The following is a 59452-nucleotide window of genomic DNA, read 5'->3' as shown; positions in this document are numbered from 1 at the left end:
CCGACCGGACGTCCACCACTGTGGCGAAGGTCGGACGTCCCGGTCGGACGTCCGATATTTTTAATTTAAAAAAAAAAAAAAAACTCTATAAATAGGGCTCCCTCAACTTCATTTCATTCACACCACTTGTGTTGACAAGTTTCTCTCTCTAAATCTACAAATTTCATTTCTACTACAATGGAGTACAATAGAAACTCCCCCACCACGAGCGGAGGAAACACACCCTCGATTCCCATCGGATCGGAGGGAAATTTTGCGGGGATGAATCCCCAGATGGCGGGGACGGTGGGGATGGCGGGGATGGGCGGTATGCCGGCGATGACTCCCCAAATGTTCTACACTATGTACACTTGGATGAGTCAGATGGGTCAGATGATGCCAGGGGCAGCGGGTATGCCGGCAAATATGTCGGGGATGGGTGGGACGATGCCGGGGGCAGCGGGGATGGGCGGTATGCCGCCAAATATGGCGGGGGTGGGAGGGATGATGCCCGGGGCAGTGGGGATGGGCGGTATGCCGCCAAATATGTCGGTGGGTGGGTCGATGGAGAGGCGGAGCCCGAGGACGCCTAGGGAATCTGTGTATCGGCCATATATAGATTTGTTGGCCGATGATTCCCCTAGTACTGTTCCGGAGACTCAGTACGTCGACATCGAGACTTTCTCTTTTGAGGATCTGGGGCTATCACCGATCCGTGAGACTCCCGATGAGGTGGAGCCAGCTGCAAGGGGCAGGAGCAAAGGCAAGGCCAAGGCCAGAGGCGGGGGTAGGGGCAAGGGCAAGGGCAAAGTCCCGAGCTCTTCTTCGCACACGGGGGCAGAGGAGGAGGAGGGCGGGGATGAGACTGAGAGGAGAACGATCTGGTCCGTGTGGGAAAATGCCGCGCTTGCGAAGGCATGGATCGGTGTTGTAGAGGATCCCTATGTCGGGGTGAACCAGTATGTTGACCGAATGTGGCATCGCATTAGTGCCGCCTACCGCAACGTCAAACCGCCTAGGGCGAAGCCTCGCATACCCGAGCAATGCCGGAAACAGTGGCTTCGGTTGAGGCCTAAGCTCAGTCGTTTTGCGGCCCTCTACCAAAACAACATGCGCATGGTAACCAGCGGCATGTCTGAGGATGATGTGAAGAGACAAACCTTGGCCCAGTACCCCAACCGAGAGTTGAACATCAAAGAGTTTGACCAGTGGGAGGCCTTTCTCGTGGTCAAGGATTCGCAAAAGTTTGCGATTGGTGTCGAATCGGGCTGGAAGCGGACGAAGATCAACTCTTCCGGTGAGTACAGCAGCAGTCTTTGGTTTGCACGAGCTCCCCGAAGCCGAGGAAGAGGCCCCGCTACCACGAACAGACTTCTCGCCGTCGTCGGCGCCCGATGGGGCAACAGGCTGCGCAGTGGATGGCGAGGGGAAGTGGCAGCGGCAGGGGGTCCTACGAGGTCGAATCGGAGGCCCCAGGAGGCCCAGAGGACGGCGTCCTCGCCCGCGCGCAGCAAACGAAGACCCTGTTGCAGAGCACTATGAAGTGGTATAACACGCAGGATCCGGTGTTGAAAAGGCTGTGCAAGGAGGTGGTCGACCAATGTCGGCGCGATTTAAGGCTGCCACCCATTGATGATTATGGCGTCGAGATTGGGGGCGGGGACGTCGGAGGCGGCAGCGGCACGGGCGATGGGGACGAGGACGAGGAGGAAGAGTGAGAGCCGAGGGTATTATGTAATTTTATTTTTAAACTATGTTTTTTTTTTAAATTATGTAAATTTTTTTAATTATGTAATTTTTTTAATGTAATTTTTTTAATGAAGTTTTTGAATTTTCTCATATTTCGTTTCGACGTATTAATAATTCCGTAAATTTTTAGTCCGTAAATTGAATAATTGTGGGAAGGGCTAGTGGAAGTCCTAGTGGGAGGGGCTAGTGCAGTGGGAAGGGCTAGTGATGTAGCAGTGGAATGGGAAGGGCTAGTGCTGACGTGGCAGACAGTTTTTATGGGAAGGGCTAGTGGAGGTCCTAGTGGGAGGGGCGCCACCGGAGACACCCTAAAGTGCATAGATTTTGTTGAGGCTCAAGTGCATAGATTGTGTAGAGGCTCTTTTTCAGAGAGGCCGAATACACTTCAGGTTATCAGAATTATAAATAGGGCAGAAACCATCAAGCCATTCTCCACAATATATCCAATTAGAATTACAAAATTTTCCTTTTTTCCGGAGGATCCAACATTGATTTTCACAATTTTAGAAGCTCTGCAGTATAGAAAATGAAAGCTTAAAGAATTTTTTAGATTCGTTTCTTTTTTGGTAAGGGAGAGATGATCGGTAGGCGATCTGGTAAGGTTTTTGAAGAAATCGCTTTGACGTCCTCTTTTTGTCCTTTTTTTGACGGTGGAGGCAGCTCGAAGGTAGAGAGAAAAAGGGTTTCGTCATTGAGGCGGCGAATAGGATTGAGACCGTCGTCGGCGACTGGCCTAAAGGTTTCAGCGTCGCCGATTTGTTTTTCAGTTGAATCGTTTTCGGCGTCCTCCTCCTCTCTTACTCCGTTTTCATCGGTCGGGGCGTGGAGAAGATAGAGGGAATTAGGGTTTCTTCGCTGAGGCAGCGATTAGTGTTGTTATTGTCGTTGGCAACCGGCCTCAAGGTGGAGGCATCGCCGATTTGTTGTTCCCTTGACCCGGTGTCGCCATCCACCGCCTTTCTTTCTTCATTTTTGCCGGTGGAACCATGGAGAAGTTAGAGAGAAATTAGGGATTCCTATATAGGTGGCGCATGAAATATCTCAACTAATGAGGGTTTTTTTAAAAAAATGCAGAATCACCAAACCTAAATCATATCAAAGCCTAAGTAATATTGAGCACCAAAGAATATATCTCAAAACCTAATAAACTGAAATCTATAACTAGCCAAAACTGTGCCACACCAAAATCGCAGGTTTCCTTCAATTCAGTAGTGTTTGACAAAAGAGTTCAACAACTTATCTTGCTAACCTCCTCATCAAAATTGATCACCAAAGAAGTGATCTTAGCAACAGAACCAACAATCCTCCCACAAACTCACCTCATTACAATCAACTATACGAGGTGCATACGAGTCGTGCATCTCGTAACAGAGATCAATTGTAGTCACTGTCGTGCCACTTGGGAGAACTTTAACCTCCTTTTGAAAGACGAGCGTAGTGCCCGGAACAGTTCTGCTAACACATTGAACAGCATAACGCGTACGTGCATAACGCGGACCTGAAAGGACTTGTTCATCACCCTTTTATCTCAACTAATGAGTTGATAAAAGATGTGTTGCTCGATGTAGACTTATTACTAAATAACTATTATAGCACCAAAAAACTATTGCTTGGCATGTGATTACTTGTTGAAAAGTTGGATCGTTGTCCAAATAATTGTATGATTTTTGGCGGGATTATAGCGAATTTTGCGAGACTTCACGCTTTAAGGAACAAAATGTACAATCTAAAACCCACAAAAACATACAAGTGACAATGATAAAAAAAAATGTATTACTTTCCTCTAACCCCTCGATTGCAAAGATTGTATGCATATAAAAATCACAGCAGAAGATATGGGTTGGCATACTTCATCAATAGATGACAGAGTGACGCAACATTTTGCAGACTCCCTAGCGTGGAAGCACATATACAATATTTTTCTGAATTTTGCATCAAAAAGACGTGCGACTTGGTCTTTCAATGGATGGTTTTCAACCATTTGGACAATCAGGACGACAATGCTCCTCGTGGCCGGTTATTTTAACGCCCTACAATTTTTCTCCTTGGTTGTGTATGAAAGAGCAATTCATGTTCCTCACAATGTTAATTTCTAGTCCACGCAATCCTAAAGAGAAGTTGGATGTCTTTCTTCAACCATTGGTAGAAAAAATGAATCAATTGTGGAAAGTGGGTGTGTCTACCTATGACATTTCATTGAAGCATAATTTTCAAATACAAGCAAAGTTGATGTGGATAATAAATGATTTTCCAGCATATTCTATGTTGTCTAGATGGAGTACTGCCTGAAAATTGGCTTGTCCTCACTCTATGAAAAATGCTGCATGTTGAAAACAATGTGTTTGATAATATATTCAACACAATGCTTAATATCTAAGGGAGAACTAAAGATACAACTAAGTTGAGAGAAGAATTGAATCAATATTGTTCAAAACATGCATTAAAGTGCAATGAGAAAATAAGAAAGTTTTAAAAAGCTTCATACACCCTTGACAATCATAAAAAAGAATGTTTTATGTGAATGAGTGAAATGTGTCTAATTTGGGTAGATGTGTGGACTCGAGTAAACTAAAGATGTTTGGAATGAAAAGTCATGATTATCATATATTCATGCAACGCTTACTACAATACTTGTTTGTGAGCTTTTTCCACAAAATGTTTGGACGACAATTGCAGATTCAAGTATGTTTTTCAAGAACTTGACATCTCTAGCAGTTAGAAAGATGATATGTGTAGGTTCAGTGATAGTATTCAAATAATTTTGAAGTCACCGGTGGATGTTGTCTTAAATTCACCGACGATGGATTTCCGTCGGTAATATTACTGAAAAATCAGATTTACCGACGGATTACCGAAGAAATATTTTAGTTGGTAAATTTCTTCTCGGTAATATTTACCGACAAAAAATATTTCATCGGTAACTTTTTTCGACGACATCACCGACGAAAATCCACTATCAGTAAATTTAAGACAACATGCGCCAGTGAATCGGTAATGTGAGAAAGAGGATGGGAGAAAGTGGGTAAAGTAAGAGAGAGAGAGAGGGGGAGGGAGAAAAAGTGAATAAAGTATGAGAGATGACAAAAAGTTTGTAAAATATAAGAGATGAGAAAAAGTGGGTAAATTATGAGAAAGATGATAAAAAGAAAGTGGGTAAACTATGAGAGTGAAACTTTTCATTTTTAAAAATGAGATTATTTTTTGTGGACATTCAAAAATGGCAAAATATGACTACTTTACGTGAACGGAGGAAGTATCTTTTCGCTTAAGTGTCGGAGAATAGAGTTAATATTTAAGCAACTTGTAAAACATGTTTTTTAAGTATACCACACAATAATATCATCTTTACGTCTCGATAAAAAAAGGCAAACAGTTCACCAAAAAGAGTTTTATAATCAGAAACGCTTTCAAAGTATGTGCATTTGGGGACTAATATAGTACTACTTCATTTTGTCATTTTGAGGTGTCCGACGATTAACTACACATTTACCTTTTTCACTTTTAGTAAGTGAGCCACATATTTACATTTTATTATAAAATTAATATATTAAAATGAGACTCATATTCCACCAACTGTTTTTTGTGCTTCTTTTCTTTATAAAATCAAACAATTTTTAAAAACTCGTGCCGAGCCAAAATATCTCTTTAATTTTATTGATCACCCTGATAAAAGAAAGTTGCACTCTCTATTTATAAAAATATGGTCTTAATTTATTTTTTTTGGACATTAAAACTTTTTTTATGAGTATAAAATGCTCAAACCAAAGAAGGTGTTCAACAAAGGATAAATACAACAAAAGACAAAACAAAATATAGCGAACTCTACCACACCAGAGCCTATCATACTGCAAGAACAAAGACACAGCAAACCAAAAATATAAACAAAAACCAAGCTAATTTAAAATAAAATAATCGCGCAAAAACTACAACCAAACAAAAGAGAACCAAGAAACATGCCGATGGCATAATCTTAAAGTGCATATCATCTTCACATTCTATCCACTCCTTACCATCTTCTTATGTCACTAAATTTATCAATCATCTCAATTGAAAAAGAAAAAGAGAAAAAGGAGAGCATCTTTCTCTAATCCATGCTCCTGAATGTCACAATAGCCGAATTTTTTTTCCAAATCCTAATTAAGTTCAAATTTTCTACTTGAGATATCATCTCCTGTATTTCTTTAAATACGTGTGTCACACCCACCAAAAAATTTTGTTGACACATGAAGTATATAACTAAAAGTTACTGCTCCACTATTTAACTTCGTATTTATAATTTTCTAAACTTTTATGTAAAATCAAATACGCTCTAAAACTTTTTTATTTAAACAGCGATAATTATATTTTTAGCCCTTTTGGAGTATTAATTTTTTTTATCAAAATTGTTTTTACGGAATCCATATAACCAGAGATTGTTCATTTGTTTGTAACGTAATTATTACCAGATTTATTATTGACGTGATTGCTTAAATAATATTTTATGTCAACTAATCGGATTTGAGACATTTACCAAACTAAATAGCAAACCTTTGTTTTTTCAAACTATCCTCAGCCACTTTGATTTTATTTAACGATCATACAATAATTCATTCCGCCAACAAAATGAGGGTGTTGATTTGTCTCCTTCATTCATTAATTCCTTAATATTTCTGCTTAAGAGTGCCTACTTTTAGATTCCTTTTTGTTGGTGATAAGTTTTAATTCTATTCAAGAAAGACAAAGTACTACAAAAATTGTTGAGTTTACAATTTGGTCATGGGGTAGGAAGGGGTATGAAAATCATATGGGTTTTTATATAAATAAAAATTAATTGTTCCAAAACGACTAGATATAATTCGAAAAGAAGACGTTTGGTCATTTATTATACTATATAGATTGTATGGTTTTTATATTAATAAAAATTAATTGTTCCAAAACAACTAGATATAATTCAAAAAGCAGACGTTTAGTCATTTATTATATATAGATTGTATGCTGTACCTCGAAATTTATTTTATATTTTATTAATACATACATAGATAGTAAGTGCCATAAATAGTAGGAGTAATTATATATAACTACAAAAAATCCATATTGCAAAATGAATATTTATGTTAGATAATTGGATGCGCATATGGGGTCATAGGGTGTATCTGAGTTATTTATTATTCTATATAACTAAAAAAATATTCATCTATTAGAAAATGTATATGTATCTTAGAACCCATACAATGAAACAAATCACCGAAAATGAAATATCAATGTGTTTCCACATTTTAATAATTTTGCACTTGCAAATGTAATTAAAATATGGGGTTGCTTTAAAAAATGAAAATGGGATGAACAAGGAAAAACGACATTTGGCTTGTAATTAGTTAAGGAGTCATTGCACCCGTATTCCACACTCCTTTGCCACTCCCCCCCACCTTCTCCCATCCATCCAACCACCCCCCAAACCATTTTTGTATTTGACTTATATATTACTCTCTACACCTTCATTAGTAGGTCGATATTAGATAAGCTTTAAAAAATTCCACACCCAATCAAATTGAAAATGTGCACCAAAAAGGTCTCAATCAATTAAAAAGAACGATTTTCACAATCGTATATTGGTGGAAATCGCAACGTCGTCTTCATTGTTAGCCGGCGTTTAACATCTTTAAAGATCAAACCTTCATTGAAATTCTCAGAAAATTCAAGAGGGCCTCTGAGATTATTAGTTGAAAAAAAAGATGAAGAACAATTTGAGCAATAGCACAAGGCTCATCCTTCTCCACCCTTACATTCAAAAGCAAGGGAGCTCCAACCGTCTATGGCTTCTTGCTCTAGTCTCCTTCCTCACTCTAGCATTCCTCGCCACGCTCATCTACACGCGTGAGTCGATCACGACCACCTCCACCGTCGCGGCTGTGGTGGCCGCGGCCAACCCCCGGCTCTCGGCCTCCGTGTCGAGGGCCTTGATCCACTACGCCTCCAACTCCAACAACTCCGACCACATGACCTACACCGACATGAAGCAGATCTCCGACGCCCTCCGCCAGTGCTCCCAGCCGTGCAACCTGCTCGTGTTCGGCCTCACGCCGGAGAGCCTCCTCTGGCGGGCCCTCAACCACAACGGGAGGACCGTCTTCATCGACGAGAACCGCTACTACGCCGCCTACGTCGAGGAGAAGTACCCAGAGATCGAAGCCTACGACGTGCAGTACGCCACGAAGCTGAGCGAGATGAAGGAGCTGATTGCGGCCGTGAAGGAGCAGGTAAGGAACGAGTGCAGGCCGGTGCAGAATCTCCTCTTCTCCGAGTGCAAGCTAGGCCTCAATGACCTCCCCAACCAGCTCTACGAGGTCGAGTGGGATGTGATACTCGTGGATGGGCCCCGGGGATACTGGCCGGAGGCGCCAGGGAGGATGGCGGCCATCTTCACGGCAGCGGTGCTCGCCCGGAGCAAGAGGGGATCCAACCCTAAGACGCATGTGTTCGTGCACGATTTCAACATGAAGGTAGACCGAGTCACGAGCGACGAGTTCCTCTGCCGAGAAAATTTGGTGAAATCAACGGATACAATGGGCCACTTCGTGCTCGACAGAATGGATAGCAACGCTGTGCAATTCTGCCGGAACACCCATTCGCCGCCATCCAACTCCTCGTGATCCGGTTTGCTACACCCTCTGTGTTTTTCCTGTAATAATCACTAGGGGATAATTTAATTGATTTTCGCATTTTTTGTCCCTTTTGATATCTGTATTCTGTACTTTTCTGTCAAATTCAAGAAATCTTTCCTCTGTATACCATTCAAAAGAGAAGCCTATTCTTCTAGTGTTCTAAAAGCAAAATTTCCAAGAACTAACAGTATAATTACCCTTGCATAGCAAGCAGAGATACAAATATAGTTCATATAAAGGTACAATTGGAAGGTCCATTCCCCATCAGTGGCGACAAAATTCGAGGATTACAACAAGTGAAGCGACACAAACCATCTACAAATTCGTGTGTCGTAAGAATTGAAGTATAGAGCTCTCATTAGTAACTTACCTTGCAATGCTGCTAAACAAATCTTGAGGTGGTCAGGATCTAGAGTCGTGCTTAAGTTTGAGCAACAGATGTGTTGTTGCGATTATAATCCGTGACAAAAAGTGGTATTCTGGCATTAAGCTCTCTAAGTCGGTCGACTATACCATACAGAAATTCGAACGTCAGCTTGGATTGTTTGTTGAGATCCTCTCTTACATGTGGATGAATTCGGAACCAGTCTCCCAGTAACTTGTGAACGTGAGATCGGATCATCCTCCATGGCACCGGATGCTTCTCACAGAAGTTTAAATACTCCACCAACAGCTGAGCTTGGTCGAGTTCCCCAGCTTTGCATATTTCTTCATGACCCGAGACCCATTCCGAAGTTCGATAACCAGCAAACAGAGCAGGATTCTCAAGCAGAGGCTCGGCCGAAAGGACCCCTTCTACTCCGGTCTCTTCCATGCATTGCCACGCATCTTCTATATGCCGTATATTACCATTGGCAAGGACAGGAATTCTCACTGCTTCTCTAACAGCCTTGATTGCTTTCCAGTCTGCTCGAAACTTCTTCCCATCTTTTTCATCTCTAGTTCTTCCATGTACTGCTAAAAGAGCACATCCTGCCTCCTCCAACATCTTTGCGTAGTTAATCGTGTCTTGCAAATCGGGGAAGATCCGAATTTTGCATGAGACGGGAACATTAAGGCCATTAGCTAATTTTTCCACCAGCGACTTCACAAGAGGAAGATTGTCCATCAGGAAAGCTCCATAATATCCTCGTTTAGCAATACGCTGGGGACACCTAAACAAAAAACAAAAGGAAAATAAGTTTTTTTATTCAAATACAAGTGCCAATAACCTGTTTGAATGCACAACGACAACTAGAATCATAAGGATAAAGTCGAGAATGCTGGCAGAGAGTAATTTAAATAAAAAAAATTCTTTTTCTCTTCTATGTATAGCTTGAAATATTGTTCAGGTCGAATTTAAGATTAGAAGGTTTTATCAATGTGTGATAAATTTTGGATTTTAATGTTATAGAATACTTTACTTCACCTTTAGAGTAACATATTGGTAATGGTATTCAAACTATAAATTTTGTTAAAAAGAAATCAAATAAGTTCCTTTGTTGAACCACTCAAAAACTGAACATATGAAGGATGTTAGACAGAATAATATAAACAAAAAAGGAGAATACTTTGCCCAAGCATTTCCATCTCTTACAAGTCAGGTGCCATTTCGTGAGGCCGAGTCCACGAAAAGGGCACACCCTAGAGAGATCTTTCTTAAGTAATTGGGTCTATTTGTATTTTGGGTTGTTTTCTTGTTTGTTACAATTCAAACTTGAATTGGACATTAAAATTAAAACCTTTATTCACATTTTAAGTAATTAGGATTTCTAGAAATCAGGAAACAATAGGAGAGCCTTATAAGTCGCTTGTGATACTTAAAGTTTTAGATGATATTGTGTTTCTAAAGGAAACTGAGGAGGCCCATCCTTTTAAATCTACCAAGAGAAAGAATGTCTCCTCCATACATACACCAAGGCTGTGCCTAGCGAGAAAAGGAGTGAAAAGGATTTCCTTTTGTAATAACTCATAAGTGGACTAGTAATCCTCTAGTACTTCAAGATGAAGTTTGAAGAAGCTACATAGTGTAAGTTACAATGAAGTTGATGAGGAGGGTGAACATGACTTGATCGACCTTAAGTGGAACACGGTACTATAATGGGTTAACTGCGATGAACTATACAGTGATTCCTAGTCAAAGCATGACGATAAAAAACATAATAACCACAACAGATTCCTTAGTATGGTGCGATTGCAACATCAAAGCAATTTTCAGTCACCTTAAGCCGAGTGACACCTCTCTTTTCAGGTCATATATGTGATCTCCAGGATAATAACAGAATACACTTGTTAAGGCATATCGGTTGTAACTTGTAATTGTAATATAATTCATGGTTGTGCCATGTGTGTTACGTCCTAAATGTTGAGTGACTAACCGGGATTGAAAAACAGTTTGTGGGATCTTTTATACTCCACACACTAACAGGTCAAGTATATTATAGAACTATCAACAAAATACACAAGTATAAATATATAAATAAAAATATATATGCATATAAAAACATACTACTATTATACTTTTAAATATACTTCTAATCATAATTTGATATCTCAACTAAATGCTTTCATTTATAACTATTAACAACACCTAATTCTAGAATTTAAACCTTCCTAAACAACACCAAAACACAGCCAAATGGTTTTCAATTAACTCTTCCAACAAGAGAAATGAACAAGGCATGAAATTTAAACAATTACCCAAAATTAATGTCAACGTAGTCGCAGTAAGCCTCAACTTTCTGCGCTGCCTCAAGCAGAAGATCCGGATCATTAGCGCAGAATTGCACAAACAATGGCCTATCTTCCTGTCAATTCCGAAAAAAATCCATTAAAACAAACGCTATCAATAAACTAATCAAACACAAAATCAAATCCAGATCCAGTTCAATACCGAGACATGCCTTACAAGTGCTGAACTCTTGTGAACGATATTTCTCATTTTCAGAGAAAATTCGAGAATGGAGCATAGGCGTGTAGGCAGCTTGGGCGCCGTACTTCCGGCAGAGAAGCCGGAACGGCAGCTCGGAGTTGTCGACCATGGGGGCGACGATGAGTTTTGGCCGGCCCAGCCTGTTCCAGTGAGCCCAGGCCCGCTCGATGCGGGCCTCTCCAGTCAGGTGCCCAATAGGCCGGTCCAAAGCAGTGGCGAGCGGCGCGGAAGGCGGAGGAGTGGTAATTGCGGAGGAGCAGAGGGCATCGTCGTTGGTGTCGTGGCCGTTAGTCGGCGGAGACGCTGAAGAGAGGTTTAGGGTTTGTGTAGCCATGAAAGGGTTAAGAAGGGTATTAGACAGTTTCTGGTTGGGTTTGGGCGTGAATAGAGAAGCACAGAGATTTCGCCTAAATCTCATTGGCGAGAGGCGGCGGCGGTGGAGGATTGAGCCATGGTCGAGTGGGTTGCCTGAGGAGGAGGTGTGGTGATCCTTTATTTGGGACAAATTAGTAATTAGGGTTTTAGAATTTTAATTCAATAATGAATGTCAAACAATAGATTGAAGAAATAGTGAAAAAATTTAGTCAATTTACCATGTAAGTATATCAAACAAAGATTTTATTCAACTCAAATTCTTTTAATTTTAGAGAAAAAAGAGTCATTTTTTTTTAAAAATAATTATATAAATTTATAATTACTCCATTAATTATTTAGTACTAATATATTCGATTTATAATTTCATTTTTTTTATTTGTCGTTGCAGTTAGCATCCTCGTTGGCTACTTCGAGAGTCACAAACTAGATTACAATCTGGCGATAGATGAGTTCATGTTGATGTCAAGCGCCTCAAATTTAATCGCTAATCCATGTCATTCGTGGCTTTCGTCGCCTTCATCATCCATTCACTCACACTCGATCAAAACCTCTGCAATAGTGATTCAATTTGAACATTCCATTATAGTATTAATTTTTCTCTCTATGCATATAATTATTACTCCTATTTTTTAGTAAAAAACCCGGTAAAGTCCGATAATAAGAATAAAATCAATGACTATACATATTTTTAGTTGGGTCCACTTCTATTCCTTATAACACCATAATCCAAAACTAAGACTAAATCTACATTCTTGGATTTTGAAATGAGTAGATAGAATAAAGCTCACAAATTTCAACAAATAGTAGACAATATATCAACAAAATGGTAATATCGTATTATGCTATCAATTTTCGTGGTTTTTTTTTTATATCAAGATAGTGTATTACACATATCAACAATATGACATGAGGTGATCAACACAATTACAAGAAAATATCAACACAGTTTTATTGATATTTTACATACACTATATTGAAATTTCTTTTTGCATTTGTTGATAAAATCTGCTTATCAACGAGTACGAAAAATTGAAATATAAATTATCAAATTTCATCACCCGAAATCGTCGGAACATATGCAATTGAGATCTCGTTTGAATCCTTATAAAATTATCTTTAATTTGATATATTTTTTGCAAAAAAATAATTTAAATCGATAGAACTATGTTAATTTAAAGTTTTGAGATGATTTTGATGAGAAAGAATTGACATTCATAGCCTTTAAATTTATTTAATAATTATTTAATATACTAATACATTTATCATTATTTTAATCATTGAATCTCTTAATTTAATAACTAAGAATCGGTCTTATTTTGGGATTATTAATTAGTTAGTAATTCATATAACTCTTTTTAGTTTGATACAGTAAATAATTCATATATATTAGAGTTATATTAAAAATTATATAAAATATGTATTCTTATTATAGTTTGTTTATTAATCATCGATAGGTTTTGTATAACTTATTGTTTCTACTGTTTTGGTATTCTCCTATATAAATTCGGTGGTGATACTGATAATTACCTTAATTAAAGTAAGTCAGTAATAGATAAAACAACTGACAATATAAATTCGTTATGAAACAAGAAATCCAAACTTTATTAACCATTCACCATACTACAAGGATTTGGACTCCAATGTCCGGCCCACTACACAAGATGATGTTTCTGCCCATGTAATTTATACGCATCCAATTGTATAATACCAAAAAGTTTGGATGAATCTACTATTTAAGATATGATAATTAGTAGTTTTTTATTTTATTTTATAATACCTATTAATCGCAATAATAATTGTTAACTTTTCGTTAACTTTGTCAATTATATGTACTCCATAATTTTTAAAATTGAAATGTAACAGTAATAAGTTTTCAATTTACTCAATTAATTCATGATAGCCAAAATCAAAACTGGTGTGGTACAACATTCAAATATCATGATGTAAAGCGACATCATTATATTTGGAGCATTAAATAAAACAATGTCTATTTATTTAAAACTGACTGTAATTTTTTTGTCGCATCATATTTGAATTCGCCACATCAATTTCAATTTTAACCAATCTGAAATAATTGCAAAAATTAAAAACTCACAATTTTATACTAACTCGAATTCACCATAAAATTTTGATTCAAATAAATTAGTAGTAGTCCCACGTTAATTCTTGAATAGGCAACTTTCCTTTATCGCAACTCCATATGGTAAACTTGTTGTATAAATTAAAGCTAAGTTGTGATAACACCAAACTCTTTTCCTCCTCTTTCTCTCAATTAGGTCATGAATTAAGATGGAGGAAAGTATCCAATCCAACATCCACGATGAACTTGATACGATCATGGAAGAAACCATCCTCTGGTCTCAGCGCGACCGGGGCCGCGACTGACCAACTCTGCGACCTTCTTCCCGACTACTTTGGGATGATGATGCTGGCGTGGACGACGGTTGTTAGCCTGGCCATTCTTCATGCAAAAGAAATGGATGCAATCCATGTAGATAAAGGACAAGGTGTTCAAGAAGTCCATGCCAAGGATGCTATTGTCATTTCTGATAAAGGAGACACGTCCCCACCGAATCAAAGTGGTCCCAGCTACAAGGATATTCTCATGAAAGAAACAAAGTCTTTGGATAAAGCTCCAACTCACACCTGCACACTCTGCAACATTTAAATGCAGTTTTGACTCATTTGATTTCATATTGTGCTGGCATAATTTGATTCCCTTCTAGGTTCTTCAGTTAGCATATACATATATGAATCAATTTGTAATCTCTGTTTAAGTCTTTTCATTATTCATTCAATGCAATGAGCTCTTTTCTCTTATGCTTTAAGTTCACTTCATACTCTATGCTTTTGGCTCTTTTCTATCATGGTATCAGAGCCTAGGTTTATCCTAGGTTCTGCGCATTTTTCTCCTCCATCTTCCCTTTTCAGTTTAACATAATGTCTGATAGTGAAAGCTCAAATGATGGGCAAAACAAGCCCAAGCGTTTCGAAAATATATTTCCAGTTTTAACTCAAAGTCATCCAATAGCTATCAAGCTCACAGATAGCAACTATCTTCGATGGAAGCAACAGCTCATGACTACCATTCGTGGATTCGAGTTGAAGTCCTACTTGATGGGAGAAGAAGATATCCCCCCAAAAATGCCGGCAGTTGAGGGATCTACTAAAATGAAGCTCAACCCAAAATATTCAGCTTGGCACAGGCAGGATCAGCTGCTTGCTTCGTGGATTCAGTCCTCTCTCATTGAGAGTACGATGATGTTGGTTGTTGGCCTAAACACCAGTAGGGAGATATGGAGCGCTCTGGAAACCAGCTTTGCCAGTCAATCGAAGGCAAAAATTATGCAGTATAAGCTTCAGTTGCAAACTGCAAAGAAAGAAAATCTCTCCATGAGAGAATACCTGGGTAAGATCAAGACATCTTGTGATCTTCTTGCTTCCGTTGGTTGCCGAATCCCTGAAGAGGACCAAATCCTCTATGCCTTGGGAGGATTAAACAAAGATTACGATTCTGTTATGGTGGCTATTTAAGCCAGAATTGATTCCTGGAGTATGCAAGAGGTGTCTGCCTTACTACACACTTTTGAATCTAGGTTGGAAAGCTATAGCTCAAAGTCTGACAATATTAATTTGATGGATCTCTCCCATCAGCATATTTGGCTCAACCTTTTGCACCAAGAAAAGATGATTTTCACAGAGGGGGAGGAGGTAGAAGTGCTGGTCACAGAGGAGGTAGATCTGGAGGATTCAAAGGAAGAGGTAGCAATAGGCTTATATGCCAACTTTGTCAAAAACCTGGCCATTCGTGCGATAGATGCTGGTATTGTTTTGAGCAGAGTTACATGCTGAAGAGTTGGTCGAAGAGTAAGCGAGATGTGTTTGAAATAAAATCTCCCGATCCACTAGACACCGGGTCTAGGAACTCAGAGAATCTCGGGTAACCTGTCGTTGGGCACACAATCACTTCCTTCGCCCTTCAAAACCCTCAACCCACTATAGCTAAAAATATTAGTACAGGGAAGGGGAAGCAGGGATTGAATCCACAGAGACAGATGTGTAAGAAAACATGTTCAAAGACCTGGAAGCTATTTTTGGCTGCTGCCACGCAATTTTTGGGGTTGAGCTTTAATTCATAGACTGGGTAAGTGAAATATTCTAGTCTAACAGCTATATTTAGGCAGGGACATGCATAACGGCTAAAAGTAATTGAAAAGACTACTTGACTGGGTAAACGACTTCCTGAGCTAGCCTAGACAGACGAAAAGCGAAACGTGGGGACCATTTCCCAAAACGGCATAGTACGACTGAAAAAGCTGCAAATTAACTAACCTGAGGACTAACTAACAATGACATCATATTCTCTAATTTTTATCATAAAACAACCGGTGAGATACAGAGCAAACAAAGATCGAAATAGGGCTGACGAAATTAAACCGACGGACACTAAGAACGACTAAAACTAACACAGATCCATGACTACTAGACGAGGCAAGCAAGTAAATAGAATTCAAAACATCATAACCATGCAAATGCGAACAGATCTATACGTCGGATGCTTCATCCACTCCGGATCCAAGCCATCCACAACAATCAAACACCATTTCCATCTCCGATCTTCACAGATTCAACTAGATTCAACCGATCAACCACAATCTCCAAGCAATTCAAACTCCAAACTCAAATCAACCAACAATATCCACCAAAGAAAACAAATAAAAAGAAAATATCATAACTGAAACCAAAATAGAAATATCCATAGCAAAATACGCAGTATCCAACGGAACAATAACAAAGCATAACTGAGCTTCGAACAACGAAGACTCGGGGAAATACGGAATGTAAAGTGAAAAGCAGTAAAGGATTGTATCTTCGCCTCCGTAGAGACGATGTTACACCACAACTAGATCCGAAAGTGCACTCCCCAGAATGATTCCCCTCAAGTGTGTGTAGAGAAAAGTGGAAAAACTAAGCTAAGAGCCGAAAATGAAAAGAGAGATATCTTCATGTTGATCGCATGCTCTTATTTATAGTGCATAGAGCTTTTAGACTGTTCATGTGATTCCCATTTTGCCCTCCAATCGGATGCTCCTCAGTCTAGTAACTTCTTATTCTTCCGCCCACTTTTCCCGCCAGCTTCTTCCAGGCCATCTTTTTCTTCTTCCTGGGGCTGGCGATTTCTCTACACACCTGGCTTATAAAACCTTGTTAGCCCCAGGAAATCACAAAATTTATCACTATAACCAATGCATGAAATTAGCCTTATCAAACTGCTCGCACTTAAACCATACTTGTCCTCAAGTATATAGACAAGAAAAAGAGAAATAAGGCGAATTTCCATGCATGGTTATTCCCTGACCGACACACTAAAACTCCTAGACCAAAACATCCTATTGACACAAAAGAAACAAACACTTAAGAAAATAAAAACACATAGGCATGAATTAGTTCAGATTTTTAAGCATCTGTCCCCACAAGTTTAAGGTCAATCCAATAGTCTACACTTTCCAAATCTTCCCTTTCCCTTCTTCCACCTAGTCGGTTTGTCACTTTGTCCAGATAGCCTTTAGCTTCACCAGTTGTTGGATTCGCTCGATCACTCATTCCTCACCAGGGATGTTAGGATTAATCGCTCTAAGTTATTTTCTGCCACTGATGCGGGTTACGAGAATTTCTCCTTCGAGAATTTCTCCTTCTAACCTCCTTTCTTTCTCCTCTTTTTTTTTATTATTTTCCTCTGGACTTCGTCCAGCTTATACCTCCTTTTCCTGGACTTCGTCCAGCTTATGATGGAACCGACAGCGGAAGCGGGTGTTTTTGCATGGATTATCATAATTTAACAATTATTAATCACACCAATAAATCACATAATAATCAGATCTATTTAGAAGATTATTTAGACAAAATCTATTCACGTAATTCTCACATGTATCATGTTCATAGCTTGAATTAATCATGCTTTAAGAATATTGAAACCTAAAACATGCTTTTCTACGGAGCAGAAAAATACCTAATTAATTCTCCAAAGAATTGAAGATGGCTAGCTTCTTCTCCACGTGATGCTTTGAATACTAGACCACAAATCTTCTCTCTGGTTCCCGAACTGTACTCCAATATCAGTGTGAGCTGATCTTACTAGAATACTAGGACTTAAATAAAGAAGACAGAAGAAATCCTTTTGAAAATAGGAGTAGAATTCGAAATCTCCTTCAGCTGGGGAGTTTTGAAATTTTCAAAAAATTTAGAAAATAAAATTGTGTTATTTCTGTCTCCTTTATTCTCCTATTTATATTAAGTTCCTTTTGGGCCCAGACAAGGATCTATGGAAGGTTTTGGATATGGGCTCATCCAATTTACTTTTTACTAATTAAATTGAACCCACAATTTAATATAAGTTATAATTGGAATATTACGAGCAGCCACTACAGAAGTAATATTGAACTCTCCCCATCCAAATCCGAAATTACAAGTAATCCGGGTTTCCGTTTATCTTTCATTTCCCGCGCTTAAGATAAAAATGTCCATTAATTAATTAATATCTGCTATAGACTTAATTAATTAACTTCTTATTAATTCCAAGAGTGGACTTAGCATGAAACGCTTATTTATTATTCATAGAGTAATCAAACTCCAACTAGCTAGGTTCCGAATAATAAAACCTTGTTTCGCGCTCCTCTTGAGGACATTATCAAACGAGACTCAGCTCGCGCACGATTCAATATAATAGCAATCCTAGCACCGCTAGATATTGATCATCACTACCCAATATATCAGGATCATTGGGTTACGAAAAATCCGCACCATTTGATAAGTCAAAGTAATGCATAATCAATACCGTATGCTCAATGCTAACCTACATTGATTAAGAAAAAAATATTTATCAAGACCTCGCCTTTCAGTAGATAGCATAAGGGCAAGTCTTGCTGTTAGATCCGTTCAGTGCTATACCACACCAATGCCATCTTATTTCAGTAAGGCTTAGAAATATGCGGACTTACATTGCAACCTTTCTCGATGGATAGTCAAATTCCAACTAGGTTGTGAAATTTATCTTTTTCTTTGTTTAGAACTGACCGTGTTACCTTAAAGTGGACGACGCCCACAACCGGTCTACTAAAACAAAGACTTAGACTTTGTTAAGTTAACTTATACATTTAAACATGCATTAACATCCATTAAATGTAAAACATAACAACATTATGACAAAAATAATCTGTTTTATTCATTGGAAAATAAAATAAGAGTTTTACAGTATTCAATCACTCGAAACGTGATTTCTAGTATACAAACTCTAACAATCTCCCACTTATACTCAAAACACTTTCGAGTATACAAAATGTGCTAACGTCTAATAATTCTCCCACTTATACTGAAAGCGGATTGAGGTCTTGAATTAGTCGAACTCCCATTCCTTCAACATGGCTTTCATACGGCTTTACCGCTAATGCCTTCGTGAAAGGATCTGCCAGGTTGTTTTCTGACTCAATCTTGACCACTTTTATGTCTCCTCTCTGCACTATATCTCGAATGATATGATACTTCCTCTCTATGTGCTTGCTCGCCTTATGAGCCCGTGGTTCCCTCGAATTTGCCACAGCACCAGAATTATCACAATAAATGGTGATGCTCTTGGGCATATTCGCAACCACACCTAAGTCCAGAAGGAAGTTCTTAAGCCATACAGCCTCTTTTGCAGCCTCCGAAGCGGCCACATACTCGGCTTCCATGGTAGAGTCTGCAATGCATTTCTGCTTTACACTCTTCCAAATTACGGCTCCACCTCCTAAGGTAAACACATATCCGGAAGTTGATTTTCTCGAATCTACATCAGCTTGAAAATCTGAATCTGTATATCCTAAAGGACAGAGCTCGGCTGCATTGTAAACTAGAACATAGTGCTTAGTCCGATTAAGGTACTTGAGTATGTTCTTTACGGCAGTCCAATGTCCTTGGCCGGGATTTGATTGATATCTTGCTACCATGCCAACAACAAAGCAAATATCGGGTCTAGTACAAAGCATAGCATACATGAGACTACCAACTGCCGAGGCATATGGTATTCTTCTCATCTCTGCTATCTCAGATGTTGTCTTAGGACACATCTCTTGAGATAAATGGATGCCATGTCTAAAAGGTAGGAAACCTTTCTTGGCATCTTGCATGCTAAAGCGTCTAAGTACTGTATCGATGTAAGATTCTTGGGATAAGCACAACATTCTCTTTGCACGGTTCCTTAGAACCTTGATACCGAGAATGTGTCCCGCATCACCCATATCTTTCATCTCGAACTGGCTGGACAACCAAGTTCGCACTGATGACAACATCTTTTTATTGTTTCCAATTAGAAGAATGTCATCTACATATAGAACTAAGAACACAACATTTCCTTTCTCAACCTTCTTATACACGCAGCTTTCATTAGGGCATTTTTCGAATCCAAACTTTTGAACGGTTTGATCGAAACACTGGTTCCATGATCTAGATGCTTGCTTGAGGCCATAAATGGCCTTCTTAAGCTTCCAAACCATGTGTTCCTTGCCCTTTACTACATAGCCTTCGGGTTGTTCCATGTAGATGGTCTCCTCAAGACTCCCGTTTAAAAACGCAGTCTTAACGTCCATCTGCCATACTTCCCAATCCATGTAAGCTGCTATAGACAAAAGTATACGGATCGATTTGAGCATGGCCACTGGGGAGAAGGTCTCATCGTAATCGATGCCTTCCTTTTGGGTATACCCCTTAGCCACTAGTCTTGCCTTGAAGACTTTAACTCGTCCATCGGGTCCATGTTTACGTTTGTATATCCACTTACTCCCAATGGCAGTACAGCCTTCGGGTAGGACAGACAAATCGTAGACGTCTTTGTCTACCATTGATTGTAGTTCCGAATCCATTGCTTTCACCCATTCGCAATGATCGACATCTGCCTGCGCCTCTGCAAGATTCCAGGGATCAAGTACATTGCTGTCCGAGGAGTGATCCATACACTCTCCCAAACCAATGTATCTTTCGGGCTCGTGAGAGACCCTCCCACTGCGACGCGGCACTACAACATCTGGAGTATTAGTTGAAATTTCTGGAATTGTTGTTACACTAGGTAATTGTTCTTGGTTAATGGAAGTTGTGACTTGAGTCAGCTCTTCTAGAGCTATCTCACTGCTGGACTTATGATTCATTACAAAGTCTTCCTCTAAGAATGTGGCATGAGTGCTCACAATTACTTTCTGATCTCGGAGACTATAGAATTCATAAGCTTTCGTTCCTCTAGGGTATCCTATAAACACACAAACCTCCGTCCTAGATTCCAGCTTAGTTGGATCCTTTTCCAATACATGGGCCGGACACCCCCACACTCTGAGATGTTCTAGATTGGGCTTTCGCCCATTCCACAACTCATATGGGGTAGTAGGAACTGATTTAGAAGGTAAGTTGTCTAAGAGATAGTTTGCTGATAGCAAAGCATGCCCCCAAAACGAAATAGGTAACCGTGCATAACTCATCATCGAGCGGACCATATTTAATAAGGTCCTATTCCTTCTTTCAGCTACGCCATTCTGCTGGGGTGTGCCCGGCGCAGTCGTTTGGGATTGAATTCCCGCCACTGATAAGTAGTCCAAAAACTCGGCACTTAGGTATTCGCCTCCGCGATCAGATCGCAGGCATTTGATACTCTTACCATGATGCGTCTCTACTTTAGCCTTAAACTCCTTGAACTTGTCAAAAGTTTCAGACTTGTAGCGCATCAAATAGATGTATCCGATTTTCGAGTAGTCATCTGTAAAGGTGACGAAATATCGAAAACCGCCCCTTGCCTCGGTTGACATTGGTCCACACACATCAGTATGAATGAGCTCAAGTACTTCCTTGGTGACTCATGCTAAATTTGCAATAAATATGTCACCCACAAGTGTATGGGGTATGTAGCACGTGGCAAGTTGAAATTATCGATCCTCGAAGACTAAATGCCGGCTTGAGTACTACGATGCAACTTTGAACACTATCTAGACTAATAGAAGGGGTTTTTGGGTTTTTTTCTTAACTAAGATCAAAGAACAAGTAAGTAAGTAAGAGCAAAAGGAAATTAAGACAAGAAAAAGGATAGTTTTCACTCAAGTTGGAAAGATAGGGATATTGATCCGTTGGTATGGATCACGGGTGTTCACCTAGGGATCATGCTCATCTAAATAGTCCTATGTGTGGCTAGGAAGGTCGGGTTAATTGGTTAGACCCCCTCTCGGGTGCACCTAACGCGTTGATCGGTCTCTAATGTCGGAGTCTCCTCCCTACACTTCGAAACCAACTCCTACAACCTACGGACCCAAGCCCTCTCTCTAGCTATGTCTCTCTCGAGCACATACAACGCACGGAGTTGTTGGTCATTTAACTATCTAATTAAGCATCTTTCAACGACAATAATTAGAATAAGACATATCAAACTGGTAGCTAATCAATTGGATAATGAAAAAGCACAACAACCAACAAAACCACCACATAAGACATAGATAAGCATAAATCAAGATTTAGCCCATGAATTCCATACAAACTTCACCAATATCCCTAATAAGAACTTAGCTACTCATAATGGAAGCTAAGACAAAAGAAAATACAAAAACTTCAAAGGAAAACATAGTAAGAAAAGGTAATAGAACTCCCTAATGTAGACTTGATGTTGGGGAGGATCTTTCTTCTTCAATCTCTTGAAGATGGAAGCCTCCTTGCCTTCAATGACTTGTATCTCTCGATTTTTTCTCTCAATTTGTCGTGGGGAAGGTTAGGGTTCTAAATTGAGTTAGAACCCCTTTTATACTCGGAGTGAAAATCAGGACAAATTAGCAAACACCCGGTCGGGTGATTTGTAGGTGATAAAACACCCGACCGGGTTTTCTTCCCGAAGCCCGCTATTTTGCAAAACACCCGACCGGGTTTTCCGAGAAATGGAAAACACCCGGTCGGGTTTTCCTCCTGGAGTGGCTACTTCAAAACACCCGACCGGGTTTTCCGAGAAATGGAAAACACCCGGTCGGGTTTTCCTTCTGGAGAACTCCTCGAATTTCAGCTTCGGCTCGTTTCAACCTGTTTTCATCACAAAACTACGACAAACCCATCAACTCACCTAATTAGTGTATATGCGGTGAAAAAACTTGTATTTAACATCTTAAACCATCAAAAGCACTCTTTAATCACCCATAAAACAAGCCTAAAATATGAGTTTGTCAACTTGGCCCTATTCCCCTTTGACCTAAATGGTCTCTTAGTCATCTTGCCTTCGAGACAGGATTCACACTTCGAAAATGGTTCCTTCTCAAGACCTTTGATAAGATCTTGATCAACCATCGCATGAATTCTTCTTTCGTTGGCATGACCAAGTCTAAGGTGCCATAAGTACGTTTCATTCATTGAACTTGAAGGTTCTTTTCTTTTCTTAGAAATTTTCGATGTAGCATTGAGTTCTGATTTACGTTGATTAAATTGTGTAGAAGTGATCGTGTACAGATTGTTTTCCATGATACCACGACAGATATAAGAACCATCTTTCTTAATAACGCAATTATCATTAAAAGAAATCGAATATCCATCAAAAGACAATTTAGAAACTGAAATTAAATTTCTTCTAAAGGAAGGTATCAACAAAACATTCTTCAAAATCAAAAATCTATCACTAGAAAAACGTAAATAAACGTCTCCCACTGCAACGGCCGCCACTTTCGTAGCGTCGCCCAGCTGGACTTCGATCTCACGATCATGTAGCCGTCTTGTCACCTGCATTAAGTCAGGGATCAAAACATATATGATCAGTTGCTCCAGTATCAATAACCCAAGTATGAGTAGATGTCGAAGCCAAACATGACTCGACTACTAGAGCATGGTGCATACCTGTAGCCTTGCCCTTCTTAGGACAATCTGGCTTCCAATGACCCTTCTCTCCACATTTGAAGCACTTTCCAGTAGGCTTCTTGTCACCCCGCTGTTTCTTCTTTCCTTTAGCATTCTTAGCTGCCACTGGGTTCGGTGCCTTTTTCTTTCCTTTTCTAGGCTTAGAGCCAGAGGAATTAGGCGCCAAACTCAGCATAGCTACCTTAGCTTGAACCATAAGGTCCTCCGCCGACTGAAGTTCAGTCAGCAGCTCTGCCAAAGTGTAATTCCGCTTGTTCATCTCGAAATTGAGCTTGAACTGTTGGAAGCTAGGGGGAAGACTCTGAAGGATTATAGTAACCTGGGACTCGGGATCGATCGTCCCTCCCAAAACCTCAATCTGGTTGAGGTGACTCATCATCTCGAGGACGTGTTGCCTCACAGACGAGCCTTCCTTCATAGACTTCGTCATGATACTCCGAAAGGCTTGAGACTTAGCCGTTCGATTCTGAGTACCAAAAAGATTTGCGAGATTTGTCATGATCTCGGCGGCAGTTTCCATGGCAGAATGCTGATGCTTGAGTACTGATGACATAGAAGCCAACATATAGCACTTAGCCATCTCATTCGCCTTATGCCACCATCTATGCGCATCTCGCAGTGCTTGCGCGGCATTAGCTGCCGGCACAGCTGGGCGTGGAGTAGTGAGCACAAACTTGTACTCTTCGGCTGTGAGAACGATATCCAAGTTTTGTTTCCATTCTATGTAATTTTGGCCCTCGAGTTTGTTTTCTTTGAGAATGGCAGAAAGAGGATTAAAAGACATCTTGACGAATTTTATTGCACTGCAAACAGAAGAATTTACTATTTGTCATAAACTTATGTAAGGAAATTGAGTAGATTAACCATAAAACTTTTCAAAGTCTTACAAAAGCAAAATTAATAAATTGTATCATCCTCTGGAGGTTAATACACATTAAAATTTTGACAATTTTACTGGTCACAACACCGACGCATCAATAGCTTCCTCCTCTGGAGGTTGACACGCCTAATGCTGCCTAAGCACGACCATCAGATTTAGCATTACAGAATTTTATTTCTACAACACACTCCCATAACAATGTTCATGTGTTGATAACAAAACCAAGCTATCTCATAAATTATGATTGAACCCTGAAACTCGCAGTTCCTTAGGATTATTGTCCCTACTCTGTAGGTGGCGATAATATTAAGAACCACTTTCTAGTTCATTCTATTTATTATGTGAGAAGTCCGCCCTTATGAACTTACTGTTTTCGTAGGATTATTGTCCCTACTCTGTAGGTGGCGATAATATTAGAAAATCAGCTTCACAAAATTTGGCAGTCCAACCGATGGAGACCATATATAAACTTTTAGTTTATAATTATCGCTTAGATATTAGGGTTATGGTTTTTCATTAGTTATCCTTTAGCCTTAAGGCAGATTAAGACTAATTAAATTCTGTTGGTATTTAATTGACTGGATAATTAAATCTTTTATTAACTTTAATATCTTAGTTTAGGAATTATTAATCTAGAATTTAATTATTATTCATGTCTTACTATAAGATATATCTAAAATAAAGTACATTATTTATAATCTTAATTAGACATGAAAAATTAAATTCATATAATTTCCAAGTTCAAGATTAGGAAGAAAATAATTTTATATTATTTAATGTAATGTTATATATATCTATATTATTCTAGATATATATTATAATTAGGAAACTATTAAATTATTCTTATCTATATCATCTAGGATATAAAATATTCATAGATATAGAAAATAATCAAAATATTCCTAAAATCTAGGAAAATCTTCCCAAAATATTTTATTTCATTAAATAATATTATTTTTAATGATATTTTTTAATTTATCAATTAAATAATCATTAAAATAATCTTTCGTCAATTTCTTGTGATTCGAGGTTTGCACGAATTAACACGACGAAGATTTGAAGACATCCCCGGAGACGCTCGCCGGAGCGGCGTGTTTGCCGCCCGACCGTCGCCGGCGAATCGCGCCGATCGGCGCCTTGCTTCCTCCTCCCTCCACGGCGATTTGACGCCGCGACTCCCTCCGTTGCGTCAACCAGCCACGCAGCGAAGGCCGCGCAGCTCCGTCGAGCTCCCACTGCTCCGGCGGCCTCACACGAACTAGCAGTGGCGGCTGCTCTCGGTCATGCGCCGCTAGGGCTGGGCGATTAGGGTTCTAGGGTTAGGGTTAGGGTTTCCGGCGCCTCGGCAGCTCTCGGACGAGCCACCGCGCCCTTCTTCGCGCGACGCAGCGGATTCCGGCTAGGGGTCACGGTCTCGACCGGCGGCACGCACGAGCCCATGCTCGCCAGCGCATCGCCGCGTGATCGTCGCCCCTCGGCTCCCACTTCGACGTCGGCAATGGTCGAAGCGGGTGTTTTTTGCATGGAACCGGCAGCGGAAGCGGGTGTTTTTGCATGGATTATCATAATTTAACAATTATTAATCACACCAATAAATCACATAATAATCGGATCTATTTAGAAGATTATTTAGACAAAATCTATTCGCGTAATTCTCACATGTATCATGCTCATAACTTGAATTAATCATGCTTTAAGAATATTGAAACCTAAAACATGTTTTTCTACGGAGCAGAAAAATACCTAATTAATTCTCCAAAGAATTGAAGATGGCTAGCTTCTTCTCCACGTGATGCTTTGAATACTAGACCACAAATCTTCTCTCTGGTTCCCGAACTGTACTCCAATATCAGTGTGAGCTGATCTTACTAGAATACTAGGACTTAAATAAAGAAGACAGAAGAAATCCTTTTGAAAATAGGAGTAGAATTCGAAATCTCCTTCAGCTGGGGAGTCTCAAAATTTTCAAAAATTTTAGAAAATAAAATTGTGTTATTTCTGTGTCTCCTTTATTCACCTATTTATATTAAGTTCCTTTTGGGCCCAGACAAAGGATCTATGGAAGGTTTTGGATATGGGCTCATCCAATTTACTTTTTACTAATTAAATTGAACCCACAATTTAATATAAGTTATAATTGGAATATTACGAGCAGCTCTACAGAAGTAATATTGAACTCTCCCTATCCAAATCCGAAATTACAAGTAATCCGGGTTTCCGTTCATCTTTCATTTCCCGCGCTTAAGATAAAAATGTCCATTAATTAATTAATATCTGCTATAGACTTAGCATGAAACGCTTATTTATTATTCATAGTGTAATCAAACTCCAACTAGCTAGGTTCCGAATAATAAAACCTTGTTTCGCGCTCCTCTTGAGGACATTATCAAACGAGACTCAGCTCGCGCACGATTCAATATAATAGCAATCCTAGCACCGCTAGATATTGATCATCACTACCCAATATATCAGGATCATTGGGTTACGAAAAACCCGCACCATTTGATAAGTCAAAGTAATGCATAATCAATACCGTATGCTCAATGCTAACCTACATTGATTAAGAAAAAAATATTTATCAAGACCTCGCCTTTCAGTAGATAGCATAAGGGCAAGTCTTGCTGTTTGATCCATTCAGTGCTATACCACACCAATGCCATCTTACTTCAGTAGGGCTTAGAAATATGCGGACTTACATTGCAACCTTTCTCGATGGATAGTCAAATTCCAACTAGGTTGTGAAATTTATCTTTTTCTTTGTTTAGAACTGACCGTGTTACCTTAAAGTGGACGACGCCCACAACCGGTCTACTAAAACAAAGACTTAGACTTTGTTAAGTTAACTTATACATTTAAACATGCATTAACATCCATTAAATGTAAAACATAACAACATTATGACAAAAGTAATCCGTTTTATTCATTGGAAAATAAAATAAGAGTTTTACAGTATTCAATCACTCGAAATGTGATTTCTAGTATGCAAACTCTAACAGCTTATACCTCCAGAACATATTTTTTTATTTTCCTCCTCTGGACTTCATCCAGCTTATCCCTCCAGATATACATTTTTTTTTATTCTCCCTTCTATATTCTTCTCCCTAAGCATCAGGTGGCAGTTCCCCTTTTAGATTGTTAGCACTCAATGTTAAGGCTTATACCTCACTGATATTTATGGGGTTTCACAACTAGGTCTGCTAAGGCATCTTCTATCTTCCTCACTTCTTCCAAACCGATTTTAGCTTATCAAGGAAAGAGGCCTCAAAGTTGTAACGTATCCTATTTTCAATTACTCTCCCAAAGGGAATCTTGTCCTATTATCCTTGCTAATTCATGCTTAAAACACATAACCTAAAAAAAACTGACTAACTCCTAGACCTAGGGATTTTTACACATGCTGAGCACACATTGCACTAACTCTCCCACTCCCTCCCACTTCACTCCAGCTTGTCTCCAAGCAGTCTTAGTGAAGAGGAGAACTAAGGGAGTTGGTGCACACAATAAAAACAAATAACAAAGAAAACTTCTCACACTTAGACCGTGCAACGGGCTAAATGGGAGAAGACAAAGACACAAATACAAAACAACATGCTGAATAAACACATAAACTTCTCACACTTAGACCAAGAATTGAGCTAAGTGGGGGAAGAAAACACATTGCAACAGAAAGACAGCATGCTATATATAAATTTTAACAAAAACTTCTCACACTTAGGCCAAAGATTGAGCTAAGTGGGAGAACACAGAAAAACAATCACACATGCTCAACACAATTAAAAAAAACATAAACATAAAAAAAACGAAACGACTGAAAGTAAAATTTACTTGGTCATGGGGGGGAATTCAATTCTGGGTCTGGCTCCCCTAGGAGCCAGACTTGGGTGGTTCACTTTCAACTTTTTCTTTGCCGGCGACGCCGGCGCTTCCACTTCAGTAATCATGGGGGTTTTCGTCAGGGGTTTCTTCACAGAGACAGATGCAAGAGCTGGAGACACAAGTGGGTCTACCAATGGCTTGGAGGAGGGTGGAAGCTGCTGCTGGGAGGAACTTCCCAGACCGGGCTGCCGGACCATTTTGCAGGGTCCAAAGGGCAGCTTCTGCTGGGTCTGGGGAAGCACCTCTCCCAACCATTCTGCCATTCTCTTCATAATCTTGACCGCATCGGTCATCCTATCATTCTGGGCAGATGATCGCTCGGCTAGGACATCCAGACTCCCCTTAATTTCCTGCACCTGCTTCTTTACTCCCCCGATCTCTTCTCTTATCACGACCATCTCTTTCCGTAGCTCTGCCACGTCCACAGTCACCACATCCTCCTCCAGCTCCGGTTCACACTTCACTTTGTCCACATTGGCCCCTATATTGTAGAAGCACAACTCCTGCCCTTCCATGTGTAAGAGCCCCTTGTTGAAAAAGTACTCCATGCTGAATAGCTCCGGGGGCTCGCACATTGTCACACTGGACTGCGCCTTCCCAATCTTCATTACGAAGTTGCGTTCTATATAGGCGCTTAGAAGGTGACAGGTGTACATGTGGCGGGAAGGGTTGGCGGTCATCTGATGGCAGGCCTGGGCCAACCAATACCCCAGGTGGACTTTGATGCGTTTGGACATGCACCATGTAAAGTAGAGCTCGGTGGTGGTGAGCAATGAATTCCTGGGCAACCATGTAAAGTAGAGCTCGGTGGGGTGAGCAATGAATTCCCGTGCCCATCAAATTGTAACCAATGAATTCTTGGGCAACCATGTAAAGTAGAGCTCGGTGTGTCCCATTTTGCTAAAGACAACCATGTTTTCTTCGAATTTCACCCTTCCTTTTGTGTTGTGAGAGATCAGGACACCAAGGAAATCCTCCTATGGGACACTCTTGAAAAGGGACTCTACAAATTTCTTCTCCAAAATTCCAAATCCAGTTATGTTCATCCAATCAAAGGCCATTCAGTTGTTGATCCTTCTGCCTTTTCAGCCTTTCTATCAGCTCCTGTCATTTTTAATTCATCTTGTAATGTTAGCCTAGAGTTATGGCACAAAAGACTTGGGCATTGTGCCTTTCTTATTGTCAAGAAAATACTTAAAGGCTGTAACATTCCTTTCAAATCAATGAAGTCTACTTTGCTTTGTCACTCTTGTTGTCTTGCTAAAAGTCACAGGCTACCTTACTTGCCATCATCATCTCAATATCATAATCCTCTTGAACTGATTCACTCCGATTTATGGGGGCCTATTCCCATTGTTTCCCGGAATGGATTCAAATACTACGTAAACTTTGTGGATCACTCTAGTAGATTTACTTGGATTTATTTTCTGAAAACTAAAGATGAAGTACTTCCTGTATTCAAACATTTCAAATCTCTGGTTGAGAACCAATGCAATTCAAAAATAAAAAATCTCCAGAGTGATTGGGGTGGTGAGTTCAGGGGGACTAGTTGATTTTCTTCATGGCGAGGGCATCCACCATCGTGTATCATGTCCCTATACTCCTCAACAAAATGGATTGGCTGAAAGAAAGCATAGATACATTGTTGAATCCGGTCTAGCTCTCCTTGCCCAATCTGGGCTCCCCTCTAGATTTTGGGATGATTCCTTTGCCACTGCTGTTCACCTCATTAACAGACTTCCTTCTCAAACTCTCATCTTCTCCACCCCCTATGAGAAACTTTACAAATCCAAACCCACCTATCATGAATTGAGAGCTTTTGGCTGCCTATGCTATCCTTATCTTAGGCCACTAAATAAATCCAAGCTTGATTTCAGATCAGATTCTGCTATTTTCTTGGGATATAGTTCATCTCATAAAGGCTATAAGGCTTTGCTTAAAAATAGTAGAACTATAATCACTAGAGATATACTTTTTGATGAATCTATTTTTCCCTACCACTCAACACCATCTCCTGTTTCAGCCACCTCTCCTTTCAATTTTCCTACATATTCTCCTTCTATTCCAACTACCCATCATGCTCCCTCCACTCCTATCTTGGATACTTCTGCTGATTTTTCCCCTAATTCAGTCACACTACCTCACCCCATACTCCCAACACTTCTGCACACATGCTTGCCAATCCACCCTCTCCTGCCATTCCCGCTTCTGATTCATCTATTTCTCTAGATATGGCCTCTCCTGCCATTCCTACTATTTCTACTCAGTCACATCATTCATCTTCCCCTGCTCCAACTAGAAGGCATCACATGATCACTAGAGCTAAAGGTGGGATTTTCAAACCTAAACTTTACTCTACCAGTGCTCCCATTCTTGGTGATCTTTACTTTGTCATTCCCCATTCCATCAATGCTGCCTTAGCATTTCCAGTCTGGTTTGCTGCAATGAATGAGGAATTCCTTGCACTACTAAGAAACAACACTTGGACTCTTACATTTCTCCCCCAGGAAAGAATCTTATTGGGTGTACATGGATTTTTAAAATAAAAAATCATGCTGATGGATCTATTGCTAGACATAAAGCTCGACTTGTTGCTCAAGGCTTTTCACAGGAGGTCGGTTTTGATTTTCTTGAAACCTTTAGTCCTGTAGTCAAACCTAACACTATCAGAATCATGCTAAGTATTGTTGTTACCTCAAAGTGGTCTATTCGACGTCTTGATGTCAACAATGCTTTCTTGAATGGTGATCTTAAGGAGGAAATATACATGAAGCAGCCCCTTGGTTTTGAACAAGGTTCCCCTGGAATGGTGTGCAAGCTTAACAAGGCTTTATATGGCCTAAAATAGGCTTCAAGGTCTTGGTTTCTCACTATCCAATTTGCTCTCTTAAATATTGTTTTTTCTCGGTCCAAGGCTGACACCTCATTGTTCTTTCTCATCAACAAGTCTAAAGTTATCTACCTTTTATTATACGTGGATGATATGCTCATCACGGGTAACTCTTCATCTGGTATTCAAAGAGTAATATCTCAGTTGCACAACAAGTTTTCGTTGAAAGATCTTGGTGAGGTGACACATTTTCTTGGTATAGAAAATGTGATGGTAGCATATTGTAGAGATCCAACAACACTCCTATAAAGCTTACCATCGATGGTGGGATTACATTCAGACTTGCTGAGTTTTGAGATCTGATATCATAGAGGTTTCTAAAACTGCCCAGGGTCTTCATTTGTCACAAGCTGCTTATATTAAGAAGCTTCTTAGCAAGGTCAAGATGCTTGATGCAAAACCATGTCCAATCCCTATGATATCAGATCTCAAACTCAGCAAGTCTGAATGTAATCCCACCATCGATGGTAAGCTTTATAGGAGTGTTGTTGGATCTCTACAATATGCTACCATCACTAGACCCGAGCTGAGTTTTTCGGTCAACAAAGTTAGTCAATACATGTCTTGTCCTCTAGACACACATTGGAAGGCTGTCAAACGTATTCTAAGGTATTTGGTTGGTTCCATTGATCATGGTTTGCATATCACTCCTTCTGATTTCACTCTCTCAGGGTTTTCTGATTCGGATTGGGCCTCCGATGTTGATGACAGACGATCCACTACAGGCTATTGTGTTTATTTTGGCAATAACCTTGTCTCTTGTGTGCTAAGAAGCAAAAAGTCATCTCCAGATCCAGCACTGAGGCTGAATACCGCAGTCTTGAGCAGGTTGTTGCTGAGATTTCATGGCTTCAGTCTCTTCTTATGGAGTTAAGATGGTCTTTACCCAATCCTCCTGCTGTTTGGGTCGATAATCTAAGTACAATAGCTTTGGCTTCCAATCTTGTTCTTCATGCTCGTGCCAAACACATTGAACTCGATATCCATTTTGTTCGAGACAAGGTTGCTGCAAAAGAAATTGATCTTCGTCATGTACCCTCATCGGATCAGGTTGCTGATATTCTTACCAAACTCCCAATTCTTCACGAGGTTGCGCAACCGCTAAGGCGTTTGCTCCCTATCCTCGCTTGAATTGCGGGGGAATGTTAGCCTGGCCATTCTTCATGCAAAAGAAATGGATGCAGTCCATGTAGATAAAGGGCAAGGTGTTCAAGAAGTCCATGCCAAGGATGCTATTGTCATTTCTGATAAAGGAGACCCGTCCCCACCGAATCAAAGTGGTCCTAGCTACAAGGATATTCTCATGAAAGAAACAAAGTCTTTGGATAAAGCTCCAGCTCACACCTGCACACTCTGCAACATTTAAATGCAGTTTTGACTCATTTGATTTCATGTTGTGCTGGCATAATTTGATTCCCTTCTAGGTTCTTCGGTTAGCATATACATATATGAATCAACTTGTAATCTTTGTTTAAGTCTTTTCATTATTCAGTCAATGCAATGAGCTCTTTTCTCTTATGCTTTAAGTTCACTTCATACTCTATTCTTTTAGCTCTTTTCTATTAGTCGCCAAAGGCTTTCTTCCCGGAGATGAAGATGGCAGCGGAGATGACATTTTATGTTAGTTCAAGACGCGCTATTACGCGATGGAGGGGGTTCATGAGGAAGATGATGATGTGTGTCAGTGTTGTGTATGTCTCGAGCGCCTGCACCGTGGGCTCGTTGCGGCGCTGCATTGCTAGCACGAGTTTTACGGGGAGTGCATAGGGACGTGGCTCCACCGCGGCGGGAACATCTGCCCTCTCTGCAAAGCTGATGCTCTTCTGTTTTGATATGTGATCACAATGATATATTAATAGAGTTAAGGCCAAAATTGGTCCAAAACATATGGTCATTTTACCTTTTAGGTCCTAAACTTTATCTTTTGGATTTTTTGGTCCTACACATATGGACATTTGATTATTTTGGTCCTCCGTCAATAATTCCGTTAATTTTTTTAACACTCAACACGTTTTGCCCAATTTTGACCAGATTAGAATCATTTTAAGTCACTAATTATTTCCTAATTTTTCCCAATCAGTTTTGTAACTCATGTTCAATCTGAAATATCATGTCTAGAGACCTCTACTTGCAGAGAATGAATGTCTTTGCTGGGAATATACGGCGGATTGCTAACCACTCCATTCAATTCTCCTTCCACATCCTTGAGAAGATCAAACCACGACCCCAGTCTCACACTCACTCTCCCCTCAAGGCAGTATCTCTCCACGTTGTAATGCGCCCCGGCGGCAGCCACGGGAATCAGATCCACCGCCAAAACCCTCCTTCCGCCGCCCAAAACCCTAGCCACCGCAATTGCGAGCGCGCCGCTGCCGATCCCCAAATTCGCCCACAAACCCTCCCTCAATTCCGAATCGGCCTTCACGGCGTGGTCTACGAGATCGACGACGGCCTCAGTCTCGGGGCAGGGGATGAGAACGCCTTCCTCGACACTGAGAATGACATCGCGCCAGTGCTCGCACCCGACCACGTACTGAAACGGCCGCCTCTCCTCGATCCTCTGTCTCCACAGCTCGTACATTTCCTCCAATCGCGCCCTAATTGCTACCTCCGCCTCGGCATTGCTTTCCGTCGAGTGTAGGGCGGGGTGCTCGACGGCGTCCTCAACCAGCCAATTGAGCTCGCGGTGTAGGAGGAAGGAGTCCGGGCCGCCGTCGAGGGCGGAGAATGTGGAGCCCACGAAGGAGGCCTGGGTTTTGGCCCACGCGTGCCATCGATTGAGGTCCGAGAGAGTGGCGCGGAAGGCAGGGGGGCGGAGGTGGAGGGGAGTCTGGGGCTTGGGTGGCGCGGTCGCGGCAGAGCAGAAGGCAGGTCGCCGGAGTCTGGGGATTGGGCAAAATTATTTGTTAAAATAATTAGGAAATTTAAATGATTCTAATCTGGTCAAAATTGGGTAAAACGCGTTGACTGTTAAAAATTAACGGAACTATTGACGGAAGACCAAAATGATCAAATTTCCATATGTACAGGACCAAAAAATCCAAAAAATAAAATTTATGACTAAAAAGATAAAATGGTCATATGTGTAGACCAATTTTGGCCTTAACTCTATATTAATATTATGGGGATTGATTGCATGTACTCGGATTAATCACATACATATGATTTTTGTAATTACATATTGACTCAACTTATTTTAATACAAGTAATACTCGTAAGTGTCCTAGGCTAGTGCAGCAATTAGTAAGTAAGAGTATCGTATCTTACATAGATAAATTTGTATCAACTTAAGTACCACGAACAAATATTAACTACTTTCTAGAATTCATATGTCAGCAAATTTGCAGATTACCAAAAATATCCTTCAAGTGATTTTGTCAATTTCGTCGGAAAAGTGAATAAAAAAACTGCATTCGTGATTATATAAAATATTAAGATTATCTAGGATATTTTTTTGTTAGGAGTCTGTAGTGCGATAACTCTAAAAGTTAAAACCTAATGGAGTAATTAGTGACTATTTTATACTAATGCCTATTAAATCCAATAATTCATAATTATCATATAAATCATAATTTTTTTGTTAACTTCTGATCAATCACATCACTTTTAAAACTAAAATATAATATGAGTAATAAATTTTCAAATTACTCAATTATTTCCCGATAGACAAAATGAAAGTAGTGAGGCAACATTCAAATACCATGATGTTATTTTTATGAAACGATGTGATTTTTTAATTTGCCACATCAGTTTCAATTTTAATTGCAATAGGTTAAAAACTCATAATTTTAATATCAATTTTTAAAAGTACTATTGATTAAATCGAATGCAACATAATATTATGATTCAAATGCCAATTATTCCTAAAATTACTTCACACGGCTAATATATAGTCTTGAAAAGGAAACTTTCCTTAAGTCACAATCGCGACTGCGTTGAGTTCGATATGGTAAATTTGTGGTATAAATTAAGGCCAGAAGTTGTCATAACACCAAACTCGTTTCCTCCTCTTTGTATCAATTAGGTCAAGAATTAAGATGGAGGAAAGTATCCAATCCAACATCCACGATGAACTTGATACGATCATGGAAGAAACCATCCTAGGCCCCGTCATCGAACTGGAGAGGATATTAGGGCGGCCATGGAGCAACGACGATTTCACGAGGACGTTGATCAGGCTGATTAATTTAACAATCGACGCCTCCTCAGTGGAAGCAGCGGTTAATCGCGAGGTTGCTCATCTCGGCGCGACTGGGGCCGCGGCCGACCAGCTCGCCCACCTTCTTCCCGACTACTTCGGGATGCTGATGCGGGCGTTGTTGGTCGCCGAAGGCCTCCCCGGGGATGAAGATGGCAGCGGAGTTGATGTTCTTCTATTGTGATTTGTGATCACGTTGATATTCTGATTTTGTTATCACATTTACATACATATGATATAATATTATGGGGATTCATTGCATACTTGGATTAATCACATATATCTCATATTAATACATCTGATTTTGTAATCAAGTAGTACATCTGATTTGCATATATTTTTGTTGTTTGACTGCATACTTGGATTAATATGCCTTCAGTTAGGAATAGTAACGGAACCAGAAATTTAAATAAGTTGTCAAACGCGACGGCAATGACCTATCGATCGATAGTTTACTCTTTATTTTGATTCTTGATCAGTACAAGTTTCATAGATTTTCTCCATAAATTTAGGGAGATTGCTTTGAGCATCCTTGAAATTATGCGTTATTTAGTTGATTAGAATTCCTATATATATCTAAAAAGATCTTGATAACAAAATAAGCGTATAAACTTCTAATCCTTGTACCTGGCTAAAAATATTAAAAGGTTCTACTCCTATATTAGTTTATGGAAAATTTAAAATATTTGTAAATATTACTATCTATTTCTAGACTATCGATCTACTGACATTTTTAGTGTCTTGTTCATTATCTAGTGATTGAGTCATTGGTTGGACATTTTTTTTTCATTATCTAGTGATTGAGTCATTGGTTAGACATTTTTTGTTCATTATCTTGAGATAAATAGAAGCGAACAGTGAATATATCGTGAAACATCTTGATTTATTCATGCACGCAGTGGTCATTATGTCATCATCATCATCATCATCATCATCATCTTACAGTCTCATTTGCTAATCAAAATATTATTTTCTTCGATCTGAATCTTGAGATCCTCGTTTTCCATGTCATGTTGTTCCTAGTTTTCTTTAGTGTGAACCTCGAAGCTTAGAGCATCCATAATGCTAGACTAAAAATCAGCCACAAATTCATCTTTCAACTGCCACGTCAGTTTTTCAAATTCCAGCTCCGAAAACTACAATGTAGCACGCTCAAAACTTAGCCCCAACAATTTAGCATTTTAAATAATTAAATTTAATTGAAAAATAATTTAATTTCAATTGAGAATTTAAATACTAACGGCGAAATGCAATAATTTAAAAGGCAAAAAATAAAATCAATATTAGCTGAAAAAAATATTTGATGAAATTATTGAATTAATGATTTCTCAACCCGAGAAAAGGGTATTTATAGGTGAAAGTGGGGTATTGATATATAAAGAAAAAAAAGGAGATGCCGCGTGGCCGGCGGGCTGCCGGTGGAGCATGAGGACCTGCAATGCAGGCCCGTCGGGCGGCCTCCCCTAACGGGGCTGCATTACTGATACTCTTAAACTTCATATTACGTGAGCTTGGGTTGATTTTTTTTTTCTAGTATAAAATTGAAGGCCCAACAGTAAAACTAACCATATAAATGCCTTCTTTAAAAGCGTACGAAATAGTCTTGGCCCAACTTCGAAATAAATAGGACAATATTTTAAATTTTCCGAATGTCCTTAACTTTAAATCTTGTGTAAAAGGTATAGAAATATATTCATATAGCCACATAATTTTATTTATTTAACATACAAAGTATAAAAATAAAAAATAAATTCTCTTGCAAAAGCATAGTAAAATTATTTGTTGGAATGAAATATACGTTCTAATTTCATTTCAAAACCAGAATCGGTCTAATTAATTGTTTTTAATATCCAGAATTCTTGGCATCATCCTAGGTTTGGTGAAGCCAGCTTTTAATTAAGTGAATGCAGGAAAATGATACTATTAACATAGGAAATGTGTTAAATATATTCTCCATATATATAGACTTGGCGTTGCAGGCTGCGCTTTTCCTCCATTGATCAAATTTTTTTATTATCTAATGATACACAACGATATATATAGATAGGGATAAGACTATTAACTTGCTGTGTTATTTATTTCCACATTCTGATTACAATCTATTACAAGTAAATTCATTACTTTTGGTCACATATTGCTAATCCAATGAAAGAATAATTCTCAGCAGAACTATTTAAATAGCGGAAGATCGATGAATATTGTAAATTAATATATTTGGTATCCAAAATTCTTGTACTCCATATAAATATTTTGTTGGCGGTGGTGTGCCATCTATTCAAATCTCGAAAACTTTAGAGGGAAGAATATTTGGTTGAAGCAAACTTATATATGGTTAATTTAGATGATTGTTGGGTCACTTTCCTTGAGTAATGTTGTGGCTTTACAAATTTCTACATATTGCTTTCAACATAACAAAATTATAATAATCTCTTTGTGTGATAAGTTGACTTAGTTCAAGTTTTAAGATATGTAAAGGATATTTATGTTCGATCATAGATAAAAAAGCTTGTGAAATGTCGATTCTATATTTATAATTAATTTTATATAATAAAATGTGAATAAAATAACTTATTAGAATGTATTCAGACCAAATTGCAATTTTATTTCGTTAGTTGTGTCACTTGTATGAAACTCGCCCGGTGAAGAATGGTTGGGGAGATTATCCATTGTCCTATCTTGGCAAGCAGTAATTGGATCAATTATTTAAAAAAAAAAAATTCATACTTTGTCTTGCACGTTTTATTAATAATACTAGTGAATTGTGACCTTTATTAGCTAGGTTGATCTATTTGTTGTTTATGTTCGGACTTTTGGATTTGAAATAATGTAAGTTTTCATACTACTAATTTTTATTTCAAATTTAATTAACTTTAGATTATTATGCTTAGACTCCATCTTGGTTATGATTAGGAATCTTCATATAGTTGCATCTTTATCTTCTTTTTTCAAAAAAAGATGAGAGAGAAGGAGAGGTAGTTTTTTTGAAGAAAAAGAAATCAACAACCTCTGTTTGAACTGCATAGTCAGGCCACGTTACGCTCATTGTATGGCATTAACATATGGAAAATTCTAGATTTTATTTATCTTTTAACAAATTTATAAAATCTTATTGGGTAAGAGTTTCGGTGGTCTAATCCGTTGGTGATTCAAGCGGTGGCACTTGGTTCAATGAAATGAAACAATGAAAAATCTATATTCCAAATAACAAATGTTCAAATATAGGAAGACGTGGCGGATTGTGATTTGACAAAATTGGGGCTCCACAAATCTTGCATCCTAGATTGTAGGCAGAATACTACCGATTAGAATTGAATATAGCGGTTTACCAGTTTGAGAATCCGAGCCGCCAGATTTGGTTGATTTCCCAATATGGTATGAAAATGGATCCAGGTTCAATATTAATGGTTTTACCGGTTCCCATAACTTTCTATTTTTAGATTTGTCAGTCAGAGGCAATTGGGAAAAGACTATTGATGTTATTAAATCCTTTATCATATAAAGAGTAATGAAATCTAGCCAATTGCATTATTGATTTGTTCTTGGTATTCAGTTTACAGGAATGGCTGGTAAGATTTAACTCTAGATTTCAGTGCTTACAGTGTGAAGTTGGTACAGATTAGATATCTCAAATAGACAAAAATTAGACTTAATTAGAACATTTAGTGCATCTACCTTAATTTGATTATTTAATTAGAGTACATTAAATTTTATTAATAAATAGTACTCCTAATTCATTTTGTAAAAATCTTATGAGCTTAATTGGAGTATAAACTTATATATGATGCATTCAACGCATTCAATCATCTAAATAGATTAGTGCATCACATAGAAATAGATTAGTGCGTGTGATGTGATATTGTGAATCCATGTATGGGGTATTTAGGGCATTAGCAATAGAGAGCCCTTCTCTGGAGTCCATCTCAGATTCTATCTTTATTTTTTTTGCCATATTGGCAGGCCCATACCAGAGCCTATTTCACTGCAATAGAGAGCCCATCCTAGAGCCTATCTCATTTATTTCAAAAACTAAAAAAAGCATAAATATCTAAATAATATAAATAAAATTACATAATAAATTCATTCTTCGATGTATTGTAACAATATTGGAAAACAGAATACAACAAGAAATGAATTGTGGGTGAAATTAAACATTTCTACTGAGAAAAAATGAGAAAAATTGTGAAGTAAAGGATGTGGGTGTGTGAAATGTAGAGAATTGAGGTATTTATATAGGAGAAGAAAGTTAAAAGGATTAATTAAAAAAAAAAAAAGGAAAATCGGCTCCGCCAGCCCGAGCCTCCGCAATGGAGGCCTATCGCGAGCCGATGCGGAGCCGATAGGTGCATCGGCTTGGCCGATTTATCGGCGGAACGGCGAAGGCGAAGGGGAAGGGAGATCGGCTCCCTCCCCACTATGGTGACCGACGATGGCCGATTGGGCCCCTATCATTGGATCTGGGAATCGGCCCCCCGTTGCGAATGGCTTTAGTGATAAAAAAAAATAGCTTGCTGTCTAACTAAGTAACAAAGCGTGTAAAACCGTCCGATATCTCTGCAAACGTGTATAGAGCAATATATACATTTTACAATTCATCATGCTAGACTAATTAAGATTAAATGATCTGATTAATTAAACTTTATGATTTACGAGTGAATCATTCACAATTAGTCAATCACGTGTAATATGTTTTCCAATTTTAATTGATACTTATCATTTTAAACAACCACAGTATATAGCAATTTCCATGCATCACATGATGTTATCTTGTACTCCTAGTTGGACTATATATTAAATTCCTTTCTTTCAAGTTACAATTATTGGGTAACACTGACATTTTAAAAGCAAGCTATTGTTTAATGCGTTTAAGTAGAGAGAAAAATAAAAACCGAATGCAGTAATAAAAATAGTAAAAAAATTATTTACGATATTGACATAAAAATAAAATCCATGTGACTCTAGTAGCAAAAATCATACTATTATTAAATTAAGAGTAAATGTCAATTTTGGTTTTAAACATATGACCAAAATACGAACGTTTACTTTTTAAAAAACAGGAAAATGACACTGAAGTAGTCTTTTTTTCACAGTTCTGTTAAAAAACTAACTGTCAACGCTAATTGCACAATGATATGACCGTTAGTTTTTTAACGGAACTGTCAAAACAAAGGACCATATCGACAAGTATATTATTTGTTATAGACCTGTTTTTCAAAAATTAAATGTTGTAGACAAAATTTGTATTTTGATCCTATGTTTAAGACCAAAACTAATTTTTACTCATATCCTATGTTTAAGACCAAAACTAATTTTTACTCATAAATTAATACGTCGAGCATTCGAATCAAATGACGCATTACTACTAAACCAAGATGTCGAGCGTTCAAGTCGAATGACGCATTAGTCCATGTAAAAGAAAAAAGCAAGCTTGCCGTAGAACTAAGCAACAAAATGAATCTAGTCCGATTCCTTGCAAAAGACCAAAGCAATATTTTACTATTATCAAGTTTTATGCCTATATAAACCACAGCACATATCCATCCTTCTTCAATCCTAAGCACCAACAAAACATATCTTCTCGTTAACTACATCCCACCTTGAGCTCTCTCTCTCCCTTTCTCAGCCATGCCGATGCTCATCGCCGCCCTTCTCATCTTCAGCTTGGCCGCCTCTGCCTCCGCCACCGCAACAACACCCGACGACCAACAGCTGAAGGGCCTCTACGAGGAGTGGCTAGCGCGGCATGGTAAAGCCTACAACGCCATCGGAGAGAAGGACAAAAGGTTCGACATCTTCAAGGACAACTACAACTACATCAACGAGCACAACGCCTTGAACCGGACCTACAAGGTGGGACTCAACCAGTTTGCCGACCTCACTCACGCCGAGTACAAGTCCATGTACCTCGGCACCAGGATCGACGCCCACCGCCGCTTCGCCAGGTCCAAGAACGCCTCCCCGCGCTACCTCTCCCGCGCAGGCGATCGCCTCCCTGAGTCTGTTGACTGGAGAAAGACAGGCGCTGTTGCTCCCATCAAGAATCAGGGCACTTGTGGTGAGTGTATAATTTGCCTTCTCTTTAATAACTATATATCTTGATTTGGAGTTTGTGTTGTGTTGTGGAACAGGGAGCTGTTGGGCTTTCTCGACTGTGGCTGCCGTGGAAGCTATAAACAAGATTGTGACAGGGGAGATGATTACTCTGTCGGAGCAGGAGCTGGTGGACTGTGACAGAACACAAAACTCCGGCTGCAACGGGGGCCTCATGGACTACGCCTTCCAGTTCATCATCTCCAACGGCGGCATGGACACTGAAGAGGATTATCCTTACAGAGGTGCCGATGGCCAATGCGATCTCAACAGGGTTGGTTCAATAATTGATATGTTTTGTGATGTCAACTGATATTACTGTATCAACTAACTGATATAAGAGTTCCCATTTTAAAAAGAGTTCCACTCCCTTCACATACATAAGTTGTTTACACTTTTAGTAATAGACATTTCTTACAAATATTTGTAGAGGAATGCCAAGGTTGTGACCATAGACGGGTACGAGGACGTACCCCAGGACGAGAAGGCCCTGCAGAAGGCCGTGGCTCATCAACCCGTTAGCGTGGGCATTGAAGCATCCGGCAGGGCCCTCCAACTCTATTCCTCGGTAAGTAAAAACTTCATATTAACATGTTTTGGATATTTGAGGCATTGGATGGTTTGACATATGTGAGTTGTGGTTGCAGGGTGTTTTCACTGGGGGTTGTGGGACGGAGCTGGATCACGGCGTGGTGGTTGTGGGGTACGGAAGGGAGAGGGGGGTGGACTATTGGCTCGTGAGGAATTCGTGGGGGACGAATTGGGGGGAAGATGGCTACTTCAGGCTCGAGCGCAATGTGCGTGATGCATCTGGGAAGTGTGGGATTGCTATGATTGCTTCTTATCCAACCAAGACTAGCAATGGCTATGCCTCTCAGTGATTGGGTTTGGCCCTTTCCAAGATCCACAATGTTCACTTCGATCAGGAGCACTCTTTTATTAGTTTCTGTTTTTCAATTGTTGGATGTTGTTATCTGGGATTTCACTATTCCCTTTCCTTTGTTGGAGAGATTTATCTGTAGATATGTGTTTTCAGTTTCATGTGTTTCCTTGCTCCCCTCAGAGGAGCAGTCTGTATTTCTACTTCAAAAGTAGCTTTTCTAAATCAAACTCTCTTTTTTCTTTCTCTTCTGAATCTTACATCAAGAAATGGTGGTACAAACACAAGATCTTGCTGTCTGAAATCGAAGTGAAATCAAAATAATGCTTTTGAAGCATGAATATTTCTCCACTCAATTCTTCTGCAAGCATTGAACTAATTCAAACTGTAAAATCCTAAGAAAAATGAATGATAATACTAAATGAATACCACAATATTTCAAAACGATGGTGTTATGGTTCATCTCAAGTAGCTGGATATACAGTACTAAGTATAAGAAGTCGAATTATGCATAGCTCCAACATTATGAGTTAAAATTTTCTTCACTAGTCTACACAACATATAAAATTTATAAATAAAAATAAATAACAAAACAAGCTCGTTGCTGGTTATATCATTTCAACTTTCATAGTCAGATCACGCATCTGCATTCCTGCGGCATACGAATTTTCCTCTGCAGCATAGCAAAGAAAACTTCAATTGGCCGGGGGAAGCGCAAACTCTTCCTGAGGAGCCGAAATTATAACAGAGAATAATTAACAAAACTTTTGCAGGATATTATCATACTTACCCATGAATTTTCAACTAAGTATTCAAGCTTTCTCTCTCGGGAGAGGAGTCCCTCTTTCCGCCATATTTCTGAAAGTGACAATGGATAAATCTTATTTTGAGGATAAAAGGCATCTCAAGCAACAACAACATTTGAACTGCAAGGCAAATCACAGAATTACCTGCTTCCCAGTAGAAAATGGAACATATTTATACTTCATCATATGAAGTATCTGTCTCCTTAGCATTAGTGTGCACAGCATGACCCAGTAGAAGAGAAGTATTGGCCAAAACACAGGTACATCAAACACGCTGAAGAATGTCAGCACGAAAGCAATGCAGAACGCTTTGGTGATTGAATACCTAGAAAGAAAACAAAAGGCTACCATATAATCTCACAATGAAGACTAAAAGTGAACAGATTAGGCTTTAAATCAGGCATTGAAGGTGCCAGAAACAAGCAAGAACATAGTTAAAACACAACAAGCTCAGCCCTCACCGAAGTATTCATCCTCAAAGTTCATTCTTTCGTAAAACCTAATGGCTCACCTTGTGATCCATTTACAATCATCGATTGTTCCTGATCGTGCCATGGATTTAAGTTTAACATAAAAAATGACTCAAATAAGTTGATTGGTACCACATATTCAGAATTAGCTTGTTTCATACAGTGGCAGTCGAACAACATTCGTTTACAAGTGATTCGACTACCAATTATCTCTAGCCTGCCATGCTAACTACAACATTATCACAACATTCAGATTCAGGTAAATTAGCTAACTTCAAAATCCACAATATTAACTTTTGCACCATCCTTCCCCAATAATTATTGCTCCTAAGTTGAAAATTAGAGTTAAGAGTTTAAAGCATTACTACAGAAAAAAAACTTGACATTATAACAATTTGGATTAAATATCAAACCCAAAACCATAACTACAACCATATAGCACTCGCAGATCCTCTTCACTTAATTGAAAAAAAATTAGGGCACAAAGTGTCGGTAAGCGATCACATTAGCAATACGAAATTAATTACTCCCTATAAATCGAAAAATTCTTCAACTAGCAGTACAAAAACCCCGATTTCAGATGTAATTGAAGAACAGAAACAAAAGCGACAAACCAGAATTTGAATTCGGGAAGGCGGCGGACGAAGGGGCGGAACTCTTCGGAGTTCCGAATAGGGAGCGTGGCGTCGAATTCGGGGTCGTCCTGCGGCGAGAGGAATCCGATGAACAAATTGAGGAGGTAGATGCCGAGGGCGTAGGAAACAACGTAGAATCCCTGGACCAGGTACACCCGGACTCCATAGATCAATGCGATGCAGAGGAACGCGATCCAACGGTACAGCAAGTACGGTGTTGACTTATCTAGGAAGTGCTGGAACCGCTGCGAAACCGCGAATTTCCACTGCGAGATGGCGGATGAGGCCGCGGCTGGAGTCGCCGCTGTGGTGGATGAACCGTCGGCGATGGGTTCCATTGTATAGTGTTTTTAATTGGTTTGGTTAGTTTAGTGTGTAGTCATCTCATTAATGTGGACTTCAAATTGGGAATAAATAAACCGTTTACTTTTTATTTTGAATACGAAAATAGGTTCGTAAATATAATTAAAGTACATTAATTTTGATTTTTTGGATGAGTATTATTTGTTGCTTGAAGTATAGTACTTAGTATAATTTTGTATAAATTTATCTTAATAATTGAATTCTCCATAAATAATTCTAATTTGACCTTAAAAAGTGAATTACTGTTATTAAAAATATTTACAACTCAGCTCACTCATACCAATTTTCTTCTCTAGGAAACAAATCTAATTAAGATTTTTTTTTTTACTTATAGATCTCTTTTTTCCTTCGCAATCGTTTGGAGATCAACCCTCACACGATGCATATTAATTAGTACAAACTGATTACATCCATAAAATTATATAGATTTATTAATAGTATATCGGAAGAATTTTATATTGCTAACTCAATATTTAATAACTAACTATAACTAAATAATAACCATTAAATATTCAAATCAAGGGTCTAAATCATTAGTCCCGAAATATCAATACGATCAACAAAAAATATTAATAAGGGCATTAAGGTCAATTTACAACAAATTAGCTGTAAACTAACTTTTGAAAAATATCCCAAAACTTTAAAACGCTAATAACTTTCCCGATTTAAATTATTTTTCGCACAACATATATCAAATTAAAGATAATTTCATAAGGATTCTAAGGAGATCTCACTTGCATATGTTCCGATGTCAAAATTTGAAAAAAATTCAAAAATTTTCAATTTTTTCGTACAACAACATCAACATGATATATAAAATATGTGAATATAATACATGAAGAATGTCAATATAAGCAATGTGTTAACATTCTCAAAACATTTGTGTCGACATTCTCAAAGCATTATGTTGATATTTTCGAAACACTATATTGACATTTTCATTCAAAACCCTAATTTGGTAGTAGTTTTTTTTTAATCTTTTCCGATTTAATTTATTAAAATTAAAATTACACGTGGCAAATTGTAGACCACAAGTATTATAAAATCCTATATGGTCTTAAATTAGTTGTAGTTAGTAATTAAATAATGAGTTAGCAATTGATCACTCTCCTTGTACACTAACTAATAAAGATACATCTATCCTAACTTAAATGAGATGAATATGGACAGAACACCCAGTACGATCCAGATTCCACCACGGATTCCTACGGGCTCTCTGACATGGAGTCGACCGCCGACCCCACCCCCGCCCCCAAGGAAAGAAAGAAAAAACGAAGGTCAAAGCCCAAACTCCTCCGGCCGAGAACGATGAATATGCCCCAGGGAGGACGAACTACAACAATGAGGAGACCGTGTTGCTGACGAGGTGTTGGGTTGATATTTCGGAGGACTCGGTGTTTGCCAACAACCAAAATATCATCGCGTACTGGTCGCGCATCTCTGATCGCTACAACGGAAACAAGCCACCGACCTCGTGGAAGCGCACGAAGGAGTAGCTCCGCAAGCACTGGGATCAGGTGAAGAAGCCGCTCAAGCTTTTCTCGGCCGAGTACACTCGATTCTTGAGGGAGCAACGCAACGGCGAGAGTCTGATGGATGTGCGCGACAAAGCGCTTGCATAGTACGTGTCACAGTACGGCGAGTTCAAACACTACAACTGTTGGCTCATCATGAAGGATAAGCCACAGTTCAAGGGAGGGATGTTGTCCACGTCCTCTGCGTCGAAGAGGACGAAGAACACCGCCGGCGGCGAGTACACGAGCAGCGATGGCGGCACACCTCAGATGGACCTCAACCAGACTCTGTACGAGGATGAGAATTCTGGCACACCGATGTCCACCCGACGTCCCATTGGCAACAAAGCTGCCAAGAACAAGGGGAAGGCAAAGGCGACGTCCTCACAAAACCCGAACCCGGACCCGGCCCCTCCTTCGGCTGCGTCGAAGTCATACGACGCCTTGGTCAGGGGCGCCACACAGAGGATGTTGTTGGATACGCACGCTGTCCTGAAGCAGTGCCAGGACCCGGGAGAAGTCGAGTTCTACAAGAATTTGATCGATGATCTCAAACGCCAGTTGGGAATGAATTAGACCAACTCTCCCGCCTTATCTGTAGTGCACTTTCCATTCCTATTGTTGTAATTTTTTTTATTTAAGTAAATATAGGATTTGCCTTTTAATTTGTGGTGTTTTTATATTTATTTTGCTAATTGATGTATTTGCAAACATAACAAATAAAAAATAAATACAAAATACTAGTTAAAATTATAGGACGGGTTATAAGACGCCCTACTGCAGGTGAATGAGTATGAGGATAAAAATGCTGACGTGGCGGAGTATAGGGCGGCCCACTGCTGATGCTATCAAGGACGTAGGAGTTAGACATGAGCAACTCCGACAAAGATAGAATGGTATTCACACACTCAAAATGTTTTGTGATAATATTAGATGTGACTAGTCGAGTGTAATGATAAATTCGAATAATCATTCTAATTTGAATTGGATTTCGTATATTCCTTATTACTAATAAAACTTAAACTTATGTTTAGAACTAAATTTTCTTTTATTTTTTTTAGGGAACATCTTTTTTTGGTCCACGAACTTTGCCAAAGTATCATTTTAGGTCCGTGAACTTTGAAAATATCATTTGAGGTCCATCAACTATGGGTTAATATCATTTGAAGTACTTTTTTACTATTTCCAAATTTTTCTAGACAAAAATACCCTTGATACCTTAAAGGGTATATATTTTTAATAAACTTATCCTATACTCAATATTTTTTGATAAATATCTTTACTATATATTTTTGATGAATTTCCTAAATATAATTTGACCTTCAATATTATCACTTAATTTTGTGACATGCAAGAAAAGATCCTTAATTAAATTTTTTATTATTAAAGAAAGTTCTTTATTCAATTTTAAAATTCTTTAATATAAAAAATTAAAGAAGCAATTTTACTTGCATGTCACATAATTAAGTGCTAATATTGAAGGTCAAATTATATTTAGAAAATTCGTCAAAAATATAGATATTTATAAAAAATATGAGTATATGATAAGTTTATTAAAAATATATACCCTTTAAGGTATCGAGGGTATTTTCGTCCAGAAAAACTTGGAAATAGTAAAAAAGTACTTCAAATGATATTAACCCATAGTTGATGGACCTGAAATGATATTTTCTAAGTTCACGGACCTAAAATGATACTTTGGCAAAGTTCGTGGACTAAAAAAGATGTTCCCTCTATTTTTTTTTTCTAAATTCTTCATTTATATCCTTTTAGTTTCGTATACTTCCTTCGTCCCCGATTAAGAGTCACACTTTTCCATCTCGGTCTGTCCCCAATTAAGAGTCACACTTTATTTTTACTATAAATAGTTAGTAGGTCTCACATTCCACTAACTCAATTCACTCACAGTTTATTATAAAACCAATATAAAAAAATGGATCCCACCTCCCACTAATTTTTTCAACTAATTTTTCTTTACATTTCTTAAAACTTTGTGTCTGGTTAAAGTGTGACTCTTAATCGGGGACAAAGGAGTACATTTTAGCCTCCTATCCTATTTCGTGAAAAAAAATTAATTATCAAATAAAATTAATGTGTTTAAGTAAAATATATCATCAAAGGAGTATATAAAAAGACCAATAATTATGGGAGGCTTATAAGACAATAAATTAACTAAAAGAAGCGTGAAATAATAGAATTACGGTCAACCTATTTCGGTAGGAATCGGCCTAACAACAGCCACCAATTATATTATTTTAAACAACAATAATTAAAACGAAACTACATACATTAAATACTCTCTCAAAAACACCCAAAATAGATTCCGTAGGTATAGGACACAGCTTGTTAAATAAGAGAAGAAAATAGCACTAGAAAACTGTAAATTATCAGAAAATTTATTAATCACTGTCAATTTATCATCAACCAAAGAATTAGAAAGATGAGGAAAATTCATGGTATATTTAAAAGCAGGCAGAAGACATTGAGTTCATTGGAAATTTCTACAGGAAAAAAGGATATCAAGTCACCATACAATAGAGTAGCAGGTTACACAGATACAAAACTCTGCAATGCTATGCCCCTACACAACTCAATCATGTGCTATCATTTGAACTACCATTACCGTTTACTAACCTCTGGAAAGCACAGGCAGCAATAGTTCTTCCAGCCAAGAGGCTGAACCTCGACTTATTGGATGATCGGGCTCCATTACTCGTTGATCCTTCACTATCGTGTCCATGGTCATGAGTAGTTTCTTGTGCCAACTCCCCTCTATACTCCACCTCCTGTAGACCTGCATTGCTTGTGTTCCAATCTATGCTCGGAAGCTCAACCTCGTCCACGTCTAAATTCACAGCCAACGACTCCCTCCTCGCCCTGAGCTGATCCACAACCACTCTCGACACTCCTCTACACTTCTTGACCTTGATCTTCACCAGATTTGGGCAGCCAGTAGCAAATGCCTCAATCCCAGAATCAGTAATACGACAACCCTTTATGCAGAGTTTCCTCAACGAATTGCATTTTGCAGCAACGCATGAAATCTCAGCATCTCCAATGGTATCACTCCCACACAGAGCTAATCTCTCCAAGTTGAGGCAATTTGAGGCCACTGCTGACAAACTCGCCGTCGTTGGATTCACCCCAATAAGCACCAACTCCACGAGATTCTTGCTATTCTTGGCAATAGCAATCAATCCCTCATCACCTATCCTATTAGTTCTCCAGCCATCAATATGGAGCTTCCTCAAAAGCTTACACTTCTCAGAAATGGCAGAGATCCCATCATCGGAGCAATCAGGGGTCTTAACCAGGTGAAAATTCTCCAAATCAGGGCACTTAGAGATGGCCATCAATCCGGCGTCGCTCACCTGCAGCCTCTCCAAATGAACCTCCGTTAAACAATTCTTCCTCCCCGCCACCGCCTCAAGCAATCTATCCCAATCCCCCAAACACCTAATAATCTTCAAACTTTTCAAATTCTTCGATTCAATTACCAAAGGCGAGAAACATTGGCCGTTATAGAGCTCCTTAAGCGTGATTGACCTAAGCCTAGAACTGGCAATCCCAGGGCCAATCGACTCGGCGGGGAAGCCGTTGTCGATTCCCCGTAATCGACTAACAGAGAGCTCTTCTAGGGAAGAGCAATTATTCAACAGCGCATTCATACCCTTAACACCGAACGAACACGAGCTACAGGAGAATTTACGCAGATTTTTGCAATTTTGAGCCAAAGCCAACATACCTAGATCGGTGATTTCGCGGCATCCGCGGAGCTTGATGCGTGTGAGGCTATGGCAGCGTTGAGAGATCAACGCCAACGCGGCGTCGTTTATGCTGGTGGATTTGCGGTCGCAACGGAGGGCGAGTTTGGTGACTGAATCAAAGCGGGTGAAAATCGAGGGAAGGAAGGGCGCGGAATCGGCGGAGGCGTTGAGGGAGAGGCGGTGGCGGCTCTGGCCGTCCACGGCGAGCCATCGGCGGCAGACGAGAGAGCTCCTCTTCCGGTCGCCGGAGCTCAGGCATTGGAAGATTAGGGCTAGGCATTCATCGGGGATCTCGGACGTGTAGTCCGGTTCCTGATTCGAGGAATCAGCGTCGGGAGGAGGCGGAGCGGAATCGGGGGAGGAGCTGCGGTGGTGGTGAGGGGAGAGGCTGAGATCGGCCATATAGGCCGAGCCACCGGAGGAATAGCCGTAGGAGGAGGTGGTTTGGCCCATTTTCACGATGGCTCGTTGACGACACGCGCCGCCGGATGGTGAGAAACGAATTAGGTGGTGGAGAGGTGGTTTTTGGGGAGAATTCAATTTGGAAATGTTTGTGCTGATTCAACTCAACAATTGAGGGGTTCAGTTCAGGATATTAATATTAATGGGGAAATCATATTTGACCCGTCAAAAGCGTGGTTGTGGGGGCTTCGTGGTGGGCGGCGCGTCGGTGCCACGGCCAAGACTACGGCTCACAACGGTGCATTTGAAAATCCAATTTCATGTGTGTTTGCGCTATCCACGAAAATATGCTATCAATAAAGGAAATTATTTTAATAGTTTTGTAAATCTTTAACTTAATATTCTATTCACTAAAGCATTGCTTAGATGGAGTAAATATTAAGTTAAAAATTTATAAAACCTACTTAAAATATCAATAAATGAATGGAACCGGATTATTACTTAAACAAATAAAATTAAATTATAAAGGAAGAAAATTTAATTGTGATATCACAATAATCATATATAGTATTTTTTAAAGTTGGTCACAAAATTAATCAAATTTTATTATTTATTTATTTTATTTTATGAATTTTAATAAAATAATTTAATAATGTGAAAAATGTTCTAAATTTGCGGCTGGACTTGGAATTTTAAAACTGAGGAACAATTCAACTTGTTGTAAACCGTCTATGGGACGACGCCGACTTGGCGTTGACAAATTCCCAAAACGTATGCGTCTCATAAAATCAACTGACTTCGTCTCTAGAGCCTTCAAATTGTCTTTTTCAAATTTTCTTCACCAATCATATTCGTCGAAATATTAAGAAAGAATTTAAATTAGAGTCGCGATCAGTCTAACAAATTAATCAACTTCTAAAAAAGTGTTATTCCATGTGAATACTTATATTTATTTTCTGATAGAATAACTATTTTATTTATGTATTTTTATTATTTGATAGTATACTAAATAGATTACACAATTCACTAATTCTTTATTTTTATTTTATTATAGTAATATATATAGGGGAGCACTAGCGCATCCTTAATTAGAGTGCTAACATACATCCAACCACGTGCTGCCATGTGGCACGAAAAATGCAATATTGTATATATAAAAATGCAATACACATTTGTGAAGTTGTTCATGCATTTCCGCATATTGCATTTTAGTTATAGGAAAATTGCATTTTTAATTGTTAAGTTTTGCATTTTCACAAAATTGCATTTTATATTGTTAAGTTTTGCATTTTCACATATATAAATGCAATCCGTATAGATATAAAATGCAAATTAAACAGTCAATATCGAAAATGCAAAACTCAACAATAAAAAATGCAATCTTCATATAACAAAAATGCAATCTGTCGAAATTCATATTGCATTTTTCTGTATATAATATTGCATTTTTCGTGCCACATGGCAGCACGTGATTGGATGTACGTTAGCACTTTAAAATTAGTTAGCATATTAGTACATCCCTATATATACATATATATAGATATATAGATATATAGGGGAGCACTAGGGTGCCCCCTTATTTAGAGTCACAACGTACATCCAATCTGGTGCTGCCATGTGGCACAAAACATGCAATATTTTAAACACAAAAATGCAATCTAGTTGTATATGCATTTTCGCAGATTGCATTTTTGTTGTATGTAAATTGCATTTTATAGTGTTGAGTTTTGCATTTTCACATAAATTGCATTTTATATTGTTAAGTTTTGCATTTTCACATATATAAATGCAATCCGTATAGATATAAAATGCAAATTAAACAGTCAATATCGAAAATGCAAAACTCAACAATAAAAAATGCAATCTTCATATAACAAAAATGCAATCTGTCGAAATTCATATTGCATTTTTCTGTATATAATATTGCATTTTTCGTGCCACGTGGCAGCACGTGATTGGATGTACGTTAGCACTTTAAAATTAGTTAGCATATTAGTACATCCCTATATATATATATATATAGATATATAGATATATAGGGAGCACTAGGGTGCCCCCTTATTTAGAGTCACAACGTACATCCAATCTGGTGCTAAGTATGGCACAAAACATGCAATATTTTAAACACAAAAATGCAATCTAGTTGTATATGCATTTTCGCAGATTGCATTTTTGTTGTATGTAAATTGCATTTTATAGTGTTGAGTTTTGCATTTTCACATAAATTGCATTTTTTATTGTTAAGTTTTGCATTTTCACATATAAAAATGCAATCCATCTATATATAAAATGCAATTTAAACAGTCAATATCTAAAATGCAAAATTTAACAATAAAAAATGCAATCTTCATATAACAAAAATGCAATCTGCCGAAATTCATTTATAGCTTCTACAAATGCGTATTGCATTTTTCTGTATACAATATTGCATTTTTCGTGCCATGTGGCAGCACGTGGTTGGATGTACATTGTAACTTTAAAATTAGTTATTATTAATACACCCCTATATATATATATAAATATATATTTAGAAGCATTATTCACATTCTATTGATTTTGATTCACATTTTCTAAAATCTGAATCGGATCAAAGTTACGAATGTAATGTTTAGAAAATAAAGTACTCTGTAGCTTTTATTTTTCGATTGAAACAACTACAAATATAGTTTTAATACTTTCTCATTTGCATAGTTGCGGTCTTCTTATTTTAAAAATATTTTTACAGATGTTTGAATTTTAGTATACAAATCAACTCTTGCCTCTCTCCTCTTTAATTCTTTTATGCTATTCATTCTTGATTCATTCTCTCTGATCTCTTGTTTTATTCATTCTATGACTTGGTCCTTGCACCAATTGCTCATTATATTCAAGCATTAACTTTCTATTACTAACATCACCTATACGAGTGACCCATTTCCAATATGATATAACATGATATCAGAGTTGGCCCAAGAGTGTCTTTGTTGCAAGTGTAGAAGTCTGATGATTATTTCGGCCCACACATTGTGGAGGCGTATTGAAAACCCTTCTTGTCCCACTCGATAAATTGAGGATCATAACTCCTCTATAAATGAATGGATAACTTTCTCCTTTATAAGTCCTTTTAAAAGAGTTAGTGACTCATTTCTAACATGGTATCAAAGATGTTTTTCTTTGTTGAAAGTGTAGAAGTCCGATAATCATTCTGACCAACACATTATGGGGGCATATTGACACCCGTAGTCCCACAAATTAGTGATTCTGACTCCTCCAAAAATGAATGAATAACCATCCCCTCTTATTTATAAAGCCTTCAAATAGGGTCAATAGCCAATTTATAACTCATTCAACCCATAACATAGGAGTTAAGTCATACATGCATAAAGCAAGCAAAATAAAAAGTGTTACAATTGAAAATCAAAGTAGATCCAATCAGAGACAGTGTATCTATGAGCAACATAAGTTTACGTTCTTGCCCGCTCCGAACAACAATCCACAAAACACAATTAAGATGTAGGTTATATGCACTCGTAATAAACAAGATTTCAGTTAATGAAAAAGGTTCCTTGCACCCAAAAGCATACTGGATAAACAATAGTATCAAATACACTATAAGAAATTATGCTAAGTCTATCATTCTTACAGTCTATCCAATTACATTAGGTAACTACTGAACAAAGACAAAAAACATACCATTCACGATCTATCCATCCCTTAACTTTAAAATGGCGATAAAACAAGAGTAACGGTAAGGTTTTGTTCACAAAACTCATTTCCTTCTAGATATCAACCACAATATAGTAACGTAGTTGGAGAATATCCAAAGTTACAAATCAATATTTAGCAAGTCATTCCACCCCCAAGATGAAGAATACATAACCCCTTCACAAGAGATAATTTCTCAACAACAGAATCGCATAAAATGTGAAGACGAAAACGATCGCGAAAATCTTGGCACGAACCATCTTAGCCTCAGCCTCATCCACACACAAATCCACAACCAACGATCCCCTCCTCTCCCTAAGCTTCTCCACCATTCCCCTAGACACCCCTCTACACTTCTCCACCTTAATCCTCACCAAATTCGGGCACCCGTTGGCCACCGCCTCGATCCCCGCATCCGTCACCCGGCACCTCTTTACACACAGCTTCCTTAAAGCCATGCACCTCGATGCTACACACGATATCTCATTGTCCCCGACCGTCCTGCTCCCAGACAACGCCAGCGTCTCGAGCTTTTCACAGCTCGAGGCGATGGCAGTTAAGCTCACCGAGGTAACACTCACCCCAACTAGAACAAGCTTAACTAGGTTGGCACTGCTCTCCGCTATCGCCATCACTGATGGATCGCCGATGCGGTTGCTCCGGCAACCATCAATGTGGAGCTTTTGCAAGAGCTTGCATTTTGTTACAACAGCGGAGATTCCTTCGTTGGAGAAATCAGGAGCTTTTGCTAATTTGAACTCCTCTAGTCTTAAGCATTTGGAGATTGCGAATAGCGCGACGTCGCTCACCTGGATCTTCTCCAGGTGAATCTGTTTGAATGCGTTGTTTTTAGTCATGGCAGCGCGGATTATTCCGTCCCAATTCCCTAAACAGCTTGAAATCTTTAGATTTGTGAGGTTGTTTGATTCGGTGATTAAGCGGGAGAAGCATTGTCCGTTGTAAAGCTTCTTAAGCTTGAGTGATCTAAGGCGGGAGCTTGTGACGCCGGGGCTGAGTTCAAAGCCCTGTCCGTCTTTGATTCCGCGCAATCGCTTGACGGAGAGTTGTTCAAGAGAGGTGGAGTTGTTGAGGAGAGCGGACATGCCCTTATCTCCGAAGGTGCACGAGGTGCATGAGAATTTGGTTAAGGATTTGCAGTTTTGGGCGAGGGCGAGGATGCCGACGGGGGAGACTTCGCGGCAGCGGCGGAGGGTGAGGTGGGAGAGGTTGAGGCAGCGCTGGGAGATGAGGATGAGGGCGTGGTCGTTGATGCTGGTGGAGGTGCGGGAGCAGAGGAGGGAGAGGGAGGTGAGGGAGTCGAAGCGGGTGAAGAGGGAGGGGAGGAGGGCGGTGACGCGGGAGGAGGCGTTGAGGGAGAGGCGGCGGCGGTTCTGGCCCTCCACCACGAGCCAGCGGCGACAGACGAGGAGGCAGTTGGTTCTGTCGGCGGGGGAGAGGCGTTGGAAGATCAAGGCGAGGCATCCGTCGGGGATGCCGGAGGAGAAGTCTTGATCCTGTTGAGCGGCGGTGGCGTCGTCGGCCTCGCCTAGGATGTGGCCGTGGGTGGAGGTGGCTTGCCCCATTTCCGGATTTGTGTTAGGTTGCCACGCCCATAACACGCACCGCCGCGGTGGGGAGGGGGAATGTGGTGGTTTTTTTGGGGGAGAAAATTGATTTGATGGGAATTGTTTGTATGTGGTTAACTAGAAACGAAATGTAGTCCGTTAAAAGCGCAGTTATGGAGGAGGGATTATTACCATGTATGCACGTGTCATATCGTCTAAGATTACTTTGTAATAGAGAATTATAAATTTAAACATTCAAATAGAAAAGGTAAAAAACATTCACTCTTAAAAGTTTGATTAGGCAAATTGGCTGTATTTCTGCAACTCGTGAACTTTCCTTAAGGTTAAGTTTGTTGGGGATGCGTTGAAGATATCGGAGAATGCATAGAATGCTTTACAAAAGTTCATATAGTTCAATCAAGGAAAAATTCTACTACTATAATGTAAAATTTGACAGACAAATTGTTCTTATATGGCAATTCTAGCATGCTCATACAGATCAGATCAAGATGAATGCATGTAACTTTCGTCACTTCTGAGTTAATATGACCTTAAATTTTCTAACTAATTCTCTTACTTGAGGTTTGAATATTGAGTTGCTCCAAATATTTGAAGGAGAATTATCACAACAGAAGGAGAGAGATGATCATTTCCAAAAACTCCGAAGGTGGGAGTTTTGAAATTTTAATTTTTTTCATGTGGTTTCTAAGGTGGTGTTCAGTTGGCAAGACTAAATCTCATGATTAAATATGTATCATGTTTGGTTTATAAGATTGACCCCCTCAACTTAGTCCTAGATGGACAGTCTTATGATAAATAGTCATAACCTCCCCCTCCAACTAAAATAATCCCACAACTTAATCCTAGATGGATAGTCTCATGATTATTAGTCATGACAACCGAACGCCACCTAATAATATTGTGAATCTAATCACGTTTCGCTTATTTATAGAGTACTGATAGGTTTGGACGTTTGGTTATGGATTCAAAGAGATAAAGATAAGACATATCCAAATCTCCTTAAATATTGTTAACCAATTCCATCACTAGTAGAAGAATAATCAGATCATAAGAGTGAAATTATTGTATAGATTTCGAAATTCCCATATAAGAATTTCTAAAATTGCATCCCTCTGTTTCTTTGTGATATGTCCTCTAGAATTTGTTAGAATTAATAATGTCCACACTGTATCCAAACCTCGAGTAATGATAATTAACTAGAAGATTCGAGATTCAAATCATCTGGTGGTGGAGTGTCTTCAAATGTATATCAGGCATGGTTAGGAGGAATGTAGGAGAAAAAGAGTGTTTATTGTGTATTCCTTGATGATTTCTACTTCACATATTGCACCCTTTTTATAGGTGTTATACGAATACATACAAGGCATGGTATCAATGATATCAATCTATATTTAATGCTATCACTCTATTTTTCCTGATTATATGGAGTATCAATGTGATTGGCAGCTCACAATCTTTTCTTTATTTAACACTCCCCCTCAAGTTGAATGGTGGGATCCCCAAAGCTCAACTTGTTCAGTACACTTGTGAAGCTTCTTGAGTTCACAGCTTTGGTGAGAATATCTGCCAATTGATCCTCTGACCGAACAAATGGTAGTTCCACAGCTCCACTTTCAATGTTTTCTTTGATGAAGTGTCTGTCAACTTCAACATGTTTGGTTCTATCGTGTTGCACTGGGTTCTCAGATATGCTGATTGCTGCTTTGTTGTCACAAAAAAGTTGGCTCGTTTCTGGAGACAGTCCAATTTCTCTCATCAATCTTCGTAGCCACAAGATCTCCATTAGCCCGCTCCTGATTCCTCTGAATTCTGCTTCAGCGCTGGATAGTGCGACCACCTTTTGTTTCTTGCTTCTCCAAGTGACTAGATTACCTTCAACAAAGGTAAAATAGCCTGCTGTAGATTTCCTGTCCACTGGATTGCTTGCCCAATCAGCATCTGTATATCCATACACCCCTTTATGTCCATTTTTTCTGAACATCACTCCATGTCCGACTGTTCCCTTGAGATATTTGACAATTCTCAGTGCAGCTTCATAATGATCCTTTTGTGGTCGATGCATAAACTGACTCACAATTCCAACTGCATAGGCAATATCAGGTCTAGTATGGGAGAGATAGATGAGTTTTCCCACCAAACGCTGATATTTACCTTGGTTTGCTAGCTCTGCCCCTTCTGAGATTTGTAGGCCATGGTTTACTACGATAGGTGTGTCGGCTGGCTTGCAGTCCAGAAGTCCTGTCTCAGCTAGAATGTCCAAAGTGTACTTCTTCTGCCTTAAAAATATTCCTCCTTCTGATCTTAGCACTTCTATTCCCAGAAAATACTTAAGGCTCCCCAAATCCTTCATCTCAAATTCTTGAAATAAACTCCCTTTGAGTCTTTCGATCTCCTCTGTATCATCTCCGGTGATGATCATATCATCTACATAGATGATCAAGCAAGTCATTCGGCCATCTCGTTTTTTTAGGAATAGCGTATGGTCCGACTGGCTTTGTTTGAATCCATACTTTGCCATAGCCTCGGTGAACCTTCCGAACCAAACCCTGGGGGACTGCTTAAGTCCGTACAAGGTTTTCTTCAGTCGACATCCTTCTCCCTTCTTGTACCCCTCTGAAAATCCCGGTGGTGCCTCCATATATACTTCCCTCTTCAATTCTCCATGGAGGAAAGCATTTGTGACATCAACTCGATTTGCAGCAACTGATAATAGCACTCGAATGGTGTTCATCTTTGCTACTGGGGAAAAGGTCTCGTCATAGTCTACTCCATAGGTTTGTGTGTATCCCTTTGCTACCAACCGTGCCTTGTACCTTTCTATAGAACCATCTGGCCTTCGTTTGATAGTGAACACCCACTTGCAACCAACTGCCTTCTTTCCGTCTGGTATCTTGCATTTTTCCCAGGTGCCGTTTCTTTCTAACGCCCCCATTTCTTTGAGCATTGCCTCTCGCCAATGTTTGTGTCTCCAGGCTTCTTCTACTGTGCAGGGGATTTCTTCTTCTTCATATAGCGCTGCCTCAAATGCGTGAGCCATTTCTGAGAGTTGTCCTTTGGCCATGTTGACTATTGAGTACTTGGCCTTTTTGCCTATAACATCTGGGCTGTATCTCTTTGGCGGGACTCCTCTGTTGGGTCTTGGTGGTAGTTTATATCCTCCAACTCCTTCACTCATCTGTTCTTCCACCAAATCACAGATCTCTGGTTCATTTTGGTTGTCAGAATCCCCCTCAATATCTGTCTCATGGTCAGTTTCACCATGTGTAGTAGCATCACTATCAATACTATCATCATGATCAGGAGATGTATCAGAAGTACTTACAGCGGATATCAGTAGAGGATTTCCTTGGATGGTGTCACTGACGGGTGAGGGCTATATTTCAGAGATCTGCTCGATGTTTCTGAGGGGCTCCCCTGGTGGCCCTACTTCTGCGGAGGGATCTGACTTTGATAACCGGCTTAGTAGGTCACTATCACTACTCTCCCCCTGACCGCTAAGGTGGTTAAAAAAATAGTCTGTCTCAAGAAAATCACAGTTCAGAGTAGTGAACATGCGATTGGCCTTGGGGTCGAAGCAACGGTACCCTTTCTGAGAGGCCCCATATCCCACAAACACACATTTTACGGCACAAGGTGATAGTTTAGTTCGTTCATGTTTCGGTATATGGACAAAAACTGAGCATCCGAACACTCGAGGCTGAAGTGTCAAGGGTAAAGGAATTTGGGCGTGTGTTGAGAGAGTTTCTAGTGGGGTGTGGAGTTCCAGGGAGCTAGAGGGTAATCGGTTCGTTAGATAGGCGGAGGCTGCAACGGCTTCAGGCCAAAAATATCTGGGGGTATTTGATTCAATGAGCATAGCACGAG

The 59452-nt window shown here is 39.2% G+C and overlaps 7 protein-coding genes across 8 annotated transcripts; 2 read left to right on the top strand and 5 right to left on the bottom strand.

The window, feature by feature from the left end:
* The first annotated feature begins 7439 nt into the window (after nt 1-7439).
* On the top strand, nt 7440-8498 carry LOC125213486 (protein IRX15-LIKE). The gene has a single exon (XM_048114058.1). The coding sequence runs from the start codon at nt 7440-7442 to the stop codon at nt 8355-8357; it is 918 nt and encodes a 305-aa protein (XP_047970015.1). The 3' UTR covers nt 8358-8498.
* A 42-nt stretch (nt 8499-8540) lies between these two features.
* LOC125213485 (tRNA-dihydrouridine(16/17) synthase [NAD(P)(+)]-like) lies at nt 8541-11781 on the bottom strand. The gene is made up of 3 exons (XM_048114057.1): nt 11252-11781; nt 11049-11155; nt 8541-9523 (listed from the first exon to the last, which is right to left on the bottom strand). Exons 1-3 carry the CDS (start codon nt 11696-11698, stop codon nt 8791-8793), a joined length of 1287 nt encoding a protein of 428 aa, XP_047970014.1. The 5' UTR covers nt 11699-11781; the 3' UTR covers nt 8541-8790.
* A 21510-nt stretch (nt 11782-33291) lies between these two features.
* On the bottom strand, nt 33292-34609 carry LOC125209385 (release factor glutamine methyltransferase-like). The gene is made up of 2 exons (XM_048108980.1): nt 34605-34609; nt 33292-34078 (listed from the first exon to the last, which is right to left on the bottom strand). Exons 1-2 carry the CDS (start codon nt 34607-34609, stop codon nt 33292-33294), a joined length of 792 nt encoding a protein of 263 aa, XP_047964937.1.
* A 6321-nt stretch (nt 34610-40930) lies between these two features.
* Nucleotides 40931-42608, top strand: LOC125213843 (zingipain-2-like). Its single transcript, XM_048114594.1, has 4 exons — nt 40931-41446; nt 41520-41755; nt 41912-42049; nt 42129-42608. Exons 1-4 carry the CDS (start codon nt 41017-41019, stop codon nt 42360-42362), a joined length of 1038 nt encoding a protein of 345 aa, XP_047970551.1. The 5' UTR covers nt 40931-41016; the 3' UTR covers nt 42363-42608.
* A 165-nt stretch (nt 42609-42773) lies between these two features.
* Nucleotides 42774-44664, bottom strand: LOC125213844 (protein RER1A-like). 2 transcript variants are annotated; one of them, XM_048114596.1, is made up of 4 exons: nt 44252-44664; nt 43312-43492; nt 43152-43219; nt 42774-43086 (listed from the first exon to the last, which is right to left on the bottom strand). In XM_048114596.1, the coding sequence occupies exons 1-3, from the start codon at nt 44608-44610 to the stop codon at nt 43166-43168; spliced, it is 594 nt and encodes a 197-aa protein (XP_047970553.1). In that variant the 5' UTR covers nt 44611-44664; the 3' UTR covers nt 42774-43086; nt 43152-43165. The 2 variants fall into 2 exon arrangements, with proteins under 2 accessions (XP_047970553.1, XP_047970552.1); XM_048114595.1 differs by having other exon boundaries at nt 42774-43034.
* A 3926-nt stretch (nt 44665-48590) lies between these two features.
* On the bottom strand, nt 48591-50504 carry LOC125215317 (F-box protein SKIP2-like). The gene has a single exon (XM_048116702.1). It carries the CDS (start codon nt 50367-50369, stop codon nt 48744-48746), a length of 1626 nt encoding a protein of 541 aa, XP_047972659.1. The 5' UTR covers nt 50370-50504; the 3' UTR covers nt 48591-48743.
* Nucleotides 50505-53876: 3372 nt separating this feature from the next.
* On the bottom strand, nt 53877-55585 carry LOC125209382 (F-box protein SKIP2-like). Its single transcript, XM_048108975.1, has one exon. The coding sequence runs from the start codon at nt 55583-55585 to the stop codon at nt 54182-54184; it is 1404 nt and encodes a 467-aa protein (XP_047964932.1). The 3' UTR covers nt 53877-54181.
* Between the last annotated feature and the right edge of the window lie 3867 nt (nt 55586-59452).

The sequence above is a fragment of the Salvia hispanica genome, chromosome 3 (assembly GCF_023119035.1).
Source record: "Salvia hispanica cultivar TCC Black 2014 chromosome 3, UniMelb_Shisp_WGS_1.0, whole genome shotgun sequence".
NCBI lineage: Eukaryota > Viridiplantae > Streptophyta > Magnoliopsida > Lamiales > Lamiaceae > Salvia > Salvia hispanica.
This window is presented reverse-complemented; position numbering and strand designations above follow the sequence as displayed.

Coding starts and splice junctions, on each gene's coding strand:
- LOC125213486 (XM_048114058.1), top strand. CDS start 7,440: ATGAAGAACAATTTGAGCAATAGCACAAGGCTCATCCTTCTCCACCCT.
- LOC125213485 (XM_048114057.1), bottom strand. CDS start 11,698: ATGAGATTTAGGCGAAATCTCTGTGCTTCTCTATTCACGCCCAAACCC. Junction 11,156..11,251: donor AAGAGTTCAGCACTTGTAAG/GCATGTCTCGGT, acceptor CGGAATTGACAG/GAAGATAGGCCATTGTTTGT. Junction 9,524..11,048: donor TACGTTGACATTAATTTTGG/GTAATTGTTTAA, acceptor TTTTTTGTTTAG/GTGTCCCCAGCGTATTGCTA.
- LOC125213843 (XM_048114594.1), top strand. CDS start 41,017: ATGCCGATGCTCATCGCCGCCCTTCTCATCTTCAGCTTGGCCGCCTCT. Junction 41,447..41,519: donor CAAGAATCAGGGCACTTGTG/GTGAGTGTATAA, acceptor GTTGTGGAACAG/GGAGCTGTTGGGCTTTCTCG. Junction 41,756..41,911: donor GCCAATGCGATCTCAACAGG/GTTGGTTCAATA, acceptor AAATATTTGTAG/AGGAATGCCAAGGTTGTGAC.
- LOC125213844 (XM_048114596.1), bottom strand. CDS start 44,610: ATGGAACCCATCGCCGACGGTTCATCCACCACAGCGGCGACTCCAGCC. Junction 43,493..44,251: donor CTTCCCGAATTCAAATTCTG/GTTTGTCGCTTT, acceptor TTTTCTTTCTAG/GTATTCAATCACCAAAGCGT. Junction 43,220..43,311: donor CATTTTCTACTGGGAAGCAG/GTAATTCTGTGA, acceptor TGTCACTTTCAG/AAATATGGCGGAAAGAGGGA.
- LOC125215317 (XM_048116702.1), bottom strand. CDS start 50,369: ATGGGCCAAACCACCTCCTCCTACGGCTATTCCTCCGGTGGCTCGGCC.
- LOC125209382 (XM_048108975.1), bottom strand. CDS start 55,585: ATGGGGCAAGCCACCTCCACCCACGGCCACATCCTAGGCGAGGCCGAC.